This window comes from Carettochelys insculpta, chromosome 28 (genome assembly GCF_033958435.1).
Source record: "Carettochelys insculpta isolate YL-2023 chromosome 28, ASM3395843v1, whole genome shotgun sequence".
NCBI classification, from domain to species: Eukaryota; Metazoa; Chordata; order Testudines; family Carettochelyidae; genus Carettochelys; species Carettochelys insculpta.
The window spans coordinates 4,070,835-4,141,841 of NC_134164.1; the positions used below are offsets into that span (position 1 = coordinate 4,070,835).

Consider the following 71,007-nt stretch of genomic DNA (forward strand, 5'->3'; position numbering starts at 1 on the left):
ATCCAAAATATTAATTGTTGAGGGACTTGAGCACCATAGAACACATACACTTCACACTGCCAGGAGCATCAGCACCTAAACCCTGTGATGGTGCAGCAGTTACAGTAGCAACTGCAATGTGTACCCTCACCTTCCTAGTATACACACCTATTCTCTGTGCATTCTCTGTCCAACTGCAGGGTCCCAGATCCTAAGTCCTGACAATAAGCTAGTCTGGAAAGGGTATCAAGGCGCCTTGTCATTGCATCCACATTTTTTTTAATGCTTTTCCCATCTTAGAGCTCAGATTGTCATCTTCCAAAGTACATTGGAGTGAAAATAATTCACACTAACTTAAGCTGGTTTAAGCTGTGCACCAATTACACTGATCCACTGGGCTCATTTCTGCTGGGTTGGGTGCCATGCTGGTTCTTTTCCTATGGCCACACTCAAATTTACATTGACTTCACCACCTCTTCCCTGCACACAGTGGCAGTCATGTACCTATGCTCAGCTAGTTTGCCATGTGACCTAATTTGCTGTGCATTTGTGCAGGATCATTCTGAACAAGATTTTGGGAAGCACTGCACCCTTATTTGGTAGCCCATGGGGTATTTGGTCCCTTTCCCCACCGTTACACACTGCACTAGAAGACAATCCTTGCAATTTACCACAGTAAAGTCATGTTGAAATAAGGGAACTTATTCCTGGTTACAGACATCTAGGGTATTTTATATCCAATTTCTAGATCTTTGTCCGATAGACCTACAGTAGTCAGGGATATGTTGTGTCATACATATTTAAGCAAAAATCCCCACACAAATCAATGTTGAGTCCGCTTAAACATGGATAGCAGTTATGAACACTAGAAAGGTGTTTCTTTTCCTAATGAGTACCCCAAAGAGATTCTTAGGCTATAACCAGTGAGTTTTGCTGTCAAAACTAGTGGAATGTCCACACACAAAATATCAGAGGGGTAGCTGTGTTAGTCTGGATCTGTTAACAGCAACAAAGGGTCCTGTGGCACCTTATAGACTAACAGAAAAGTTTTGAGCATGAGCTTTCATGAGCAAAGACTCACTTCATCAGATGTGCATCTGATGAAGTGAGTCTTTGCTCACGAAAGCTCATGCTCAAAACTTTTCTGTTAGTCTGTAAGGTGCCACAGGACCCTTCGTTGCTGTCACACACAAAATGTGTTTTGTCGACAGTATGGCAACAAAAGTTGGCACTTCTGCTGACAACCTTCTGTCTCTCCCGGATGAGGAAGAACACCTTTTCTCAATAGGTCCTGTCAACAAAAAACCAGGGTGAGCGCTCTGGGGGCCTTCTCTCAACAGATTGAGCATCCAGGACAATGGGCAGCCATTTCTGCTGTGCTTCCAGGTACCTGTTTTGTCAAAAGAGTGGTCGGACAATCCAGCTGCTCTGCCAAGAGCAAAGCACTCTCCTGATTGGCTTTAGTGTATGGCCACACGCTGTCAACAGCAGTTTTATTGGGAAATCTCTTCTGACAGTGACTTCTGTCAACAGGTCGCTGTAGTGTAACCATAGCTTTAGACTTGAGCCATTCCTGGGCACATATTTCAAGTGACTGTAATGAACATCATGCTTTTTTAGGGTGATGGTTGTTGGTAGCTGTTTGTTGATCCATGTTTTTAATTTTTATATCCTCCCATTTAAAGTGGTATCACTAACTTAACATCCAGAAAGCATATAAGGCTGCATACAGTGCAGTCAGGTGTGATTGGGCTGCCTTATTCCACAGGCAGGCCAGAGAGGGTCTGTCTGACTGCAGAGTCAGTCCACAGCTACACAACATTTCTGCAGTTAAATTCATTTCTTCTGTCAGAGAACTGGGCAGGATGAAGACACTTTCTTTGTCACTGGAAAGAATCCACTCCAAGATGCCATCCATCTGCAAAAATAAAAAAAAAAAAGTGAGAGGTGGGGGTAAGGAAAAACAGTAAAAATTACTAGAAAAAGCAAATGAAACGTTTGTGCATAAATTGGTACATCAGCTTACTGGCCTAATGCTTCCTTTCTGCAGAAGCAGTTATAGTGACCTTGACAAAGCAGTGGACCACAGTTTTCAAAACTAATTTGTGATTCAGTGCCCAGTTTTAAATCTCTTAAAGGACTTGATTTTCTGAGGGACCATTTAAGATGTTTCAGGCTAAACAACTAAAATCGTTAGTTGCTTCTGAAAATCTATCATATTTGTCTGGCACTTGCATATAGCTTTTCATGAAAAGTATGTGAGAATTCCTTTATTTAAAGGCATGTGATGACAGGTGTTATTTCATGCATAACCTGATATAAATTTTTCCTAGTGAGTCCAATCTTTTTCTCTTCCTCGGACATGAGGAAATACTGCACACCCTACATTCATTTCAGTAGGAGGGTTAGCTGAGCGAGGACTGTAGGATTTATCTCATTTATGAATATTAGGACAATACAAAACTCTGTGACTTCAGTGGTGCGCCACGAGGTGTAAGTCAGGTCAGAATAGACTTTAATATTAACTCACATTCCCCTGGTCCTTTGTATCAGCTGCCTCTCATTTAGCCTCTGAAGTTCTTATGCAGACCATTTTACTATGATTCCCCATACAATGTACAATATTACTTCTCAGCACCATTTCTTGCAACACTTGATGGATCAGACAAAGTTGCTACAGAATGAAAAACTGCAATTTTAGGGAGCACCAGAGAATATTCTAGCTTGTTTAATACCAGTCTAGCACTGGGATACGGTAGCCAATTTAAAAGTTATTGTAGGTCTTTATTAGGTTTCTAAGATAGCTCTATCCCTCTGTAATACCATCTTAGCCAGTTACTACTATATCAATTTATTATATTGGAGGGCTTACTCTCTTCAATCATTATTATGGGTGTCGGTGGAGTTCAGTGGTCAAGTTTAAAATATTTTGGAGGCCTTCTACAGCCAATTAACTTCACCCCTTCAAAATTAGAAAGTTTCAAGGATACTAGTTCTCAACCTTTCCCATACAGCAACCTCATGTTTCGTGAGAGAAGTTTTAGGATTCCCAACTAGACATAAAGAACAGGAAGGTGGTTGCAACACTGGAACCTGCTAATGACCTCCCTGAGGGTTGTGATGGTTCAGGCATTGTCTTGTAGACTACACAGGCCTTTGGTTCAAATCCAGCTCAGCCTGACAATGACCAAAAGTCAGTATAATCCGATCTAATTACTGTTTGGGCATCTAGGAAGATGATTTCAAAGGAGTCTGAGGAAGCAAGGTGCCCAAATCCCATATATTTCCAACGTGTTTAGGCAACTTCAAAAATCCCACCCCTGTACAGTACTGACCCATTGAAATAGTCCAGTTCACACCACAAATAACACCATCACATGGCACCAACCGGTCCCCTTGCGGCCAATGTCAGCAGAAAAGCCAAAGATAGGATGGGCTAGTTTTCCAAAGGTGGTACTTCCAAGTCAGGTTTAAAGCACAGTTCATAGATTCATTGGTTGCAAGACCAGAAGGGACAACTGCAATCATCTAGTTTGGCTTCCTGTGTAACACAGAGAACTTCCCCCAAAATAATTCCCAGAGCGAAACTTTTAGACAGACACCCAATCTTGATTTTAAAATGGTGAGTGAGAAAGAATCTACCATGAACCTTTGTAAGTTGATCTAATGGTAACTATTCACACTATTAAAAATTTACACCTTGTTTCCAGTCTGAATTAGGGCTAGCTTCAACTTTCAGCCACTGACTCATGATATATCTTTCTCTGTTAGATCAAACAAACACTATTAAATATTTGTTCCCCATGTAGCTACTTATAGATTAGAAACAAGTCACCCTTTAACCTTCTCTGTATTAAGTTATAGTAATTGAGCTCCATGAGTCTGTCATTATAAGGCATGTTTTCTAATCCTTTAATCATTCAAATGGCTTTTCTCTGAACCTGCTCCAATTTATCAACCTTCTTGAACTGTGAATGTCAGAACTGGACACAGTATTCCAGGAGCTCACACCAGTCCCAAATACAGAGATAAAATAACCACTACTCCTGCTCAAGATTGCACTGTCCATGCATCCCAGGATTGCTTTAACCCTTTTGGCCACAGGAGCTCATGTGCAACTGATTACTCATCACGATCCCCAAACCGTTTCAACCTCGCTGCTTTCCGGGCTAGAGTCCCCTATCCAGTAAGTTTGACCTCCATTCTTGGTTCCTAGATGCATACAGTTATATTTAGCCGTAAATGCACATGATTTGTTCAAGCTCAGCTTACCAAACTCTGTATCAATGACGAGAATAATGTCGAGACCGAAGTCTGTGGAAGTCCACTATCTACCTGTCATTCTACCTACCTCAGGGGTGACTAAACATCTTATATTGGGCCCCACTTTTCGTCCCTGAAATTAGCAGGGCCCCCTGCAACCCAGTAATTCAAACTGATGGAAATTTTGTTTATGGCGATATAAAAAAAAAAACTTCTGACGTGTATAAGAAAATTTGTATGTAGAATGTAAAACTTGATGAATTGGTATATAAATGCGAATACACATACACAAAATACAGTCACATTTCAACATTTTTAATAAGGTGGATGAGTCTGAGACCCAGCAGCTGATCATGCTGTGCCCCCTTTATGAAATTTCATGCCCTCTTGAGGGGGCCTGCCCCATACTTTGCTCGCCCCGATCTGCCTGAATGTTTGATATTTCTAAGGTGTTAGCTGTTCTACAAATGAATTAAAACTTTCCGCCTCCAGGGCTGTTTATCAGATGCCTTTTTGCAGCACTAAATTAGACAGAAAGAACAATAAATATACACCAGCTAGCAGACCTACTGTGAAAGATGTTATGACAGACAGCATTGATAAACATTTTCTAACCAAGCAAGGGACAGCCAACACTTTTATACTCTGCTATGTGCTTTGCTTCAGCAGACTAGGTATTTGCTCTTGTTCTGTTAAATAATAAGCTCACTACTGATGTTGAGAAGCACAAATCCAGAATGCTCTCAGTCCATCACTTTGTACTGCAGATATGTCTGCAACAGAGTAGTGATGTATATAATAAACCTAGCGGAACATACATGGAGACAGATTCCAAAGTGGGTATAGATTAAGTCTTCCTTATGCCTGAAATACTGTGATAGAGGCTACAACTAGCAACAGTCTGTAACCTGTACTGGAAATGCTGAGGGTGGAGATATTTGAGATTGAGTCACTGTTATTGGAGACTTAATACAGCCCTGAATTAGTCAGATGGATACATAGCTGAGGACTACCTTCTGGCCACCATATACTGTTAAAAGATCTCAGGAACAGGAAATGGCTGAATTCATAGTGATTCCCTAACCATTTTGAGTCATGTTTTGATATAAACCTAGTGAGAGAGAGAGAGTGTTTGCAGAGGAAAAAGTTGAAGTAACTGGGTGTCAGATTGGCTAACACGCATGGTGAAGACTGCTGGATCTCATTGAGGATAAGGGTCGAAAGGAAATCAGCTGAAGTATTTTAGTGGGGGCAGAGGCAACGGCTTGGTGAATTCTGACCCATCACAGTCTCAGTCCACATTTTAGTCTATCTCATCCTGCCAGGGTAAACTGAAGATGAAGGGCCCAACTTTCAAGGGTTCAGTTTTCATCTTCAGAGGAGGCTGAGTTCATGGGAAGTCAGTGTCACAACTGAATCTGCAGGGTTCCCATGTCTTTCAAAAATCTGGCTGCACAAAATGAACAATGGGACCTTTGTCTCACTAAAATTCTCACATTGTATAGGTGTTTGACGGGCAACTGAAAAATAAACCTACTCCTAGATATTGTTCCACACACAGTGTAATGGTGAGGATGTGGGAAGAGTGGTATAAATGGTTTGGCATAGTTGCTCTGCAGTTGATATTGACAATACAGATGCAACTTGAGCTCATGTAGCACCTTGATGAATATCACCTGTACCATGCCTGCCAAATGTCCTGAGCTGTATTAATCAGCATTACCGCAGTGTTAACTAGTAAATCTTCAAATATATGAGTGTGGGCGGGTCTTACCAGTTCCAGCTGCTTGGCCACCATATTCTCCTCTAGGCAGGTCTTAAGCAGGGGCAGTGTTTCATAGTCCAGATCTGTGAAAATGAAATCAGAACCCAAGGGAGAGTCAGGAAAAGAAAAAATGCTTTGTGGGGGCAAGCTTTAGAGTGGAACTGGAATCCCTGCTGTACATTCTGGGTGCACTGCAATAATTCATTAATGTTATTTACACTTTTAAGAATGCAAAGTATCCTCTGAGTAGTTCTATGCAAGCAAAGAATGCCAAAGCCATGGAGACTGAGAGTCCTGTGTTGCTAGGAAAGGTCAAAGGCAAATAGCAGCAGTGTAGAAGCTTTTGTGCACATCTCTCCACTGATGTGCCTCAGTCCTGATCTGAAGTGCGAGAGAAAAATGGTGGGAGGAGAATACACTACGTTCAAGGTGCAGGAAGCCACTCTGAAGATGCAAAAGGGACTTGCTAAGGTGCACTCCACCCCTTAGAGTCTCCACAATTGTCATCTTCAGATTTGCTGTCCCCCTTAATCAAAATAAAAAGTTCTCACATCCCCTGTGCATTTATTACCCTCATCCCAGGCTGGATTTGCTCAGGGTCTCAGTAGAAAAGACAATCTTGATTTGCAGAGAATAGAAGGTCAAAAGAAATACTACATCCCGGTGGGAAAAAATCAGCCCAGGGAGCTCAGATGAGCAGATAGGTAATATGTTTATTTAGCTCCAACACCTAAAACTACAGACCTCTATGTGGAAAGCCTAGTTCTTCATGGGTAAGCACAATCATTTCTGCTTTCCCCAAGCTGTAAGCTTTTCAAGCAACTTCAGGGACGTCTCTGTGTTGCTGGAAGTCTCCTTACCTTCTAAAGAAGAACACAGGAAGTGCACCAGTCGCCATAGTGCACGGGCTTCCTCTTTCTCACCGGCATAAACTCCTAAATCATTAAGCAAATTTTCCACCTGAGGCCGGAGAATTTCATCCAACAAGTCCATCATTGAGGGCTTTGGCAGCCCCCCTGCCAAAAAAAGCTCCAGCTGGTGATGAAATGAATAAAAGAGGAGGAGAAAAAAAAGGGAAAGTTCGTCAAAGGTTTTTCAGGCGTAAGGGGGTGGTGATGGGGGGAATAAGCTGGCAGAGGCACATCTACATGGCTTGTTTACTGAGGGCAGCACCCTCTGCTGGCAGTGAGATCTGGTGTGGCTATGCTAATTAGCCCTGTGATTATGCTAATGAGCAGCTATTTGCAATTGGAAGACTGCTCGTCAGCATGAAGCAACTAGCAGTACAGCTCCATTTAGACATGCCCAAAATGTGTTTTGCCAACAGTTTGTCAACAAAACTCAGCACTTCCAGCAGCACCCTCAGCCATGAGGCATAACGCTGCTGTCGACAGATTCTGTCCACAAAGAAGCTGTGTGGACGCTCTGAGGGCCTTCTCTGGACAAACAGAGCATCCAGAACAATGGGAAGCCCTGTCTGCTGTGCTTCTGGGTGCCTGTTTTGCCAAAAGAGCAGCTGGGCCATGTGGCTGCTCTGTCAACAGAGCCAAGCACTCTTCCCATTGGCTTTTTTTGGGTGCCACACTCTGTCAAGAGAAGTTTTGTCAGGAAATCTCTTCCGACAGTGACTTCTGTCAATGGAGCACTGTAGAGTAATCATAGCCATACTGTATTTGCTGCATTTATTTGTACTTACTTTTGCTCTACTGTACTTATGGAGAACATAACTCAAATTTACTTATGCTTAAAATGGCAGTTATTTGAGAGTTCTGGATAATAGAATGCCAGCTATGAAAGATTTTACTGTAAAATTAAATGTAAAGAGCACAGACCACCGTCTTAACAGTTGATATAACATCACCATCCTGCAGAAAGCTCTTAAAGGTTCCCAGCAGTTTGATCTTGAAATCTTGACTCAGGTACATCAGCTGCTTGCATTCTTTTTCGATAGCACCCTTCACATTCTGAAATCCTGCTGATGGTAAAAAGGAACATGTATCACCACTCAGCCAACCTACTCACCTAAGGAGTCAATATTCTACTCCTCCAAGCCTGACTCTGGTGTGATGCACACATGCAAACATCAAAGTGGTCTAATGCTAAAGCAAGAGAGAGGAGTAAAGTGATGGCATTTTCATTGTGATGATACTGAGTTATTTGGAAACAAACTAAAATCAAAATGGTAAAATAAAAATAATGGCACTGATACTAAATAGTCAAATGCTGAGCTGGGCTGAGCTCTTCTGATTCTGGAGACAGGGCTTCTGCATTCCATTCCCATCTCTGTTACAGATTCATTTTGTGAACTTGGGCTAGTCACATCAGTTCCTCCATCTGCAAAATGGGGTTGCTAATATCCTTCTCGTAAGAGCATTGTGTTGACTAACTGGAGTATGTTAACCACTTTGTGAGGTGCTAGATACATGAGAAGTATTACTGTTACTTCTGAAGGACAGCTTTTCCAGCCCTCGGAGATTAGAAAAACAGAAGCAAAGTATGGAGAAAGGAACGAAGAATACGCTGCTTGCCTGTTAGTGAAGATGCTGGCTCACTCTGAAAGCCTGAAATGAGAAAAACACCAGTATTATCAGTGTACTAAAATTCAGCTGAAATGGGCTTAACAATAGTATGTCTTCTGGGGTCCTTGCTCAAGATTATCAGAGAACTTCATAAGCAACCATTAACTGAGCTTCACAGCCCCATAAGAGCTAGAAAGAGTCACGTGGGAGTGTGGTTATGCCTGAGTTTGCTATAAGCAGAGCAACCAACCAACTCAATGGCAGAAGTAGGGACAGAGCCCTGGAGTTCCTAATTCCCCTTCCTTTTCACTATCCACTAGACCTGCCTGCTAATAATCATCCAGATACGTCCCAGGTAGCTTCATCCTTCCTCTGTATCTTATGGGGTCTTCACTTAGAGCACATCTACTAACTGATTATTATCTCCAGCCATCGGTGCTGTCTTACAAGAGCTCAGCTGTCACTCTTTTAACCACAGTGACTGATTCGAGAATAAGACCCACACGGGGTCAGTCCAAAGGTCCATCTAGCTCAGGATCCTGTCTTCCAAGAGTGACCAATGCCAGATACCCCAGAGGGAGTGAATAGAACAGGGAATCATCAAATGATCTCTCCCCTGTTGCCCATTTCCAGCCTCTGGTGAACCGGGGCTAGAGACACCAGTCCTACCTATCCTGGCTAGTAAGTGGTGATGGACCTTTCTTCCATGAGTGTATCTAGTTCTTTTTTGAACCCTGTCAAAAGTCTTGGCTTCACAACATCCTCTGGCAAGGAGTTCCACAGGTTGACCGTGTGCTGCCTGAAGAAATACTTCCGTTTTTTTTTTTAGTTTTAAACCTACTCCCTATTAAATGCTTTTCTATAACCCTTTATGACTCCATTCCAAATACTTCCGCTTTCTTCCTATCCCAGGGGATTTGATGGAGTGCGGGAGTGGGTGTCTGAGAGTCAGGCTGGCTGTGTCTATGACAGGCAGAGCAGCTCCCAGCTGCTAAGGATGGCCCCCTGCAGCTGTAACCTAAGCTGGCAGGTAACACCTCTGTCCTGAACAATAAGCTGGGAGGAGTTGAGCTGGGTTATGAATCAGAGGTGGCAGTTGGAGGCTGGGGAGAGAGTGGGAAAGCTGCTAACCTGTGCTGAGGGGAAGCTAGACCCCAGATGGGGCACCCCTCACGCTCCTCTCCCCAAGATGACTTGGAATGACTGTCTCTGCCTGCCATGCTGACACCTCTGTACTCTGTACACAGCACTTTAATGGAGTGGGCCACTCTGTTAATGACCTGAAAGTCTGCATTTTACTGAAGAGGAATTTTCACAACAGCTTGGAAAGAGAGGCTGCTGAACTCTGTTTTATATTCAAATTCAACACACTAATACATGGTTTGAACTGGGATGGGAATTTTCTAGCTCATTATAGGGACTCTTTTGCATACTTGGCTTTATTCAATTCTTGACTCCCCACTGACCCTCTGCTCTCTGACTTGCTCACCTTGATAATATTTTTCTGATTTGTCAACCTTGATTACTATTTTTGGTTCTCTGTGCCTTAAATATTGAGTCTGTTCTGGTATGGCTATGGTCTGAAGAAGTGGGTCTGCCCCACGAAAGCTCATCACCTAATAAATTATTTTGTTAGTCTTTAAAGTGCTACTGGACTGCTTTTTGTTTTGATAGTATATAGACTAGCACAGCTTTCTCTCTGTTACTCTGTACTGAGCTGGGCCTCTGTCGAGTATTAAACTTCCTGTTCTACCTGCTGAGTGAGCGTCACTCCTGACTGGAAGGGGGTGCAATGCCTGGGGATCCCTGAACCCCATCACAGGGACATTTTTAGGAGTGAGTCATAGCTGATAAAGCCTCCTAAATTAATTTCTGACTCAGCAAAATGCCTATCCTTACTCATATGGACTTCAGTTATTATGAGGCATGCCTGAGATGTGCTGTGGAGAATCACCTAGTTGAGAGATGCTGAGAAGGAGAGGAGTGAAATATGAATGATATAAGGTAAAAGAGCTCAGAAAGATAGAAGTTAGATGTAGCTAGAGTAGGACAATAAAATAAATTGCTTACCATCATAAACAAATGAAGATTTCATGTTTCTTGAACAATTACAGACACCTGGAGAAGGAAATAGAAATAATTATTAATGCTATCTCGACCTTCTCATGTTAGGATCTCAAAGTTCTTTCCAGAACAACATGATGTCCTGTGCCACCTTATAGACTAAAAGACATTTTGGAGCATAAGCTTTTGTGGACCTTTGCACATCTGATGAAGCAGGTCTTTGCCCACAAAAGCTTATGCTCCAAAATATCTGTTGGTCTATAAAGTGCCACAGGAGTTCTTCTTGTTCTCAAAGATACAGACTAACACGGCTACCTCTCTGAAAGTTCTTTCCAGTTACTCACTAATTAGACCCTTAACATATGTGTAAACCTTGTAAATTTTATAGTCCTCATGTCAACAGATCAGGAAACTGAAGAATAGTGACTTGCACAAGCCCACAGCAAATCAGTGGCATACAAGCCAGGAGTCCTGATCATGATAGCATCTAATGTCAGCAGACATTTGACCCCTACCAGTGTTCCCTCTGAGCTGTGCATTTCTGCAGACACTCAGCAGAGATTCAAATGCCACCCAGCTGATTAGCAGAGCATCCACAGCTATGTTTTTTGGTTTCTACTGGTGGTGCACATTTGCAAATGCTTCAGTGCACATAAAAATTTCTTCCACATGTGGATGGAAAAAAAAATCTGCACGTGGATGGAAAAGATTAGATGAAACATTTCTACCAAATGAAAGTGATATAAACTTGTGTAATCCCAACCCATGTTATGTAATTGGAGCTAGGAAACAGAGACCAATCCCTTTCCTGAACTTCTGAGAATCATACTTTTAGTACAGGTGAGACATTCAGCCCTCAGCTCTAACTGGAAGGTTAACCAATGTTCCCTGTAAGCTATGTGCTCAAAGGAGATTGAAATGTCACCCAGCTGATTAGCAGAGCACCCACAAGTAGGTTTTATGTTTCTATGGGTTGAATCTTTCTAATTCCTGCACTCTCTGATCTGGCAACATCCATGGCCTGGCATTAAGTTACTTAGTCGGATATCCATTTATCATGAGTGTGGCCAAGTTTTCTGTGGTCCCATAAAGTTTCTTTACAGCCACCAGTCTTGCCTGTCATTGTAATTTGCCCCAGACTGTCTTCTACAGGCCCGGTAAGTAGCGGCAATGTTGGTAATGCTGCTAGACAATATTGACCTCCCATGGTCTGGCAAATTCTTTGGTTCAGCACCAGTCAGGTCCTGAGGATGCCACACAAGAGAAGTTCAACCTATATTGGCAGAGCACTTTTGCACATGCTGCTGTGCACATAAAAAAATTATACTGCACATGGGCGAAAAGGATTAGAGAGAGCAATGGATACAACTGCCATGTTTCATCTAATATTGTGAGGAGAGAGAAAATGCATTCTTCTTGGTTGACAGAAAGCAAGAGGAATATGACTGCATTAATAGAGGACCCATTACCTCACACCACATGGGACTTAATGGTTTCAATACTCAGCTTAGATTACTCACACAAAATTTTCTCTTTCTGGATATTCAGGGGCTGTACTACATATGCCAGCACTGTGCCCTGGGGAATCAGCATTGTCTTCTTTTTAACGCTCTTGCCCCGACCCTGTGGAGTCAAACATAGACACGCATCTCTGGTAAAATTCCTAAAGAAGGTCAATAAATTCTCAAGTGCGTACTTGACAAGCATTGATTCTTGGCAGACTCTATGAGGGGAAGAGGGGCAGTTCTCCAGCTCTTTCATCAGAAGCATTGTTAGAGGCTGGGGACTGACTGGCTAAGCAACAGCACACCGGAAAGGGATGTAGGGGTTAGCTCTAAAGAGTATGGGGATAGGTTGTTCTCAGTGGTGTCAGATAGGAGAACAAGGAGCAATGGTCTGAAGTTACAGAAGGAGAGGAGTAGGTTGGATATTAGGAAAAACTACTTCCCCAGGAGGGTGGTAAAGCACTGGAATGCGTTGCCTAAAGCGGTGGTGGATTCTCCTTCCCCAGAAGTTTTTAAGTCTCAGCTTGACAAGGTCCTGGCTAGGATGACTTATTTGATTGATCCAGGGATTGATCCTGCTTGAAGCAGGGGGCTGGACTCGATGACCTCCTGAGGTCCCTTCCAGCCCTAGGAGTCTATGGTTCTATGAAATAGGCTATTGCTTATCTATGGATTTTTATCGATCTTCATCACTTAGTTCTCTGAACTTCCACAGAAATCCAACATCGACATATAAAACCAGATGTGAGGGAATCAATAAAAACAATAAATAAATAAATAGCATTGGCTCAATAGTGTCTTTCTGCATCAGACTGAGATATTAGGCTGTGATTATCCATACCCCGGGCTACTAATTTGGATTCAGAAAGGATTGTGTTCCATTTGTGAGGCAGTGGCATTAAAATGTCATTTGCGGGTACAGTTTTCAGCATCAGGACTGGAAGTGTCACTGTCAGACTGGTCACCGTCTAGTGGATGAGGCCTCTTTTCTATGAGCAATGATATTTTTATTGACTTTAAACTCTTATGGTGCGTCTACACTAGCCGGCTACTTCGAAGTAGCCGGCACAACGTCAAAATAGCACGTGTCACGCCTACACGCACTGTGTGCTATTTCGACGTTGAAATCGACGTTAGGTGGCTAGACATCGAAATCGCTATTCCCATCCCAAGATGGGAATAGTGCCCTACTTCGACGTTCAATGTCGAAGTAAGGCGTGTGTAGATGATCCGCATCCCGCTACTTCGAAATAGCGGGGTCCTCCATGGCCATCAGCTGAGGAGTTAAGAGACGCTCTGTCCAGCCCCTTTGGGGCTCTATGGTCACCGCGCGCAGCAGCCCTTATCCCAGGGCTTCTGGCTGCTGCTGCAGCTGGGGTACCATGCTGCATTCACAGGGTCTGCAACTGGTTGTCAGCTCTGTGGATCTCATGCTGTGCAGGCCGAGTGTGTCTGGGAGGGGCCCTTTAAAGGAGTGGCTTGGGGCTTTGCCGGCCCCTTATCTCGACGGGGAGCACTTGTGTGTGTGGACTCTCTGCATTTCCTTCTGGGGCGGCTCCTTTCGACGTTCTCCATCGCTACTTCGACGTTGAACGTCGATGGCACCAGCCCTGGAGGACGTGTAGACGATACGCATCGAAGTAGCCTATTTTGATGTTCTTATGTCAAAACAGGCTACTTCGACGTAGTGTGCTAGTGTAGCCTTAAGTGCTGCTTCACTCTGTTGCTTTCTTACATGTACCACTTTCAACTATTTGCTTCATTTTTATAAAGGGGCTCTTTTGAAAAACACTTGCACTCTCTAAATTAACTTGCTAAAGGCTATTGTCTATACAAAATTTTAATTGTATATACTTCACAATGAATATTATATCATAACAGATTGGGGGTGTTATTTACTACAGCCCTTTTAGCCTTATTTCAAGGTCTTGAAATTTCATCTGCTAACATGTTCCAGGTATTAAATTCCTCTGCTAACTGGTGCGTTATTATGAGTATGAACACTGGGCAACTACCAGATTAGATATAACGTTTATTAAACAACTAGAATTAAAAGTTTATTATCACCAAAAAAAGCTTTCAAAGGTGAATCTAAGACTAGACAAAGAGGTAGCTTAGAGCTGAGCCTGATGTGGTTATGTATAGGAAGACATATGAGAAAACAAATACAAATACAAAAATCTCCTATTCAGAGATAAACATCCCATTGAAAAGTTAAACTCACCCTCAGACCGAGCAAAATCACTTTACAGTAACTGAATCAATTACGACTTTCAAAACTTCTAAACGATGCAAAGGCTGCAAACAGCATTTCATAACATACAATTGCTAAACACAGAAGCTATATCAGTCTCCAGTCACACAGATGAAAAATGGGCAAAGGCTGGAGGTTGCCCACAATGATTTAAATCAACTTTTTGGAGGTGTCTATAGCTTCTTTCTTGTCTCTGTTATAATCACAAGGTATATAATAAATGGAAATTACATGGTTAAAAAATGTCAAAATTTGTGGCCCCTTTGTCTCCTGAGGCCTGGGCCAAATGGTCTTCCTGGTCCCCACTCTCACAGGGCCTCCTGCAGAGCTCTGGATCTGTGACCTTCAGAGACCTTCTGTGCCACTTTTAAGTGGCCAGAGGAGACAGGAGGGGCTTCTCCCCAAAGGGAGCTGGGCAGCAAGATACCAGGATGGGAAATTAAACCAGAATCTCATACATGATGGCCATACAGAGCACTGCCACCAACGTTGATGAGCTCATTGTGATGCTGACACTCCCTTGTGAAGTTTTGCTATTGTCATGTTGCTTCTGTGCAATACACGCTAGAGTGTTCAGGGTGTGGGTAAGACTGATCACTTCCTCCACGCAGCTATTGCATGACTAATGGAAGAGGCTTTTTCTGGAAATGAACAGCTCTGGTGGGCATATAGAATTAGAAGGAAAACAGATACATTTATTTCTATGTTGATTTCATTGGTTTATTTTGCTCATTCAGCACTCCAAGGCTGTGTCTACACTATCCCCAAACTTCGAAATGGCCACGCAAATTGCCATTTCGAAGTTTACTAATGAAGCGCTGAAATGCATATTCAGCACTTCATTAGCATGCAGGCGGCTGCGGCACTTATTCCCATCAGCTCATGGGAATAAGGGGACTTCGAAGTAGGCGGGGTCCTTTCGAAAAGGAGCCCTCTCGGGACGAGCTGCGCGGCGGCGAGGCACATCAATTTTGAAGTGCTGCGGCCGCCCGCATGTTAATGAAGCGCTGAATATGCATTTCAGCGATTCATTAGTAAACGTCGAAATGGCCATTTGCATGGCCATTTCGAAGTTTGGGGCACGTGTAGACGTAGCCCTAGTGTCTTACTAGGTGATCCCTGTACCACGCTTTTTGCAAGCTGGTAGGAACACCAGTGTCAATACAGTGGCTCCAACCACCACCAAATCGGATATTTGTAGTCTGATTTAAATGACACTGTACAAATCCACAAACCTTTATTCCACCTATTTCCCATGCTCTGATCACAGCTTTGCCTCCTGCCTGGGTCATCTTCTCAACAAGCAATGGTTCCTTTAAATCAAAGGCCTCGGTCACAACATACAGCTTCCTAGGGGAGTCTGAGAACTCCTTTATGAACTTGTGCGATATGTCGATTTTCCTGCAGAGGATACAGAGAATATCGAGAACAACAAGAAGTCTTGTGGCACCTTATAGACTAACAGATGTTTTGGAGCATAAGCTTTCGTGGGCAAAGACCCGCTTCATCAGATGCATGAGTCAGGGGGTGGTTTCAGAGGGGTATTTAAAGAGTGGGGTCCCAGTAAAAGGGAGGGTCAGAGCTGACAAGGTCTATTCAGCAAGGTGGAAATGGCCCAGTATCAACAGCACTTATCAAAGGAGGACAAAACAAGTCAGATCAGATAGGGGGATGTGAGCCTTTGTCAGCATCTAATGGGGAGATATTAACACCCAGAGCAGAGAAACTGTCTTTGTAAACTGTGAGCCACTCCCAGTCTCTGTTTAATCCATGGTTAATGGGGTCAAATTTGCAAATAAATTGTAGCTCAGAGATTTCTCTCTCCATTTGATTTTTGAAATTTTTTTGTTTCAGGACTGCCCCCCTTAAATCTGCCACTGAGTGTCCAGGGAGATTGAAATGTTCTCCCACAGGCTTCTGTACATTACTGTTCCTGATGTCTGATTTATGTCCATTTATTCTTTCACAGAGAGACTGTCCAGTTTGGCCAATGTAAATTGCAGTGGGGCATTGCTGGCACATGATGGCGTATATTATATTAGTAGATGTGCAGGTAAAAGAGCCCCTGATGGTATAGTTGATGTCAGGTCCTGTGATGATGTCACTGGTGTAGATATGTGAGCAGAGTTGGCAGCGAGGGCTGTTGCAGGGGCTGGTTCCAGGCCTACAATCACTGGTTTGTGATTTGTAGTGGCTGGTGAGGATTTGTTTAAGGTTGGCAGGCTAGCTGCAGGAAAGGACCGGCCTGCCTCCCAAGGTCTGTGAGAGTGAAAGATCATTGTTCAGGATGTGTTGGAGACCACTGATGATGCACTAGAGAGGCCTTAGGTGGGGGCTGTATGTGATAGTCAGTGGTGTTCTCTCATTTTCCTTGCAAGGCCTGTCTTGTAGCTGGTGGCTTCTGGGTACCCGTCTGGCTCTATCAATCTGTTTCCTCACTTCCTTAGGTTGGTATTGTAGTTTGAGGAAAGCCTGGTAAAGGTCTTGTAGATGTTTGTTTCTGTCTGATGGATCAGAGCAAATACAGTTGTACCTTAGTGCCTGGCTGTAAACAATAGATCTTGTAGCATGCCCTGGATGGAAATTGGAGGTGTGTAGATAAGCATAGCGGTCTGCAGGTTTTCGGTATAGGGTGGTATTTATGTGACCTTCGCTTATCTGCACAGTAGTGTCCAGAAAGTGAATTTCTTGTGTGGACAGGTCCAGGCTAAGGTTGATGGTGGGGTGGAAACTGTTGAAATCACAGTGGAACTCTTCAAGAGCCTCTTTCCCAGGGGTCCAGATGATGAAGATGTCATCAATGTAGTGGAGATAGAGGAGGGGTGTTAGAGGACGAGAACTGAGAAAGCGTTGTTCCAGGTCAGCCATAAAAATGCTGGCATACTGTGGGGCCATGCGGGTGCCCGTAGCAGTGCCACCGATTTGAAGGTATAATTTGTCCCCAAATCTGAAATATTTGTGGGTGAGGACAAAGTCACAAAGCTCCGCCACCATTTGTACCTCAGTCTCATAAGGGATAATGTTCCTGACAGCTTGGAGGCCATCTTCATGTGGGAGATTGGTGTAAAGGGCCTCTACATCCATGGTGGACAGGACGGTGTTTTCAGGAAGGTCACCAATGAATTGTAGTTTCCTGAGGAAGTCGGTGGTATCTCAAAGAAAGCTGGGGGTGCTGGTAGCATAGAGTCTAAGTAGAGAGTCCACATATCCAGACAATCCTGTGGTGAGAATATCATCTCTTACTACAAGGGGCCTCCCCCATTCTTTTTCTCCAGGGCACCTGCAAGATATTAACTGCATTTGGTTGTGGGGTGGAGGAGCAAGTTTCCTAGTTTACCAGGTTTAACATTTGCATACTCGTTAAGTTATTTGAATAGGCCATTTTGTTTGTCATAATCCAGTCTCTCTGTCTCTCTTTTGCACCTGTTCCCAGAAACATCTGTGGCCACAGGTGATTGATTGCAGGCTTTTATAAATTTTCACTCACTTTTTACTGTTGAGCTCAGAATTAGAGTCAGTTGGCAAGCCCAGTGACTGAAACAGTGCACGGTTGTGGGAAACAGGTCTCCAGACTGCAAAGACAAGCCACTCCCAGAAGAGGTAAAAGTAAAAATCTTTACTCACCACTCTTCTTTTTTAACTATGCAGGTTTTTCTCACTGATGTCAAAGAGATTGAAAACGAACTTTTCCCTGAGCCACCAAAATCGACCTCAGTAGGCTGTAAATTAAGGCCAAGTTTTCCTCCTGCTTCATGCTCCACAATCTTGGAATACAGAAGCAGATCCTCATATTTCACCTCTTGGGAAACAAACTTAATCAGGTTTCATTTATTGTGGAACCTCTTACAGGTACTTGTTCATTTAAGGTTTATCTCATACCCTCACCCCTGATTTCCCACAAAGCTTCAACACCCAGCAAAAACTCTGCTGCCTTAGGCGGCTGGGAATTAGTATCCACAAAGAAGTTGGAGTCTACCCCAAGAACACTGGTAATGAGCACCTGTGATGGGGCTCGGGGACCCCCAAGCTCTGCACCCCGTCTGCAGGCAGGAGTGACTCTCACTCAGCAGGAGAGCAGTGGGTTTATTAGCCAACAGGGCACAGCATCGTACAGAGGAGTCAGTGCAGCTGGCAGAGACAGCCAGTCCAATCCATGCTGGGGAGAGGAGGCCCCGAGGGGCCCTCAGAGCCAGGGCCTTGCCCCCTCCTTGGTCTCGCTCTCTCTCAGCCCAGACTCACTGCTTGCCAACTCCTAGTTCCAATTCAAACCCCTCAGGCTCCACCTCCTCCTTTGTCTCCAGTACAAAGGTGTTACCTGGTCGTCTGGGTTACCCTCAGCCAGGAGACCCACACCTTCTCTGAACCACTCACACACACATGTATCCCCCACTCCATCACAGCACCAACATCCAGGAAGGGATTTATGAGTGATCTGTGAGGTCTAGTGATCAGTCATTATAAATGGAAAAGTAGGACCTACTGAGTTCTATAATCCAGACTCTGCTGTGAGTCTGAATTCAAGTCATACCTGCATCCAAAGTTGTTCCCTCTTTGAGTACATCTGAAAGAGTGTAGGGGGTGGCAAGATATTTTCTGGGTTTCAAAGGCAGTCTGGACTGCTCCTTCATCACCAAACAGAAGAGTCTGTAACTATCAACACTAGCCAAGCTGGATACAGGAATGAGCCTCCCATCAGAGTCCAGCTCTTGTGTGAGATTCTTGGTCAATCTAGCAAACATTTCCAGCCACTTGTAGCCAAATCTGGTTAAAGGTGAGACAGAAGGATGTTACTGATGGGTTAACAATGGACCATCTGTTGAAGGCTAATGATTAGAAAACAAGAAAGTTAACATAATTATCCTGCACATCTCTCGTCATCGGTAGATTGTAAAGCACTTTACAAAGGAGGCTATGATTAGTTATTGTTTGTATTATGCCAGAACCCTAAAAGCATCAGCTGTGATCAAGACTCCATCAAGCTAGGCCCTGTACGTACATTCTGCAATGCTGTGTTGACACCACAAAGTTTTGGCAACAAAAGGAAAGTCGACGTGCAGAAGTCACCAAAAAGAAAGTCACCAAATCGTGTTTGCACTGCCAGCACTTGTTGACATACCATGGTCCCATTTGTAGCTCTCCCGTAGACAGAAAGAGCAAAGCAATGTGGGTAGGCATCCCACAGTGCCTGGCATCATCTTCAGTTACCGGGCACTGTGGGGGACACGGAAAGGAGCACAAGGTGTCTTGGATAGTGACAGAGAGATCGCCGTGTTAGTCTGTGTTCTATCAAAACAGAAAAGCAGTCATGTAGCATCATCTTTCTCTCTAAATGCAATAAAATGGACATTGTACCTAAGCGACTGACAGTGAAACACCCATTTCAATTAATGTCCTACACTGACTACAGCGAGCATCTATGCCACACACTCGCCAATCACCTAATAAATTGTTTTGTTAGTCTGTAAAGTGCTACATGACTGCTTTTTTGTTTTGACATGGTACCTTGGGAATGTGGAAAAAGTCCCATCAGCCACATTTTTGCTTCACAGCCCTCCACGGGCCTCTGGCTTACTTTTGTGTGAAAGTGCCAAGACTTGCTGTGCCCTCCAGCATCTGCGGTGAGAAATCATGGGTGCCAGACTTCCCTCCTCTGTTGCGCTCAGTGTGCTGAGGACATCACGCCTTGCAGCAGAGCTACTGTTGAACTTACTGTCAGAGGACGAAAGCTCAGAGGCAGCCAACGTGGTGAGTGACATGGACAGCAGCAACTTGGCATTGAATTTGGCAGTCGCGGAACAGCTGAGCAATGCAGACCATGGCTTTTGGGCTAGGGAAACCAGCGCTGAGTGATGAGGGCACACTGTCATAGAATCACAGAACAATAGAGCTGGAAGAGACCTACACAAGCCATCGAGTCCAGCCCCCTGCCCTAGGCAGGACCAAACCCACCAGATCAGCCCCAACAGGACTCTGTCGAGGCCAGACTTAGACACCTCCAGGGATGGACTCCACCACTGCCCGCGGTAGACCATTCCAATGCTTCCCCACCCTCCTCCTGAAAAAGTTTTTCCTAATGTTCAACCTGGACCTTCCCAACCGCAACTTGAGAGCATTGTTCCGTGTTCTGCCATCCATGACCACTGTGAACAGCCTCTCTCCAGCCTCTTGGCAGCCTCCCTTCAGTAAGTTGAAGGCTGTTATCAAGTACCCCCTCAGTCTTCTCTTCTGCAGACTAAACAGTCCCAATTCCCTCAACCTTTCTTCATAGGTCATATGCTCCAGCCCCCTAATTATTTTGGTCGTCCTCTGCTGGACCCTTTCCATCGTGTCCACATCGTTCCTATAATTGGGGGCCCAGAACTGGACACAGTACTCCAGATGCAGCCTCGCCAAAGCCAAATAAAGAGGAACCATCAATTCTCCGGATAAACTGGCTACGCTCCTCTTGATGCAACCTGATATGCCATTAGGCTTCTTGGCTACAACGGCACACTGTTGACTCATGTCCAGCTTCTCATCCACTACAACCCCCAGGTCCTTTTCTGCAAAACTACTACCGAGCCAGTCGGACCCCAGCTTGTAACAATGCAGATGTGGGATGAAGAACAGCAGCTACAGAACTTTATGATGTGAAAAGCAATGTTCCTGGAGCTGTGTGCTGAACTGTCCTATGAATGGACACCAGAATGACTGCTGCTCTCTCGGTAGAGAAGCATGTAGCGATTTCTTTGTGGAAGGTGGTGACCCCCCCGTTGGTGCCATTCAGTTGCAAGTCAGTTTGAGGGAGGGGAGGGAAGGGGCACGTTTCTGTTTACCTGGCTGCAGAGCAGTGGAGTTCAAAGCACTGGTCAGAGTGGCTAATCAGGTGTTGTGGGAAACATCCTGGAGTTCAATAAACGAAATAAAAATCTCCTTTGTTGCACACATCATAACTGTCAACAGTAAAGGGGAAAGACAAAAGTCCCTTCTGCAGATGGAAGTTTTTTGTCACCAAAACGGGGTGTTTTTTGTGACTTCTGTCCCGTTGCAATGTGAACGCTCTTGGGGTTTTGTTGCCAAAAAGGGGCTTAGGGTGACAAAAACTTGCCAATGTAGACATGCCCTAAGAAACTGTCCCTGTCCAAGGAGCTTACATTCCAAATAGATGATATAAAGAAGAGGCTCAATATTTAAGGCACAGAGAACCAAAAATCGTAAGCAAGGTTGACAAATCAGAAAAAATTATTTTCAAGGTGAGCAAATCAGACAGCAGAGATAGATTTCCTCACCTTGATAATATTTTTTTCTGATTTGTCCACCTTGATTACGATTTTTGGTTCTCTGTGCCTTAAATATTGAGTCTGTTCTGGTATGGCTGTGGTCTGAAGAAGTGGGTCTGTCCCACGAAAGCTCATCACCTAATAAATTATTTTGTTAGTCTTTAAAGTGCTACTGGACTGCTTTTTTGTTTTGATAGTATATAGACAAGCACAGCTTTCTCTCCGTTACTGGAGGTTTCTGTATTTTCTTGGGTATAGTGGTAGTCTCACAGCCTCCGATTTTTGTTGCAACTCGCTTGAAATCCACCTGGATCTCAGCTATTCTTGTCCAAACTCAGATTTAGTCAACTTTGTCAGTATCGTCTGACCTAATCATTTAGGCATCACCAGCGGGGCCAACGGCCGCCGCAGGCCCCAGAGCAAGGGGTGTGTGTGTGTGTGTGTGTGTGTGTGTGTGTGAAGGACCCACTCTGCGCCCTCAAAAAGGGCGGGGCCCACTCATTGCACCTCCCCCAGCCAGCCCTCCCATGCACAAGGAGCGGTGCTCCAGCACTCTGGCAGCAGTTCAAAGGGGCCCAGAGTGCCAGCCAGTTCTGCTATGGCTGTAGTGGCAGCAGCAGCCAGCAGCTCCAGGCTCCTTTGAATTGCTGGGCCCCGGTGCATTCGCCTCCCTTTACTTCCTCCATCAGCAGGCCTGGGAATCATAAATCAGGGCCCCAAAATGACGAGATTGTCTTTAAAACGTTGATACTTCAAATTATAATGAATTTTGGGTTCTCTTTCTCTGTTTTTTAGACTCTACGGCGCCCTTGGGTTATGTCTTCACACTTAAATGAGGAACTCAAGAAACGTATCTTGGTTTTAAATGCAAATACTGAGAATTTCATTTAGTTACTTAACTCCAGAAACTGCAGCCTTTTAAAGAAACGCCAGATAGAATGAGAGTTATTAACACCACTGTCTGAAGAGTACACACATCATTATTCTTTGCCTGTAGAAATTTCGATTCAGGCTTGATTTGCTAAGTCAAGTTATGTTGTAGTTTTGGCTGAGTCCATAGCTGATTTTCACTGTGTCCACCTCCTGCAAATTCTGGGGTGTCTGGCAGCGCCTGCTCAGGAGATGCCCAGGACTGGAATAGGTAGGAATAAGCAGGTAATGCACACTGCTAACGGAACAGGGCCCAGAGCTGGAAAAGCAAGCGACTATAGCTCAGTCTTGAGGTGCATTGGTGGAGCGACTGTAGGAGGTCCAGGATAGGAGGAAGAAGGCAGAGGCGGGTCAGGAATGAGGAGCGCCAGCGCAGATCTATGGAGAGAGCCCAGAATTGGAACAGCAGAGTGGAGGGTGAGAGAGAATCAAGCCTGAGATGCAGAGAAGAATAAGAGTCCCAGGACGGAAAGAACAGAGGTTGAAAGTGGGAATGAAAAGGAGATTTCTGTCAACAATTTTTTTAAACAAACAGACTTACCAGGACTCTTGCACGTCACTTATCCTCTGTTTGGAGAAAGTTCCCAGTCCTTTTAATGGTGAGGAAAGGAGATGTATGATGGCACCAGACTGTAAAATACATTCCCACTAGCAAACTTCTGTCACTGAATTCTGACTTCCCTGAATTTCTCTGCTGTACCTACCCACAAGAGGAAGTGAGTTTGCTGACACTGGATTGCTTCACTTGCTTTTTTAAGCCATTATTGTAGCCTTTTACTTTATGGAAAGTATCGGAGGGGTAGCCGTGTTAGTCTGGATCTGTAACAGCAACGAAGGGTCCTGTGGCACCTTATAGACTAACAGAAAAGTTTTGAGCATGAGCTTTCGTGAGCAAAGACTCTGAAGTAGTGAGTCTGTGCTCACGAAAGCTCATGCTCAAAACTTTTCTGTTAGTCTATAAGGTGCCACAGGACCCTTCGTTGCTGTTACAGATCCAGATTAACGCGGCTACCCCTCCGATACTTAAGAACACATAGGCTCTGTCTGCCTGGCAGAGGTATTGCGGGATACCTCAGTATCCTAAAATAGCTACTCCCTGTCTTTGGCCTGTGCCTGTTATTTTGAAATATTTTTCTGAAATAACAGGTGCACTATTTCAACAGCCCTGTAGTTCTCATTGCAGGAGCAGTAAGGGATGTTTTGAAATAGCACTTTATTTTGATATTTGATGGTGTTTAGACAGCACCAAATGCCAAAATAACCTATTTCAAAATACACGGGAAAGAAGCTTATTTTGAGTTTAGGTTGTCATGTAGACATAGCCATAAAAACCAGCAATCTGAACATTCAAAGTAAAAGGTATATCTGTTTTACGAGTTTCATTAAAGTTATGATTGACTAAGGGTATCGAAATTCTGTACAAACATATGCACAAATTACAAGTACAGTATAGTTATAGTCATAGGCATAGTGTCATTTACGAACTTGTTAGGGTCTGATGGAAATTTCATGGATTCATCACCAGTAGAGGGATGGTTACTGTTGGAGTTTCCCATTAGGGAGCTCAATTTTCCCACTCTGGGCACCAGCTTTTATAATGTGATTGGTATTATGTCTCACTAGCATTTACGCACATTGTGCACCTGCCTGGGCATGTCTTAGAAAGATTGCTCAAAGCAAAAGTTATTCTTGCTGTTATTTATTTAGCAATACCACACATTGGTACATCTTTTCCTGTCATCTTAAGACACTGAGTTCTTCTTTTGGTCACTTACTTATGTCAGCCTTTCTTAGCTCTGAGGTATAAAATAGCTAAGCTGAAATCTGGAAGGCCTCTGTCTACAGACCCTGCATTTCAACCTTACAGACTTAGGCTAAGTCTACACTGTGCCCCTAACTCGAAATAAGATACACAATTCACACTACGCAAATTGCATATCTTATTTTAATTTCAAAATAGGGTATTTTGGGATTTGGCTCTGTCTGTACACCTGTTTCAGGGCATCACTTACTCCTCCTGCAACAAAAATACTGGGTGCATTTCCTAGACATGGAGTTACTATTTTGGGATACCTCTGCATCCTGAAATAGCTCTGAAGTATAAACATAGCCTTAGAGATTGAATACAGGATTCTCCCTTCTAACTACTGATCAGCTGCATACTTCTACAATTTAACGCTCTTTACCATGCAATGATTATATATAACATAATATTTTAAATATCATATTACACAATAAATGAGTAAACTAAAATTATTGGCTATGTGACTCAGAAACTTAGCTATTTCCATTGGAGCAACACAGTTGGGTTAAGATTTTTTTTCCTTTGTGGGGGTAGTTTGGGTGGGAGTCTCCAAAGAAGAGGAGAGGGCAGAGTACTTAAATAGACCTGGGGAATAACAAACAGGAGACTGGAAAGGAGACGTGAATGGGACTGCTCTTAAGTCAGTATCTTTCTATTAACACCATTAAACTAGGGCAGTAAATCCCATTGAGGGGACTGGATTCTTTTAGTTGGAAGAGATGAGTTAGTACAGTTAGTACACGAATGAGTTAGTACACTTCTTTTCCATAGACAAGCAATGGCGCTGTGAATAAAACAGAGTCCCTTTTATTGTGGACAGACAGTTGTGACAGACCACAGGCAGTGCCCTACAAGAGCGGGGTCCTTACGGGGAACTGAGAAGTGAACAGGTGCAATACATGAGCTTGGTGGATGGCAAATATAAAGGGAACAGGGTCAATGTCTTTTTCCTCCCCATCTAGACTCACAGAGTCTGGCCTAGCAGCCAGCTGGGGCTCATTAAGAATCAGCCTGCAGCTAAAAAGCTAGTCATACACCTGCTGCCAGATGGGGCCTTCCAGCTCACTTTCCCCCAGGCAGTGGGCAGGGGAAGGAGAAGAGGAGTGGACCAGGATATGACACTGGAGACCTGAGGTCTGGAACTAAAAGGAGGCTCAGCCAGGTAAAAGAGGGAAGGTGCTGAAGGGAAGCAGTGGGAGAAGAGGCCAAGAGAAAGGCTGCTGTGTTTGGGGCAGAGAAGAAGCCCCATCAGCTGCCACCAATCTAGGTTCCCTGGGCTGGAGCCCAGAGTATTGGGTGAGCTCCCCCCACCCTTGCCCTGGAGAGCTGCCCCAGAAGAAGGATGGGGCAGCAGGACAATTTGAAGGGGGGGCTTGCCCCTCTCGTAACTTGCCTATGATGACTGTGTCTTGGTAAGTGGGGACCCTCGCCTCTGGAAAGACCCCAGGCAGTGGAAAGGCCACTGAGTCGCTGGAGCATAACAAAATCCACCAAAAAGGGCAGAACCCCGAGGGGTCTGACAAGGGACTTTTCACACAGTGTAAAAATCAAACAAGTCTACTAGCTTTCTAACAGGTAACAATGAGCTAGCATTCTAAGTATTGGAAAAATGGATTGGGTGCAGCTCACGGGATTCCCTACTAGTTGACAGTGTTACCATCAGTAGGGAAAAGTTTTAGCACACCTTGCTGTAAATGAGAGAGACCAGGGTATTTCCTAAAGGCTCCATTCCCTCTCCTCCCCTCCCCTCCCACTTGGCTGAGGCTTAAACCGGTTGTTTGCTGGCAAACTCCAACAAGGTATTCACCTGCACAGCGTCTGCAGTGTCCAATCACAAGCCTGTTATTCCAAGGGTAATTCCCCAGCAAACAGGTTGTTGATCCAAGATTCTGTGCCAGCCATTCCTAAGAGCACCAGAAGAAAAAGAGAGGGAGAAGGGGACTCGTAGGCCTTTCCAATTTCAGACCCCCACCTCTATAAGAACACAAAGTGGGGGAGGCCAGTGATGGCAGATGGGTGCCTTCTGTGGAAAACATCTTGTATAAAAAGCCATTTCACATCCCTTACTTCTGCACGCACACAAGAGCCTGTCCTTTACTTGACCTATTTGGGAATGGCAGGGAGGATGAGCTCTATGGAATGGGTTAATGAACTGTTCGGAGTCAAGGCTCCAGCTCCCTAGTACCTGTTTCTCTTTGCTGATCACGGTTTCTCTTTGAGAAGTGATTAAAATTGCCTCTGACACTGGGCTTTGTTTGTGGAAGGGTATAAAATACTAGCGTTAGCTGCATCAAGCAGCCTTGGTGGACTTGGTTTTACTAGTGTCCAGTTTGGCTTATCTGTTGCCTTATTGAATTCAATAAAGCTGAATGTTAGCCGCCTAAACACAGAGAAGTCTTGTGCTTTAGCACTTCCAACAAACATCCCTCCTTCCACAGCTGATCTCTAAAATGCCAGAGGAGAGCGCCCGAGAGGCTAACTTGTGTGGACAACCATCTATCTGGGAGCATACACGCCGCAGGAGTGCAACCGTCAAAACAAGTCATGTCATGATTGTGTCTGGAGCAAGCCATGTGATAAGTGAAGCTAGTTTCCTGTGAGTGGAGCAACGGTTCCACGTCATGTCATGAGTTTTACCCTTTGTGGGACCCGGAAAGGTCACCTACCAACTTCAGCAGAGTTGCCCGTGGATCAGCCATGAGCAACAATACTTTCTTCTTGATTTAATCCTTGTACTCCTGGTGGAGCATAGGTCATGTTCCTTTCTACTGTTTTGGGACAAAACTTCCAGCTAACCCCAGGAATACCCCAGTTGTTGTCCTTCAGGCTCAGTAGATCTTCTCCACATCGTCCGAGGTCTTCCTCTTTTGCATTTCCCTTGCGGGTTCCATTGGAGAGCTTGATGGACTATGTTGGTTGATGGTTTTCTGAAAGTGTGGCCTTGCCATCCCCACTTTCTTCTCTTGATTGGAAAAGCTAAAATGCTCACCCATTGCTGGCTCTCAGAGCTCTTTCCAGCCCTGCACTGGATGCATCTAATCACTGCAGGGGGCCGGAGGAGGAAATTTTCCGCCCATGAACAGACACTTCAAAACTATGAAATCCCAGGGAGGGAGGGAGCACAGCCATACAATGTGTATTCTTTAGCCTGGCTGCCGGCCTCAGGCATCCTGCAGTACCAAATCTGAGAAACCGCTTATAATTTGGTGCACAGATCAATATGATTTAGTGGGGAAAGCTGGAAACTGTGCACCAGAACCCCTGAGTTTTTACTCGCTGCACAATTGGTCAGATTCTTGGACAAGACTCCGCTTTAGTTTATGAATGCTGTAAAGCATGCGTCATGAGAATTAATGTTTGCAAAAAGACCTTGAGGACTTCAGATGAGAGTTCCCCAGAGACTCAGTGGCCCTTCCACTGCCTGGGGTCTTTCCAGAGGCCAGGGTCCCCACTTACCAAGCCACATTCGTCATAGGCAAGTTGAAAGGGGGGCAAGACCCCCTTCAAATGGTCCTGGTGCCCCATCCTTCTGCTGGGGCAGCTTTCCAGGGCAAGGGTTTATTAGCTACTTATCTGTTCTTCTAAGGGGCCTGAACTATGCCCCTGCTTTGTTTTACTGCTGCTCTGTTGCAAAAATTAAACAACAAAAAATCAGTCAAGTAGCACTTTAAAGACTAGCAAAATAGTTTATTAGGTGAAAGGTCACCTAATAAACTATTTTGCTAGTCTTTAAAGTGCTACTTGACTGCTTTTTGTTTTAACAAAAAATCAATGCTTGTCAAACAGCAGCAAGATAAAATATGCATTGCTCAGCCAAAAAGCTACCAATGGGGTATGTTGTAACTATGGGAGGATACATGAAAGATGAAGGCAATGAGGAAATAGAGGAATTGTTCAGAGTGGCTTGGTGGTGCGATGTCACAACCAAGAACTAGGACAAAAGATAAGCAGAGACTGTTGCTTCTGGAAAGTCCCCAGACTTTTAGGCTCTCAGGAAGAGACGTCTTCCAGGTTGTGGGCTGCATTCCTGTGGGAACGGTTGGAGGGAATGATCATAATACGAGCATAGACAGGTAGGCAGAGACATAATCAGTTCTGCCATCTGCCCAGCACAGAGACAGCGTCCCAACCTCACTGGGTCCCATGCCAGCAAGCAGGGACGAGCGAGGAAGGACACGGGGGTCAGAGAGTCCCCAGTTATGTGACTGCCTCCTCATGTGAGTCCTCCCCATACTACCCCTAGCCCAGGGGAGGGCCAGGCCAAACCTCCTTCTGCCCCGACCCTGCTTCCTCCTGCCACAGCTCTGCCCTCGCACCTCCCACACCTCTCTGCTTTCCCCCCAGTAATGCAGCCTGGGGCTAGCAGGGGTCAGGCCCCCTCACGCTCACCAGCAGTGGTGGGGGCCAGGTAAGCGGAGTGACATTTCCAGAGCCCACTCCGCTGCCCCCGCTGCCAACTGCATCGCTCCTATGCCCGCTGGTGATGGGGGCAGGGGCAGTCCCATGCGTTAGCCGATGGCCGGGTAATGAGTAGTCTGTGAGCCTTATTACATCGGAGTCTTTAACTGCTAGGACCGGCAGTCCCTTCACAGCAGGCAGCCAGGGTGGCTGACGGATGCCCCAAAGGTTGGTGCAGAGACCTTATTCCACCCGAGTCTTTAACCACTGGGACAAACTGTCCCTTCTCAGCGGGCAGCCAGGGAGGCTGACGGGTGCCCCAGGAGTCTGTCCCATGGAGGCGACACGACTCAGCTCTCAGCTTTTACTGCACCTTACCACTGACCAGGCTGATATAGCCAAACGGCTGAGGTTCTTTGTTTTGTGTTCGGCCGAGTTACAGTAACTGGAAGGAGTCAGGCTGAAAGCTTAAATGGTTACTATTTATTAAAAGACAGAAATCAAATCTTAATGGTTACAAGGTTATTGCTCTATCTTCTTAACCACTAGTAGGATGATACATATGACATGTCAATTAGATTACAAGTGAAAAGTTACCCATTTGAGGACCAGACGCCTCAGCCTAAAGAGCTCTTACTATTAAATGTGCACAAAAGTACATTGCAGGTATAATTCTCACCCCTGCGTCCTTCGACTCCGGCATAGCCAGCATCTTTCACTCAATCCCTCAGGAAGAAGAGCATGAGGAGGGCGTCCCCTGGGTCCTCGGGAGGCAATGACCTTACCCAACTGGCAGATACAGGAAATTGGAGCTCAGTTAGAGTGGTCTGCCGGACGCTTCTTTATACCCCTTGGGTCACGTATGCTTTTCCTTATCTAAAGGTACCAATTGTACTGGTTCATCTTTGTGACGCCAGTTCTTACCAGGGAGTTGCAACTTAATTTATACTTGTAAGATAGAGATAACTAAATCTTTTTGTATGGGCAGCAGATTCCTCTTCTGGGCTGATGTGTAGGCATATCAATTATCAATACCAGCCAAGGGCAGTTTAACGCCCTGTGGTCATCAGCTGGCCTGTTAGCCTTCTTATCTGTGTTGTTCTGTTCAGGGTCGTGATGAGAGGGCACATCTGGGCTCTGAAGCATCAAAAGACTGGTTGAGATAAGTGCATCTGTGCTCCCAGGCCTCTAGGACCGCGCTGCTTCTTTGTTCTTTGTGCTCTGAGGTACCTAAGAGGGGCAAAAATGGAGTAGAGCCGGGGCAGTCTGTCCAGCTACGCCATGCCTCTCGCGAGGGGCAGAACTGTGAGCCAGGGAAAGAGCTGCATTCCTCCACTTCCCTGCCACTGCTGCTGGTGAGTGTGGGGAGCCCCCAAGCCCCCATTGTGGGCACCAGGCCCCCACCACTAACCTCCAGGATCTCCCAGAAGCTGTGGCCCCAACGGTTGCTGTCCCCTTTCTCCTCCTGCCCATGGTGTTTGGGGGGGGGGGTCACATGCCCCCTTAGACCCCTGTCGGACCACAGGGAACTTGGTCACACCCATGATAAGGGGTCATCTGGTTAACTGAAACCATGCCGAATTATGGAGGTTGCCGGACGAGAGAGTTCTGAACTAGAGGTTCCACCTGTACCGCCATCCTGCTGTTCACGCACATCACTTACCCGGGTGTCATTGTCCACTCAGACTTTTCTCTAGGTCCTCCCATCCAGCTGAGTGTAAATACTGCTGAGTCTCTAAGCTATGGCCTTTCCTGTCCAGCCAGGCATCTATGGGTCTCGGCTAGGCTCTCGTGTCTCGATTTACTGCAACATCCGTCCTGCTGGCCTTGGCAAATGTCATCTTGCCTCACCTGTCTCCATTCAGATTGCTGCTGTGAAGATCTTTCTCCTGTACTCTGAGCACATTTCTGTTCTCTTTGCATTCCTCCCTTGGCTCCCCGCTTGTCTAGAGTGTCAGCTGCAAGCTACAGGTTGAAATCTCTCATCCAGCACTCTCTAGCCTAGTGGAGTTATCAAAAGCATGTCAGTGCCGAACTCCTATTGATGAAAATGTAAACTGAGGCACCCATGAGGCACCTACATACCTTTAAAAATGTGGCCCCTGCAAGCTGAGCACTTGGGCAGCTGACCAGGAGAGATTTAAGTGCCACTCAGGTGATTAGCAGAGCGCCCTCAGCCGGAGGCGTGTGTATCTCTTGATGGTGCACATCTCTACATGCCTTGGTGCACCCAACAAAATTTATTCCACCCCGATGGAAAACAATTAGCGGGATCCCTGCCATCAGCCTCTCTGCCACTCATATGCAGCCACTCATGCCATGCACTGCGTTGCGCACATAAGTCTGAAACTAAAATGAATCCTCTGTGTACGCAAGTTGCAAAGGGGGGAACAAATGTCATCTTGGCCCCATGTTATGAACAGGCGCCCCTGCTAGAACTTTGCACGGTGCACAGGTGTCGGTGGTGATAGCTGGCACACACTCTTTCTGAGAGGAGAGCACAGATGACTGTAACCTTAAAAATGAGGCTCCCGGTTTCCCACTCCTGTAGTAGTTTTGCTGGGATCAACACCCCTGTGGTGGTAGTTGCTAGGGCTCTAGTGAAAATGAAGAAATAAATAAGCATCCCACTTTGTGATGCAAACACACAGGAGATTCCCCCAAGCTATGGCCTCTGCTCCCCTCCAGGATATAGAATTCATAACTCCTGTTAACTACAGTTAGAACACAAATGACAAGCAGTTATCCTTTGGCACCTTAGAGACTAACAAATGCATTAGGTCATGAGCTTTTGTGGGTAAAACCCACTTTGCTGTGGATCTGGCTAGCTCACTGCTGAATTACAGCAACGGCTGCTCCCTTGCCCTGTGTTTCTGCAAGCCCTGCCTATCTAATTTCAAACCTTTTAAGTGACCTGGATTATACTGATCCTGCACATGGTTTTCTGTCTGCAGAAACCTGACCGCTGTGTCTTCATTAATTCAAAACTACATTAGGGTTATCCTAACCCCAGTAAGTTGCCTTGTGGTGTCTCATTTCTAAAAGCTCCATCTCGTAACAGAAAGTAAAATGCCAGCAATGATTCAGAAGAGCAGGTTAGGTAGGGTCCTCTGGCCAGAGAACCAGGTTCGACCAGCAGGAAGGATTAAAGTATTTGCATGCCATGAGGACCCAGTGTTCTTTGCAAGCTGAGCCCTTGGGCGGCCACCCAGGAGAGATACAAGCGCTGCCCAGCTGATTAGCAAAGCGCCAACAGCCACCCACTGTGTTTTTATTGGTGGTGCACACCCACACAGGCATTGGTGTGCACAAAACTTAATCCACCCATAGATGGAAAAAGTTAGAAGACTGGTGCCAATGGAGAACCAATGTGCATATTTCATGCAGACACATCCAGAAAGCCATCAGACATGCTTCTACATGGACACGCACAGTGACCCCTCTAATTTTTTCCTCCCGTGGGCAGAATAAATTTTGTTAGGTGCATCAACATATGTGTGGCTGTGCACCACCAACAGAAACGCAGGCTGCCAGCTGTGGGCACCCCGCTAATCAGCTGGGCAGCACCTGAATCTCTCCTGGGCGGCTGCCCAAGCTCTTATCTTACAGGGAACATGGGACACAAATGTGAAGGCAATACCAACATACACATGCAAGAAACCAATCCGGATACTGTACACTTATTTCTGGAGAGAGACAGGCACCCCCCGCCCAAATACATGCACACACGCTCAGAGACTCGCTGGCAGAACATGACTACCGCAGCAGTCAGTCTCTCACCTGGGCCCCAGACCCTTGCTCTGCTCACAGTCCCGCAGGTAATCTGGTTACGACAGTCTGGACACACATGCCCTAGCTGCAGTTTGAACCTCTGTCCCTTGGCTGGAGTGGGGACGGGGGTAGGGGCCCCCGGTCTGCCTGGGTTGGGTAAGCCACCCTTCCCAGCCTTGGGCTGACCCCAGTGGTCACCTGGAGGGGAGGGAAGGGAGCCCAGACGCTCCCTGTGGGAACCCTTCACCTCCCCTGCACTCACTAGCAGTGCTGGCGTTCTTCTCAGCTTCCTAACTTGGAGGTGCACAAAGTGGGGGCAGGCCCCCCCTTCAGGGGACATGACATTTCAGAAGGGGGTCTCAGCACAATTAGCTGCTGGGTTTCAGGCTCATCCCTCTCATTAAAAACATACTTGTACATGTGCCTAAAGGCACTTTTTTTTTTCTTTTTAATGTGAACATAACCAAAATTTCCATCCGTTTGGCTGCCAGTGGACAGGCTGGGGTGGGGGCTGCTAATTGTAGGGCCAAAAAAGGGGGCCCAATGTAAAAAGCTTGCTCATCCCTGTTCTAATTCACTCTCACCTTATCTCTCATCCTCCCCTCCCCACGCTCCAACTTCCTCCATCCCTCTCCTCCACCTCCCCCTGCAGGGAAGACTTTTAAACTGCCCATGGCAGGCTCCAGCAAGCTGAGCCCCTTCTGGGCTACTCCCACAGGTCACCTGCTCCTCACTGCCCTGAAGTAGCCCTCTGCTAACTAGCCAGGCTGTCTCTGCTTATTTAGTGTTACCTGTCTCAGAATCACAGAATCCTAGGGCTGGAAGGGACCTCAGGAGGTCATCTAGTCCAGCCCCCTGCTTCAAGCGGGATCAACCCCCACTAAGCCATCCCAGCCAGGACCTTGTCAAGCCAGGACTTAAAAACCTCGAGGGATGGAGAATCCACCACCTCTCTAGACAACGCATTCCAAGGCATTTCTCTCCCCTTCTAAGCCAGCCCTCTGGCCTGACCCCGTCATGCTGCACACTCCTCTTTGGACACATGAACTTGCTTCATTCTGCTTTCTTAGGCTCACTTCCTCTTTTATTTCCTTCCTCCTGCCCTTGCGTAGCTGATCGACGCTTTTAAAATACCTATCTATCTACTGTCATTAAACACCACTACTGTTGCCCTGGCTCTTAAGGATGAGTAGCAAAATGTCACTTGGCAGCTAATCAAAAGAATATTGACTAGAATGTGGGGTTGCCCTAAGTGTACCACTTTAGCACTTCCTTAGATGCTTTCAGGGATGGTTTGTGGATGCTGGTTTTAAACAAACAAATGGAAGGCGGGTTTGTGAAACAGGGATGGTCGGAATTTGGTCCTGAGAATGCTGTTTTCTGTAGTAAATCTCCACTGCAACATACGAACGAACAAACCACAGCGGCGAGTTGCCACACCTGGGACAACCCATTCAGGTTTGCTCTATGAAGCTGAAAATAGCAGCGCAGACAATGCCACGCTCAGACTGGAGCCAGGCTTGGAGACCCAGCCCACTCAGCAGATTTCAGAGCCTGGACTCCAGCCCCATGCGTGTCTATGCTGCTAAATTTAGCCTTGTAGCATGCGCCGTGGGAACCCCAGTCAGTTAACCTGTTGTGACAGAGTGCTGAGCCTCTCAGTGAAGGCTGATTGAACAATTAGGTAATCAGAAGGAGAGCATGGGGAGGTAAGGAAGGAATTAGCCTGCAGATGGCTAACCTGATAAAAGCAGGGAGGAAGGGGAGGGGAAGGCAAGGCTGGGTTGGAATAAAAAGAAATTGGAGATTTTGTTTTCTCCAGGCCCTTAGTAAAGAGTGGGCGAAAGATGTATGAGTTTAAAACTGTGTTGCAGTGTAGTGATGATAGTGACTGAGTTTAGAAAGAAACAGAGGAAGGATTTGAGCAGAGAATGAGGACAGAGCAGTGCCTTGTCAAACCCATTGTTGTGTATTTATACCCATAGTCCAGTATTCTGCATTATACAGTTCTTCAGGCCCCAAATACCCCACAATACAGCAGATCCAGGGAAGTCCTTAGGATTTATGGTTCTCAATGCAATTCTGTTAAACTGGTGCCCTTGTGGATAATGGAAGCTCAGGGTGTTGCAATTTTTTAGAGCTGTGATTTTATAATCTTCAGCAACACATTAATGAAAGATTTTAAATTAAGGCCCTGTAAACTAGTAACTTCAGAAAGAGACAGTGTAGACCTGGGTTGGGCAGATGCCTGTTAAATAACTGCATTAGCTCTTGAAATGTTTTCTCACAAGTTCAATATTCTGCTTCTAGGTCTGGCAGGCTTTTTTGCTTTTAAGTTAACTATCTCCTGTCTGGGGCAACAAAACAGAGCTAGGAAGAGGCAGGTGGGTGGACATGAAGATGCATTATCAGAGAGGGAGCTGTGTTAGTCTGTATCTTGGAGAACAAGAAGTAGTCCTGGGCACCTTAGACACAGTGGTGCGCCAAATTTTGGGGTGCCTGACGCAACTTCATATTCTGTGTATGAGTAAGGACAGCCCTGACCATATCAATTGTGCATGCAGGGTTGGATGCAAATTTCACTGAAGCAAATAAAGGGGCCTTAACAAGTGGAGGGAAGCTCCTTCCTCAAATCCCACAGCGGGGGGTCTTACACCTGGTAGCAGACCCAGTGGAGTGATCTCAGGCCATGTGTAAATACTACTAAACTGCTGAAAGGTTCTTCCCAACCTTTTCAATATCCTTTGAGGATAGATTTTAAGTTGGAAGGTCTGGCTTGTCTAAGCAACAACTCAATGGTAGGAAGCATGTAAAATGTCTACAGCTACAGGAAGATGTAAACACTACAGAGGGAGGGATACTCTTTACAATGATCCACCTGGGTCTTTGTCAGCCCTCCCAAGGAAGGCAAGTGCAAGGAAACATAATTTCAAGTGAGGCTAAAGTTGTGCTGCCCTTGACTTTGTGGCAATTTGCCCATGTGTCCAGATGGTGTCACAAATTTTGGGTGCCCCTAATTACCATAGCACTGTAGAGAAGCTAGGATACTGCAGCAGGGCAGTGGTTTCCAGCCTGGGGGCCACGGTCTGTGAGGTCTTGCAGGGGGTCCAGTGAAAAAAATAAAAGATAAATAAAAATGTCCATAGAAAATAAGCCGTGAATACATTGCAAAGTTGCAATCAATTATTATTTTAAAATTAAATATCGCCCAATAATTTTATTAATTGCTGACCAAAAGTCTATGTTGTGGCATCTTTGTGGGACAAGAACTGGCTTTGATGGGGGTCGATAAATAGTTTGGGGGAGTGACTGGGGGTCCACACCAGTGAAAAGATTGGGAACCACTGCAGCTTATAAAAACACATGGCAATAGCAATGTTTGTCATTCAGCTTCCCGGAAATCTTGCGGGTGTGTTCATTGCTGTGGTCTCTAGGTAGCCTTTTAGGAGACCCCTCCTTCTGTCAACACTGCCCAGGAAGCAGCAGGTGTAGCACTGCAAAAAAGAAGCTAATTAGCTGTGAACTGCAAGGTCACAAAGCCAGGGGCTAGTACACACCTCTGGGTAGCTGAAGTGGTTTCCACTTATTTCAATCACCAGGTCATGGAGAAATTAGTGACTCTTTTATTAGGGCCAACATAGACAGTAAATGACTCCAACAGATGCTTAGCTCTTCAAGGGGGGCAAAGAAATCCAGATTTTGTCTTCCCAGGTGTTCTAAGCAGACGTGATTCCGTAAGGACATAAAAAATGCAGCCCAGCTTCCTCTCCTGTTTACGTCAAATGGACGAACTGGCTGAGAAAATTCAGCTTCGGAGTCTGACACAAGCGCACAGCCTGCTGACTGGGACTATTCACCAGCCACATGCAAATCCTGCCCTGGATTTTAGTGCCTCTGAGGAAGTGGATGGAGTTAGATTCTGGCCAAACAGATAGTGGACCTAGCAAGAGATGTCCCAAGGAATGTAGGAGTTGCCATTCCTCATACTTCCCATCTCCTTCCACCCCAAAGCTGAATTTCACCCAGTTATACTGTATACATTTTTTCTTTTAAAACAGAAATAGCAACAAAAGCAAATTTAATAAAACTCGCCACGTCTTTCCTGGAAGTCACAGCTGTACGTGGCACCATCACTGGGTCTTACGCCCAAGGCTGGGAGAGGAATGACCACCTCTCTCCAAAGTTGTGACACTAATGCTAAAACAAAAGGCCCTCTTACCTTTTGCTTTTGTCTTGAGAGGGCTGAAGTGCTGATGTCTAGCCCAGATGTCAAGGAGTCATAGAGTTGAAGGCCAGACAGTGCCAATAGATCACCTGTAGTCTGATAAATAGTGTAACACGGGCTACAGAATTTCATACAGTTATACTGTATTGAGCCCCTTAACTTATGCTTGGCTAAAACCTTTCTCAGAAAGCTATCTGGTCTTAATCTGAAGACTTCATGAGATGAAAATCCATCACTTCCCTTGAGAGTTTTTTCCAACGATTTGTCTTCACTGCTAAAAATTTCTATCTTATTTCTAATTTTAGTGTGTTAGACTTAAGCTTCCAGCCAGTGTTCCCTCTAGTATTTTTCCATCCATGGGTGGAATAAATTTTATTCTGTGCAATGAGGCATGTGCGAATGTGCACCACCAAGAGAAACACACATTGCCAGCTGCGGGCAGCTATAGGCGCTCTGCCAATCAGCTGGGCTGCACCTGAATCTTGTCTGGGGGAGCCGCCCAAGTGCTGCTTCCAGCCATAGGTTTTCGTTATTTCTTTCTTTGGTTAATGAGAGGCGTAGTAAGGGTCAAGTGGCTTAGGCGCCTACTGAGAGTTCTGACTTTTTAGGGCTATCTCCAGCTCGCGACTTTTCTCCCCATCAAGGACAGCATCCGGGGGTGGGAAAGTCTTCTCCTTTAGGGATGATCCCAGTGCTATGTTTACACTGCACCGGAGACAGCAAAATGTCTTGCACTAATGAGAGTTCCCTGGAAGCCGGGTGGCTGCATGGTCTCTCTGGAGGGAATCAAATGCTGCCCAGCTGATTGGCAGAACACCCACAGCTAAGCCTTCTGTTTCTGCAGGTGGTGCGCATTTGCACATGCCTGGGTGCACACAAAATTTATTCTGCACATGGCTGGAAAAGATTAGAGGGAACATGGTCTCTGACTCTGGCCCAGACTTGCAGGTGGACTGATTGCCATGAGTCCCATTTTTCATACTGTTCAAAAGAAGGACGCAAACTCCAAAGTAAAAGTCAAGTTTATTCTCATAGAAAGTCAGAACATGAACAGTCTATTGAAACAACAACATGTCATTTGGTCAGTTGTTATCAGGACATCACCCCACACAGTGAGTATGCCCTGATCACCATGTTTTAAACCCGGCAGCCCAGAATTCTACTGGGCTTTCATTATAGAGTATAAGTTGTCGGGGTACATGGTGTTGGTGGTAGGGCGGGAAATAACGCAGTTCATTAATTCACAGTTGGTTTTTAATGTGGACATCAACCCAGGTCATTGAATTTGCTGCTTTCAGCCTTCCGTTTTCCAGCAATTTGTTAAGGAGAAACTTGTTACAGGCTCTTGTCGGTGCACGAAAGTGGCATCCGACAGAGTCACAGGGCGTTTGTGCGTGAGGCAGGAACCGTGCAGGCATTTGGAAAGTAGGCACTTCTGAAGATATCTGAGCAGCTTTCAGGGCATTTGTGTGCAGGACATCAGATTTTTCTTGTGAGCACCAAGTGAACTTCTGCTGCTTCCCACCTCTCCATCTCTTTTGGGTCATTTGGAGATTTCACCAACTTCCCCTCCCCCAATACTCTACCGTTAGTTTTGATTATTCTGGATAATTGGGTCTCATGCTTGTCACCAGTGGGTGAGTCACAAAAATAATTCGGCAGAGGCCTGAACCTAGACTCCCACCTCTAAACAGGCCCCACCTCTCATGAGGGTTGACTTCACCCTCAGGATCGGAAGCCAGGTTTTTATAATAGGATGTCTGGCTGCTGTCAGAACTCTGCAAGCAAGGAGGGGGACTCGGCGCCTCGTTGAAAATCCCCTCAAATCAAAGCAAAGACGGAGTTCGAAGAGCTTTATTTCGGGACCTTGAGAGATTAAGGCAATTTACCTTTAGACCGTTTAGGCTGGACGCAAGAAAGCGAAACTTTTCCTCACGGGACAGAGGTAGTTCTTTAACATCCTAGTCCTGGCCAGCTTTTCTTTCTTTAAACAGCAGCTGAGTCTTGGCTCATACGTGGCAGCTGACCCCCATCAAAGGCCAGACCTAAACCTCTGATCCAATTACACCCACCCAGACCTCAGAAATATCGAGTCAAGTTCCAAAACTTCATGGTTCAGGCCCCTCTCTAATTATTAGATATTCGAATATTATTCCTGAACCTGGGGCTGGGGGCAATATATGCCCTCATACCTGGAACCTATAAAAGAGATGGGTTGGTATTTTTTGGGTTTTTTTTAATCTTGAATGTGAGAAATGAGGCCATTTGCCAACAGAGGAGAGAGAGACGAGAAAAAAATAAATGTCGTTACTGCTTCGCTCTAACCTAGCACACCCTTTTTTTTTCTCTCAACCTGTCACAGTGATAGGTCGACAAACTTGTGAGTCCTAAAGTAAACATGGGATAACCAAAGTCCTTTCTTCTGGAGGCAATTAGATCCAAGATGGCAAGGAATATCCTCTTTTCAAGGCAGTGCCTTGTGTGGCCATGACCGGTACCCACCGAGGAAGGAGGAGACCTAATGCATTCTGTATATGGAGCCCGCTGAATGCGTTGGCCTGAAGCAGGCTGACTTGTAAATGTTTATGCTGCAGAAAGCCCTACCCCCAAAATACATTATAAATCAATGCCCATGGCTGGGGCAGGGGAGTAAGACTTCTTGTTCAGCTCTTGAATGGTATTCACGTCTTGGGTTTGGAATCTTTACTCCAGCCGGGAAGATTCTCTCATCCCGGGAGGTGTGTCCCTTCCAATGCACGATGACATGGTTTTACCAGTCCACCGAGTTCTCCACCCCAGTGGGCTGTACCTGCCCTGTGCATATCCTATATCGTACCTAGGACTGGGGGACCCTCTAGGTCTGTGGATAACCTCATGGGGACAGGCACTCTTCGCAGATCCCCAGCTCTTTCTGGGGTGGCTGGAAAAGCTTTGAAGTGGACTCACCTGTTGGCATGTTGACGTTGCTAATCTTGGCGAGCAGAAGCAAAGTCAACATTTCAGAACCTCAAAAAGCTCCTTGCAGAGTTGTTTCTAAAAGCAGGGGAGATTTTAGGGACAGGGAGATGGATTTTATTTTATCCTAACAGACTCCCCCACCTCTAATGAAGTCTCCTTCTGCCTCATTCGCTCGTAGGGCCCAATTTTATGAAGTGCAGAGTGCCTTCTGCTCCCACGGACCTTACTGGCCCTTAGGAGGAAGAAGGAGCAGGTATTCTGTGTACCAGTTTAACTCCGGATCCTATGGGGCTTAGCTCATATAAGCCTCCAGCAGCTCGGATTTGCTTTGATCTCTTTAATTTGACATGAGACCCAGGATTCCAAATATTCCTCAAAAGCCAGGAGGATTTAGAGTACCACATTGTTCCCTCTGCAATGTTTTAGGGAATCCCCAAGTTGCTGGAAGCATCCTTTCCTGAGAGAGAAGGAAGTGGACAGCGAGCATCTGAAGCATTTTTAACACCTTAATGGAGTCCTGTAAAATAAAGAAAAATCTTCCTAAATTAAGTTTAACATCTGAAAGAGACTCGTCTGAGTCGTTACAGTGTGCTGGAGGAGAACACACTGGGTTTCTTTTCATTGTCCTCTGTTATTCAATGCAGTAAACAGATGCCCAAATCCCTTGTGGCTCTGCTGAGCCCTCGCTAATGGCTTTAGATCCCAGCCCCGTTGGTGCTTGTTCTACAGACTCATGGATCGTGGAATCCAAGCTTCTCTTGCTCCTAAGTTGCTCTGAACATGCTGGGCTGTGGCTCCTGAAACCATCTGCTTAGATTCCAAAGAACCAATCTACGTGTTGTTGGTATTGTTAAGTAACAGCCTCTTCAGCCAACGACGTCTATGGAGCGGATTGAATACCCATGAAACACAGCAAAGATCTTTCTATGAACTCCCCAGGGACCGATGAGCCCTGGGGTCGGGGTGGGAGGGAGAGATTTTTCGGTCACACCACGGTGCTGATGGTGGAGGACTCCTCTGACTTCCTCTGCTTGCTGGGCAAGGACTTCAGATACTCCAGGTGACGCCGGGCGTCCTCTTGGTTCTGCCGGACATAATAGACCAAGTAGGAGATCACCATGGCGAACCAGCCGAACATAGTGACCAGCATGGCTACGTCCGTGGTCTTTTTATAGATGCTGCAGAAGTCTGTGTCTGTGACCACTTGCAGGAAGGGTTTGCCAACGTGCTCCTCCTTAGCAGAAGACTCACAGAGGATGGTCCCAGAGGACCCAGCAACCAGATCCACCGTCCTGATCAACTCCTGGAGTTTGCAGTCACACAGCCAAGGGTTGCTGGAGAGATTGACCTTGGCCTTCAGACTGCTAAAGACATCCTTGTTGACTGACACCAGCTTGTTTGAGGACAAATCCAGGGAATGCAAGTGCTCTGCCAAGCCCCGGAAAGCCCCGCTCTCTATCCTGCCGATGGTGTTGTGAGACAGATCTAGCTCCAGCAGGACCGGCAAGTTCCGAAAGGCGTCCAGGGGGAGGAAGGCAATGCGGTTGAAATCCAGGTAGAGCTTGTTAGTGTCGTTGGGTATGTCTTTCGGGACCTCCGTGAGCTGCGCGTTGCTGCACCGGAAGGTTTTGTAACCGTCCTCTTCTGCGTGGTAGCAGCCCCTGGGAAAGGTAGTGGCCGAATGGAAGCAAAAGGTGATCAGGACGAAACTCTGGAGGAGCAGCCACATGGTAATCGAGTAGCGGAGGAACCAGTCTATTAGGGGCATGGTGGGGTGTCGGCATAATCCCGGGGCCACTTGCTTATCAGCTGTCTCTCTCTCTCAAGCGCGCTGCTGCATTCATCGTGTCTGGGTAAGAGAGAGCAAAGGGGAAAATATAAAAAATGCTAGACAGGGAGAACAGTGGGGCTTTGTGCACGGAGGGGCTGCACTGACATCAGGAGGCCTGGGGTCTGGGTCAGTGTCCCCTGTAAGCTGAGCACTTGGGTGGCCACCCAGGGGAGAGTCAGGGGCCACCCAGCTGATCTGCAGAGCGCCACCAGCCGGCAGCGTGTGTCTGTAGTGGTGGTACACCTCTGTACATGCCTTGGAGCACAGAACAAAATTTATTCTGCAAAAAATAGAGGGAATTGGTTTGGTCCCACATTTAGGGGCAGACCAGAAACTCCTGTTGGGAGAACCAGCACTGGTCAGGAAGACACAGCTAAGACCACAAAGGGCCCAGTTCGTATCCTTGTTTGGGATCCAAGTCCTTTATTCTCTCGGGTGTCCAGCAGGGCACCAGGAAAATGGGAGGGAACCCAGCCCCAACCCCCTGGAAGGGGCAGAGCCAAAGGCAGTCAGCCCTGAGCACTGCCGGGACCATGGCGCTGGGCCTCCCCCAGGCACAGAGCAGCAGCATCACAGCACTTCAAAGGGCCTGGTGCGTCAGCCACGGCACCAGGGGCAGCTGCTGGAGCTCCAGATCCCTGTGCAAATGTCCCCTTTCCTCCGTCACTCCCCACCGGCAGGCCCGCTGGTGTCTCAGAACAGCACTCACAACTGGAGTGCCCTACACATCCCTTCCGGTTACAAACCCGATGGATAAAGGATTCCAACATGCGCATCTGTCCTTGACACATACAAAGTGTCCAGGCCCAGACCTCCAGCCACTGAAAAAGTACCGTGGGCCTGTGCTGTGGGAAGACGGCATGCAAGCCTCGATCTGCGCTCAGCACTTCCAAAGCACTTTGTCTGAGTACCAGCCCTGCCCGACCTGCCCCCGGCCCCACATCTTCTGTCAGGAGATCTCAGAGTGCATCACAAAAGGCAGCCAGGTATCACCAGCACTCTCTCTCCAAAGCACAGAGAAGGGAAGTGGCTTGCCCAAGATCATATTTATTAGGCATTACCATGGTGTTGAGCAGCAGGGTACCCTGTAAGCCGAACGCTGGGGCCACCACCCGTCAGAGATTCAGTTGCCGCCCAGCTTATCAGCAGAGCGCGTACAGCTAGTGGCATATGTTTCTATGGTGGTGCACATGCCCATCTATCTCGGTGCACATAACAAAATTTATTTCACCCATGGATGGAAAAAATTAGAAGGAACCCTGCTGAGCAGCCTCAGTCATGGGCTGAGGACCCATTGTCCGAGGATTGAAGCAGCCCTTCAAAAAGATAGCCCTTGTCCCCCAAAGGCAGTTTAGTGGCAAAGCTGACTGTAGAAGCCAAGGCCTTCTTGCGCTCCTAGTCTTATGAATCGTTCCTGGGAGCAGAGACTGGCAGGTTCGGAGGGTGAGGTTTTAAAGGCCAGTGCAGCTGAACTGGGCTCTTTCCAAGCCGTACGAAGAGCACCAGCTTTGCCCAAAGAAAAAGGCTATTGCATTTCTCATTTCCACAATACTGATACCGGCTCAACTCCGTTGCCCAAAACGTGCCCCAAAGGTGCTCCCTCAATAGACCCCTGAACGAGAGAATTTGCTGGACTACAGGAGGACAACATTTTCTAGCACATCACCAACTCTTCCATGGCTCCCTGGGCTCTTAGAAGACATTTAGGGGTAAATTACAGCTAAATAACAGCACAGAACACTGAGAGACAGGACTGGTGACAATAAACAAAACAAACTTTATGGGACCACAGAAAATTTGGCCCCACCCAGGATCACTGATTGTCCAGCAAACTAAAATACAGATGTTGCTGGGTGAGCAATTTCTGGGTTAGAGAGGTTTAACCTGTACCAGGAACACTGACTGTTCTGAGGATGGGTTTGCAAACTCTCCAGACAGAAACTGAGATGGGGACCCCAAATGGAACAATTCACCAAAGATTGTGGTGGATTTTCCCTGACTGGCAACTTTTAAATCAAGGCTGGAAGTGTTGCTGAAAGAGTTGCTCTCATTCAAACAGGAATTATTTGGGGGGTCGTTTTCCAAGCTGTGTTATAATACTGACAGGCAGGCCAGAGGTGCCCAGTGGTTCAGTCTAGCCTTGGAAGCTCAGAATCCCTGCAGCAAAGGGAGTTTACCCCGCCCATTCCTTCCTTGCCTTCCCTCCTGAGGCTGCCAGTCGGGGTCACTTGCAGCGGTGGATTTTGTAACAGGGACCCTCTGCCCAATGGGAACTGACTGCTGAACATCAAATTTCTTTTGCACAACTCACTGAGCAGGCATCAGGGGTCTACATCAACCACAGCCAAGCTGGGCTGAATTTGAACCAGTGAAATTTTCTATGGCTCAGTGCCAGTTTATGGAGCCAGCCAGTGGCCTCTGCAAAGATGTGGCAACAGTGAATACTTGGGTAGAGTTTGTATCTCTTGGGGGAACAATAATGCAATTAACCCTCTGTGGCGGGGCAGGCGCAGAGCTTGCCGCTTCATGTGACTTCAGAGAGATTCTGGTCAGTGTTCCCGGTAAACTGAGTATTTGGACAGTCACCCAGGAGAGATTCAAATGCCACTCAGCTGCTTTTCACAATGCCCATGGCCACCAGCATGTGTTTCTACTAGTGATACACATCTGCACATGCCCTGGTGCATGTAACAAAATTTATTCCACACATAGATGGGGGGGAAAAATTAGAGAGAACCTTGATCCTGGTTAATTGGCCAGAATGCTTCCAAGAGTTCTTTTTGTAACATGGCTTTTCCTCAGCTGCTCCCCAGTACAGCCCGTGGCTTAGAAATGCACAGTGGTTCCTCAGCACACTGGGTAATTTCTCAGCCTTAACACTGCCCCTATCTGCACAAACTCCTTGTCGAATGCATCTCTGTCTGTAGCATTTTGTTCTAGCTTGGAAGCCTAGTCTGCATTTGACTACAGTTCTTGCAAACAGGGTTTCCTCTTTTCATGGTACTACTGTAGTTTTAAACCTCTGTGAAAGGCAACTAGCTATGGGAGCAGGGCACAGATCTGCAGGGTTTGCATCTGGAAGCTGGCAGCCCATATCAGCTATTCAGAGCATGCCTGAATTCCTGTCCCATTTGAACCAATGCTTTGGGGTGCCACCCATTGTTTAAATTCAGTGACTATAGAGACACCCTTCCCTGTGTGTACTGTCAGTCATGGAATGAATCAGACAAGAGTTTCTGTGTCTTCTTTGGATTCTTATGATGCTGGGGTTGCTGTCAGGCTCCAAAATACAAGGGCTTTTTCTGTGCAGTGTGGAGGCTGGGCCTGACAGTCCGATCACAAACTCGTCGATTTCGCAGCATGACTCTTATCTGCTGCATCCACCCTGGGAACAGGTTGCAAGCACGGCTCAAGCAAGTTTCCTTCTTCTGTTTTGGTTTCTCCCTTGCTGACGTTCTTCCCTCCTGGAAGAAAGAGCTGGATGGAGAATGTGATTACGGCCCTTCATGGGGGCCACCCAAACTTGGTGACACAGCAGGATGCATTGGCAAAAAGCCAGCCTTCCCAGTGTGTGAACCGACAGGGCTGTAGCCAATGGCAACTGGGTAGCCAACTTTTGCTGGGACTAGGACCCAAAGCAAATGGACCCCCCTGAAATATTTGCTGACACTTGGAGCGTCTTGGAGTGATGAGTGGCAGTTGCTGATCTGAACTGTTGGCATTTAAAACCTCAGTGAGGTCAGTGGCAAATTCCCACGGCCGGTTGAAACAACCCTGGAGATGAGTCTTTGTACCCTCAGGCCAATCTGGAAGAGATCATTAAATAGAAACAGACAAGTCCTGGAGTCTCGAGTATTTCTGTCCTCTGCTCCCCTAGTCTTTATTAGGAGGATGTTTGCTCCGTACAGGTTGAACTTCTCTTGTCTGGCAATCTCAGGTCCAGCAATATCCATTGTCTGGCATGATTGTAGTTAGCCAGCCAGTTCCTCCTGATTGCAGAGATGGAGACTAATAGTCAACTGGCAATGTTTAGTTATCTTCCGTCCACGCCCCATTCAAGTTCTGAGCTTCCATCTCTAAATGGGAGTACGCCCAGCCCTCAATTTACGAGCTTTCAATTTACAAATTTTTGCTACAACGAAGCCTGTAAAGTTAGACCTACTTTTCAATTTACAAACACTATTTTTGCCACAACAAAGGACTAAACTTTGTCCAAGCATCCATGATGCCGCCAGTGTTCAGCCGGCAGCTCCACTTTCAATTTACGAATTTTCGCCTTATGAACAGTTTTCATCGAATGAATTATGTTGGTAAATCGAGGGATGGGTGTAAAATGGCAGCTCCCTTGGAGAAAGACACCAGTGCCGTTTGCAGTAATGGAGGCCACAAGGCGGAGGCGGGGCTTTTAAATAACAGTGTTGAAAACTCAACTCTTGGCACGTACTAGTTTCTTGCTTAGCCAATGTGCTATTTAATTATCTCTGATGAGATAACTGCAGCTCCCCGTTGGCTGGGGCTGGCCAAACAGCCTTGCAAGCACATCTGAGAGCCTTCTTTTTGCCCTCATTTCTATGGTCTCTCAGCACTGCGCATGTATATAGTCTCATCACATCCCTGTGAGAGAGAATGGAGGCCGGGAGAAGGTAAGTGACATGCCCAATGTCACACAGAAAGTCAGTGGCAGAGCAAGGACTTTCATGCATGTTTTTGGCACTCATTCCTAGGTTTGCATGGAACAGGAGCACTCAGCATCTTTTGAGTGGTTAGAGTGGCAGGCTCAGAAGGGGACATATCCAGCCTCCTCTGTTAGATAGTGGGATAGTTTAGCTGAGGCATGTGAAGTGAATGTGGAAAACAGAGGAGAACTGGTAACCTCAGGCTCTGCCCTTCTTAGGCTGGTGATGAACCCTCATACCTGGAGCCAGTGAGAGCAAAGAAACTAAACAAACAAACAAAAATCTTTCAGGAGGTTGCAAAGCGCATTCCTGGGCACCCAGGAGGAAGCCCTGCAGCAGCGAGGTGCACCTACGGATTATTCCTGAAATCCCCAACCTGTCCAGTGTATTCAAAAGGAACCCAAGCCCCACCCGTCCCTCCCCGCCACCAGCCCCTGTGTGAGCAGTGAAAACAGGCAGAATGGGGTGGTGTGGAACTCCTGCTCCGTACCTGTTGCATTAACCCTTCTCTGAGACAGAAATTATTTATAACTGCAATACCTGCTGCCTTTGTATTGCACTCCTGGAAGAAAATCGTCTTTCTACAGCCACCAGGTGATATTCAGTGGAAATCACCTTGCCGCTCAGCACATCTTCCGCAGGACAGTGGAATACTGCACCCGTATGCCTTTTATCAGCCAGTTTGCTCTTGAATTCCCCTCCCTCTTTGTGCAAACAGATCTTTGCCAAAAGACAATCCTGCTAACAGAGACAAGCTGTTCCACTACTACCCTCTGATCAGCAGCATTTAGATGGGCATGGAACAGAAAGTCTGGGCTCCACCAGGGACCTACCATGGGAAGGACCGAAAACACAATGGCAGAGTATGGAGCATGGCTGGGGGAGGTGGACTCTGCAGCTGATGGGGGCTAGCGCCCTGACAGGGCACAGTTTACTCTGGAGACAAAAAGGCTGCAAGGTGTCTTGGACAGGGATTGGGTTTCTGCATTGACCGTGTCTGACGTAAGTCTGGGGGTTGGAATAAATAACAACAGCTCTTTCATCAGGGGATTTTCAGCCTTTACGCTAAATTTCTAGGAGGAAATTTCCTGGCTCTGCCCCTGCCTCTTAAACCCTCTGGTACCTCGGGAAAGAATATCGTTTGTTCCATAACCAGAAGAGGGCATCAGAGCTGCTCCAACTCTACTCCAACAAGAGCCTTGGGGGTGGCGGGAGCTCTGACAATGTACTGGCGGCATCCCCCACCCCTCAAGGAAAGTTAGGGCAGAAAAGGAAGCAGCCTCCCTCCTGGCAGTGTGGAAAAGGGCAATCCGCCCGTGGGGTCACCCAGGAGGTGTTTCAGATTGTGCTGAACAAGGCTGAACTCTCCTGGCTTGGGCAGGCTGAACAGATTCCATCTGATTCCAAAACACTGCAATTTGAGTTGGGAGGGCAGCTTCTCTGAACTTACCCTGCCCTGCAGCCCTTGCCAGCTGTCCGCATCAGGCAGCAACCCTGTGGGCTTTGATTTTTACCTTTGGCTTCTTGATCTTAAACATCCCCCTTTCTCATTTGCAAACCCTGCTCTGGGAAGGTCAAACCAGCCCAGCAGGTCTCCCCCGAAATCTTTCACATTTACACCTGAAATCAAAGGGCTGGGTCCTGCCATTCCTGATCCTGGAGCCGGATTCTGAACAGTGTAAATGGGACATGAGCAAAGTCACTCCAGATTCGCACTTGTGCAGCTCAGAGCAGAATCCAGCCAACACGCTATGCCTGAGCTGATGAAGCAGGTCTTTGCCCATGAACGCTCATGCTCCAATAAATCCGTTAGGCTATTAGGTGCCACAGGACTTCTCGTTGTTTTTTGCAGATATAGACTAACACAGCTGCCCCTCTGAGACAAGCTAATGTTGGCTCTTGCTTGCTTGCTTGGTTTGAACGTGGCTGAGACAACCCCCACCCTTCCCACCCTCCCTGTACCTTAGCGAATGAACCAGGGAAAGTGAAATCAGACTCACCCTTAGTCAGTGGCATCTTTCTGCCGTGGTTGTAGCTGCTCCAAGCCCTGGAACCTGGCAAGGCAAAAAAGACAGAAAAAAGAGACAAAAAATGACCAGGGGTTTTTCAAAAGCTGGCATCGCAGTGGCTGCCGGTTTTACCGTACTTGGTTTAGGTGTCTCTGAAGTGGGAGCTGGCTGGAGGCTTTGAGGAGGGCTGCAAGGTGCTGCTACATGTGCAAAGAAAAAGGAGCAATAAAAATATCACCCTTCCGGCTCAGCCCTGCTGTAGTAAAAAGAATTGCAGGCAAAAAAAAAAAAAAAAAAAAACTACAGGGAAGGAAGCAGGTGCCTGGCAGCTGGGAGCGTGCGTGGCTCTGTGTGTGCGAGAGAGAGAAAGAGCGATGGATTTTTCCTCGCCCGAGAAGGATCTCCGTCCTTAGGGGGTTGAAAACTCCGCCTGGAGAGAGGCAGAGAGAGACCAAGTCCCCTGCAACCAGGGGGGAAAGCCTCAGTTTGAAGAGAAGCAAAGAACTCAGACAGCAGCTGCAGGATCTGTTCTGGCAGAATCAAGTCTCCCAGGAGACCTTGCCCCTGTACCCTGGCAAAGATGGATTCGATGGAGATTTTAGCTGGACCCTTTCCTGGAAGAAGGACTTGTGGAGGATGGGAAAGAGGGTGGGAGGCAGAGGTAGCAGTGGGATGGAGGGTGAAACATTGCTTCTCTTTTTAAAAAAACCACCACCACCCAAGCCTGTAACAAGAGCAATCCAGAGTAACCCTGAGGGTCAGAGGAGGAGTGGGAAGGGGCAGAGAACAGGTGTCCTCTGTTTCCTTATTCCCCTGGAGATCTGCTTTCACATGGGGAAGTCAGAAAAGACCCAGAACACAGCTGGATTTCATGGGCTTCCTAGCAGGGCTGAGATAACTGCTCTGAGAACTGAAAAAAAAATAGTAACAGAGAGAGAAAAGTTCCCCAACAAATGAAGTACGTTTAGGGACACGTACCAGGTCGTGGTGTGGCTGCTCTGAGAGGTGAAGCTTATTCCAGCGGTGTTCAATAGGAATTCAAAGATCGCCGCGTTGGGGGTGCCCTCTTTCCACATTCAGCACGTTATGTTATACAAAACTGCATCAAGCCGTGTAGGCGCAGCGGTAGGTGTTTCACGCTAGGTCACGCAACCAGCAAAATTTCAAATGAGCCGTGTATTAGTATTATTAGAAATTAGCGGGACACTTTGCCACCTTGATCTTTTACTAATTATCATTTCTCATGTCACCCAGGGCCCAGCTCTTCCTTCCTCCACTGTAAGTAAATGCCCTCGCCCTCCTCCAGAGCCAGGCTCCCCTCAGAGCCAGGCTCCCCCGTTCTAATTCAATGCCGGCAACAGGCCAGGGCTGATGCAGCTGCTACCACATGCTTCTCCCGCCAAGCGGTGGGGCACGTGCGTGGAGCGGGTGGACGACGCTCCCCGCATGCAGCTCTCTGGAGTTTAAACGCTTCCCACGTTTAAAGGGTCCAAGAGCCTCCCGCTGGCCACCCCCGTATTCGCCACAACTCAGCGTCCTGTCCGCCACATAAGGGCAGCGGCAAATGTATTGGGCACGGAGGGTTTACTCCGTCACCCAAGCTACCATGGTCAAAGCACCACATCTACATCTGGAGCACACACGGGGGTGCGGGCGTCACACCTCGGCTGCCGCAGGTGACAGAAAGCTGTAGAGTAGTACAGGCATTGCTTTAGACCTGCCCCATCTTCCTCGTCGGGAGCAGGGGGCTGTCTTTTTGGTCAGTGTGTGCCCAGCACCCCAGCACAAGGGGCTTCAGTGGCCGCTCTGGAGAGATTCAGGTGCTGCCCGTCTCATTAGCAGAGCGCCCGCAGCTGGCAGCCTGGGTGTCTAGTGCTGGTGCACCTCTGCACATGCCTCGGTGCACGTAATAAAATTTATTCCAAATAGAGGGAGCCCTGCTGGGCTTCTGGGCACTCCCACAGTGCAAATAATACAGGTATTCTATTTCCTCAAGGCCAGGTAGCCAGAACTTTAATTGCAGGGAATTCCATTTAATATTCCTTCCTTGTGTTAGGGGCCCTATGAGAACTCACCCTGTCCTGTCTTATGAAACTTTTCTCTCCCTGTGTACCCTCATCTCATCATGATTAATTATTGATTGGTTGGGTTATGGCTGCACATAGAGGACCCTTAAGGACAGTGGGGTGAGCTGTTGCTCGCTGGATGCTGCAGAGACACGGTGAGAGACAGTCCCTGCCCTAAATAATACTGATCATGTCTTGCTCTTATGCAACAAATAGATCTCCAAGCGCTTTGCAAAGGAGGTCAGTATCATGCTCCCCCTTTTAGAGATGGGGAAAGTGAGGGCATGGGGCCAGGAATTGATTTGTTCAGGGTCACCCTGCAGGTCAGTGGGCATCTCCAGAGTCCCAGGTAACCTGAGTGAGTCCCAGCCTAGTGCCTGGTCCACAGAAGTCTGACAAAAGGTGGGAAAAAAGAAATGTTCTCGTCATTCTACAGACTGAAGCTCAGAGTGAGGGGCCTCATTCTCAAGGGGCAGAGTACTTGCTTCTCTCAGAGACTTCAAGGGCATTGGTGAAGGCTGAGAACATCTGAAAATCTGCCCATAATTGTCTTGGTCAATGTCCCACAAGAAACCTAGGACAGAGTCCAGAAATGAAGGCAGGTTTCATGAGTGCCCACGCTGGGCTTTAACCACAAGACTGTTCTTCCTCTGCCAAGCGTTGCCGTCAGTGTGTTGCTGGAAGGTGCTAATAGCTGCCATCAGCAGAGTCCTGGATCCAAAAATAATCAGAGCGCTTATTTCTGGATCAAAAGAAGGAGCAATCAAGCCCCTTCATGCAGCAAAGAGAGCTGCAGATGGTAGAGATGACTGCCCAAGGACTAGGCCACATGAAGTCTGAGCTAAACCATGTGAACTACAGGGTTTCCAAAGTTGCAAAGGCAGCTGCTAGCATCTTGGATGCAGTTGGCGCATGCAGGAGGCAGAAAGTCAAGGCCAGGGAGTTCTGAGCAGGCCTTTGAGCAGAAACAGAAAGACAGACCTTCTTGGGCGCAGTTGGTTGCTGGAGGGGCAGACCTGGGGATTTCTGAGCTGGGAAGGGACCTGCTGTTGTTTGTTTGGATTGTGTTCAGGTAAACAGGACTCTGTGTACATCTTGTATAAGTAAATTACACCATGAATAGACTCAACTCACACTACCGATTTCTCATCCTAATGGAAACAACCCTGGAAATCCTCATTCAGCTCAGAGGGACAACATTACCAATGTGTGTTGAATAGTAACAGAGAGAAAGCCGGGCTAGTCTATATACTATCAAAACAAAAAAGCAGTCCAGTAGCACTTGAAAGACTAACAAGATAATTTATTAGGTGATGAGCTTTCGTGGGACAGACCCACTTCTTCAGACCACAGCCAGACCAGAACAGAGTCAATATTTAAGGCACAGAGAACCAAAAACAGTGAGCAAGGAGGACAAATCAGAAAAAGATAATCAAGGTGAGCAAATCAGAGAGCAGAGGGGCAGGGGGTAGGGGGGAGTCAAGAATTAGATTAAGCCAAGTATGCAAACGAGCCCCTATAGTGTATATATATATAGAGAGAGAGAGAGGCTGCTGAACTCTCTTTTATATTCAAATTCAACACATTAACACGTGGTTTGAACCGGGATGGGAATTTTCTGGGTCGCTATAGGGGCTCGTTTGCATAGTTGGCTTAATCTAATTCTTGACTTTCCCCCCCACCCCTCTACTCTCTGATTTGTCCACCTTGATTACAATTTTTCGTTCTCTGTGCCTTAAATATCGACTCTGTTCTGGTCTGGCTCTGGTCTGAAGAGGTGGGTCTGTCCCACGAAAGCTCATCACCTAATAAATTATTTTATTAGTCTTTAAAGTGCTACTTGACTGCTTTTTTGTTTTGATTACCAGTGCAGTATGTTTAAAATTGTAAGCTCTTACTTTACCTTTCAGGATTTTTTTCTCGGGCTTGCTTGCAGGTTAGGGAGGCTATGTTGGGAAGTATGTCGAAGCCACAGAAATGTGGTTTTTAAGAAGGATGTTGTGCATTCCATGGACAACCAAAAGGACAAATGAGGCTGTCTTAAATGAAGCCAACAGCAAAAGAACACTGTTAAATAGGATAAGAACAAGGCAGGCAAAATGTATAGGCCATATAATTAGAAAGTCTGCACTTGAAAATTTAGTGACAACAGGACAGTATAATGGAAAGCGAGGACAAGGTAGACAACGTGAGAAAATATTGGATAGTGTCACTTCATGGTTGCATTGCCACAGTACTGTGGAGATGCTCCAGAGTACTCGTAATAGACGGGGTGGAGGGCCATGATCACCTACGCTAATCAGCATGGCACGAATGAATGAATGAATGACTGTAGAGACTAGGACTGGTCAGTCATTGGATAGCCAGTTTACAGAACAGTGGGGTGAGCTGTTGCTCGCTGCTTTCATGAGCAGCCTGCTTTGTCTCTTTCTGTTTGGGGTTCCTTTGTGTTATTCTGAATTTTAAACAATGAAGTGGTGTTGCATTGCATGCTTTCAGTGAGAGTATGGTATGTTTCTATCTAACTTCTGTCTGGGTGCAAGCTATGAATATAACTATAATCTTCACAAATTCTGCAAGGACTTACCTGGCAATAGACCCCATGACGTCTACTGCTAAATGAATACTACACGTTCAGCTAGCATACACTATCCCTTCTTTCAGCCTGGTCCCTGGTTGGTGCATCATCTTCTCCATTCTTGGCTTCATGGACTCACCATCCCTTTTTGAGTCTTATCAGTTGAGCAGGATGCTCTGGGAGTAGGATTGCACTGCAAGAGGCCATCTCACCGTGGAAATCCATTCCACCAGCAGCCAGAACATTGTCCTGCCTTCAGAGAGAAAGGCAGGACGTGTCCTTCTCTTCCAAAAACTTCTGGCAATAGCCATGTGGGGAGAAAATGTCCCATGTCTAATCCCCTGGAGCTGAGCCATAAAAACACAGGATAACAATAAGAACCACAAATTCCATGCCGATCCACAGGCTCAGGTAATGTCGTAAGCACTGTTCCCTCTATTTCTTTCCCTTCACAGGTGGAATAATTTTTTCTCTGTGCACCGAGGCATGTGCAGATGTGCACCGCCGGTAGAAACTCACACCGCCAGCTGTGGCGGCTCTACTATTCGGCTGGGCAGCACCTGAATCTCTCCTGAGCAGCCACCCAACCAGTGAGCTTACAGGGAATGCCGGTCACAAGGGACAATGGAAAAGGCAGTCATTTAGACTGAATTTTGCTTCAAATATTTGTGTAAGTCCCCCGAGATGCCAGTGAGGAGTGTCTGTTGGATAGAGAGGCGCATGGGAGTGAGGGAAGGCAGGTCAATGGACAGCTCTATGCAGAAGAAATCGTTCCACCTGGGGAGGGGACCCAGCGCCTTTGTGATCTCATGGGCAGAGCTGCTCCACTGCCAGGTGAAGCAAAGCCCCATCGCTGCCGTAGATCCTTCACCTCTGCCCAAATAACAGCCCCATGATGGAGCCAGCTGCTGCTCCAGGCATGCCCAGCGTCTCCTTCGGACCATCCCGTGTCCGTGTGCATTTTGCTTGTAGCCCTTCTGGACAGCACGTCTCAGGCGTGCAAGGTCAGCCCTGGGGTAAGCTCTTGAACTGGCCAGGGCAGCTGCTGTGTCTGTGCGTTATCTGCCACGCAGAAGGTTCCTCATTTGTTTGGCTCTCAAGTCTCTGATGCGCTGACGGCCTCTGACACAAAACGCTGAGCTGGGTCTTGCTTGGCCACATGGCCCCGGTGTAAGAAGCCCTGGCAGTGGAGGGAGACCATTAGTCTCCGGTATGGATCTCTAGCACTGAACCTGCCCGAGAGGCCTGTGGGACTCACCCAAAAAACGTCTGCACATCTCAGAGTGGAAGCCTGTGGGAGAGGTTATATCCTGTTGCCACCCCACACAGGCCCAAGGTCACTGTTTATCTTAGAATCATGGAGTCCCAGGGCTGGAAGGGACCTCAGGAGGTCACCGGGTCCAGCCCCCTGCCCAAAGCAGGACCAACCCCAACTAAATCAGCCCAGCCAGGACTTTGTCAAGCTGGGACTTAAAAACCTCCAGGGATAGAGATTCCGCCACCTCTCTAGTGCATCCTTTCCCATTGCTGGGAGCAAGGGAAGGGCATTTGATGAGCGTGTGAGCTTGGCTTGCTTCGAGGATGACCTTAAATGATTGATTTGCTTTTCATTGCAAGTAGCAAACTATATTTTAAATATGCATTTCCAGTGTCCCCAACACACCTAATATAATTACTGCCGCCAGGAACATTCAGTGTTAGAGTCGTTGAATACCCGGAGCTCAAGAGAATGTTTATTTTAAACACACTCGTTCCTTACTGCAGTGCACTGAGCACCTCTGGACATTACAGCCCCAACTGCCTTCTACTGAACGGAATCAGAACCTCTCCCCTGTGTGTCACAGGCCCTGCAGGACTAGCAGAGATTTTCCTTTAGCTTTAGCAGCAAGAAGAGCAGAGTTCTAGCCTGGCTATGGCTGCAAAGCTCTGAGAAGTCACTGGAGGCGGCTCAGTTGGGAACCATGCAGTTGCTAGCAGGTGCTGACTTATATTGCTGGCTGCCCTGTTGGCCCTGAAAAAGGCTGTGGGCCCGCTGAATCCTAGGCCTGCAAGGGACCTCACGAGGTCATCTAGTCCAGCCTCCTTCTTCAAGTGGGATCAACCCCAGCTAAGTCATCCCAGCCAGGACCTCGTCAAGCCGGGACTTAAAAACCTCTAGGGACGGAGATTCCACCACTGCTGTAGGCAACGCATTCCAGTGCTTCACCACCCTCCTGGGGAAGTAGTTTTTCCTGATATCCAACCCACACCTCTCCCTCTTCAGCTTCAGACCATTGCTCCTTGTTCTGCCATCTGCCACCACTGAGAATAACTTCTCACCAGTGCTCCCCATTGCACAGAGGAGGAGGCAGACCCTGGGGTCCTGGGCACTGACAGGCACCAGGTGGACAGAGGGGAAGTCTCTGCCACTGCCACCCCACCCTGCCATGTGACTCCTGCCTGTGGTCCCTCTCTCTCCCCGGGGGGCGCTGCTCCTTAGCACAGACAGGACAAGGTGGGGTAAGAGTCCAGCGGCCTGCGAGTTCCCCTCCCCACCCCGCAAGCAGCCAAGGAAGTGCAGCCTGCTCAGTGAGGATGCTGACAGCCTCTTCCTGCCGGTTTTATTTAGCACCGGAAGCCAAATCTACTCTGCCTCATTAGCCTCCTGGCACCCGGTGGGAGGCCCCAGCCCCATTACGGGCACTGTGGCGACACCAGGTTCCTGTGGCTCTGGATGCTCCCCTACATAGCAACAGCCATCAGGTGGGCTCTGTTTATTCTCCTGCAGGCTCCTCGGAGGCGTCTCTGACTCAGACTCAGGTGGCACGTCACCTCCTGATGCAAACTGGCTCCCAGTCCACCCGGGCGCTTTTTCCTACATGCTCACCGGTGTCATCACCTGCTCCCCCAGGGCTGCTCTAGTTGTCATGCCGGCCCTGTCTGCATTCACCGCAGCAGGCAGGGCATTTTACCCTGTTGCTGGGCGGGCCTGGGGATCCTGGGTCAGGACTCCCGGGTTCTATGCCCGGCTCAGCCGGTGACTCGCACGGCTGCAGGGAAGTCGTTCTGTCTCTGTGTGCTTTGGCTTTCCCCTCTGTGAAAGGGGAAGGAGTGGGGAGACCCTACCCCCCTGGCAGAGGGGCTGCGGAAGTGAATGAATGGGAGTTGAATGCGTGGGTGCCCCTCACTGCAGCGAGGTAACGTCTGGGGGAGTGATACAGACACTGTGAAACTCCCCGGAGCGTATTACAAACTCTGCCACCTCCACCCTAGAAAAACCACAGATGAACGTGAGTTACCCCTTGTCTGTCCTGGGATTTTAGCACACACCTCCCCCACCTCCCGGGGCTGCTGATTTGCGCCCACTTGGGTAAGGTGCACCAGATTCAGTCGTGTCTAGACGGGGAGTCTCGCCCAGTGCAGGTTAAAACCCCAGTGCAGACAAAGGCTTAGCTAGGTTCAAACCCAGAGAGGACCCTGGAGGCTGCTTTGTACAGATGCTTTACTGCACGGACTTTGCAGGAACAACTTAGACTCCACGGCCTGGTCTTTGCAGAATAGGGTCAAAATTCAAAACGATCTGGACAAATTGGAGAAATGGTCTGAAGTAAACAGGATGAAATTTCATAAAGACAAGTGCAAAGTGCTCCACTTAGGAAGGAACAATCAGGTATATACGGAATGGGAAGTGACTGTCTAGGAAGGAGTATGGCAGAAAGGGATCTGGGGATTATAGTGGACCACAAGTTAAATGAGAGTCAACAGGGTGATGCTGTTGCAAAAAAAGCAACCATGATTCTGGGATGCATTAACAGGTATGTTGTGAACAAGACACGAGAAGTCATTCTTCTGCTCTGCTCTGCGCTGGTTAGGCCTCCGTTGGAGTACTGTGTCCAGTTCTGGGCGCCGCATATCAAGAAAGATGTGGAAAAACTGAAAAGGGTCTGGAAAAGAGCAACAAGAATGATCAAAGGTCTAGAGAACATGACCTATGAAAAAAGGCTGAAAGAATTGGGCTTGTTTAGTTTGGAAAAAGAAGATTAAGGGGGCACATGATAGTGGTTTTCAAGTATCTAAAAGGGTGTCATAAGGAGGAGGGAGAAAACTTCTTCTTGGCCTCTGAGGATAGAACAAGAAGCAACAGGCTTAAACTGCAGCAAGGGAGGTTTAGGTTGGACATTAGGAAAAAGTTCCTAACTGTCAGGGTGGTCAAACACTGAAATAAATTGCCAAGGGAGGTTGTGGCATCTCCATTTGTGGAGATATTTAAGAACAGGTCAGATAAATGTCTATCATGGATGGTCTAGACAGTCCTTGTTCCTGCCATGAGGGCCGGGGGCTGGACTCGATGGCCTCTCAAGGTCCCTTCCAGTCCTAGCATTCTATGATTCTATGATTCTGCCAAGCAGGGACTTCTCAGTGCTCCATGGGCACTCATCAGCACCTGCCTTCGGGCCTGAACGTCCTTGAACCGAGCTAGTACTTCTGGCTCACTGGGGATGGATTGTGACACCTGGCAGACCGCTTGGAGCTGTATGAGATGCACGATCCCCCCCCCCCACAAGCTGAGCTCTGCTTGCCTCTAAAATGGTGAGGGCCTCTGCTTTAAACTCTCCTGCCCTTCCCGCCCGCCTGCCTTTTGCCCCAGGCTGGGAAAGGAAGTTATTTAAGACCCAAAGAGAGAGCCCTAGAGAGGGAGACAGGAGCTCAGCAGCTCCTGGTATCAGCCAAAATCAGGGGTCTCTCTAGCCCTGGGAGTGCTGCGTCAAAATGCCTGCACCCTGCTTCCAGCCATGCACAGAGATAATCAGCTTCCATCCCAAGTTACCCACCTGCCTCCCTTGGGACCCAGTTCGCCATGGGTGTAATCCACGGGTGGCAATGCACTTGCCACCCACAAAGGTCTTTGCCTGGCTGCAGGCCAGACTGCTGGCTCCTGGTCGCACCGAAGTGAAGTGAAGCCAGTTCTGCTGGGGCCACTCCCTGCTAATCTCCTCTTGGCTGGGTTTTGAGCTGGCCTGGTGCACAGGGCAGTGAGGTCAGTTCCCACCAGCCCAGCTGGTGAGATACAAGCTCCTTATCTGGACCTGTTGGGTCCCGAGGGAACACAGGAGCACAAGGCTCCCAGTTGGGGCTGCTGAGGAGGGCTCCATTGGGCTCAGTTGCTGGCAGCACCTCTTGGCAGCGGGTGTGGAGGCGTGTCTGTGATGGAGGGAAGGGGATACAGCACCTTGCAGGGTCTTCTCTAATTTTTTCCATCTGTGAGCAGAATAAATTTTGTTCTGTGCACCGAGGCCTGTGGGGATGTGCACCACCCCTAGCAACACAGGCTGTCAGAGGTGGGCGCCCAGGCTCCAGCTTACAGGAAACACTGGCAGCCTGGCCTGAAAGCAGGACCCAGGATGCGTGGTACTCTGCTCAGCGGTGTCAGCAGGGTGCCATGGCCTCGGCAGCCTTGTACAAGTGAGGAAAGAGCTGGGATGGGAGGGTTTTCTCTGCACTCCAGCACGGGGACCTGCAGGGTTTCCACAACAAGGGGAGCAGGTTGCAAGGTCTGCCATGCCTGGGGAGATCTGCTGCCATGTAGCTTTGCCGAGTGCCTGAAGCTGACCTGTTACTCCCACCAATGCCTGGGGACCCCCTCTCAAGCCTCCTCCCCGCTGCAGGCTCCAGTCCTCAGAACGTGGGCTGGGGGCTTCGCAGGAGCCTCAGGGAGTGGGGTGCAAATCACTTACTTTAGCTGAAGAAGCCCCACCTCCATTCCCCTCCCAATTGCAAAGGACACCAGCAGGCGAGGGCAGCCAAGGACCAGCGTCAAAAGCCCCACGGGGTGCAGCCCATTCTACTGGGAACAGCCCGCCTGACGCAGAGCCTGTGCCTGGGGCTCCCTCTTTGAAAGCATGGGAATGCCTGGTGTGCGGCACAAAGTGTCCATCCTTAGGAGGCAGGCTGGCCCTCCCCAGACATACCCTTCCTGGAAAGAGGGAAGGTCCACTTCCCAGGTCGCAGCCCGTCCCCACGCACAACACCCTGGCAAGCTGCCATGAGAGAAAGAGGCCCCTTGGAAGATCTCACCCCCGGGGAGGGGCGTGCAGGTGGGCTGGGGAGTGATGAGGAAGACTCTGAGCCCCTCCTTTAGCCCCCCAGATTTCCACACACGCGTCAGATCTGTGCCTGAGAGCCCCAGAGAAACCTGACGTTCAAAACAAGCACCACTCTGTTCCTTTGTGCATGGAATCTTCCCAGGCAGCCTGGCCGTTCACGGCTCAGTAATTACTGCAGCATAACCAACTTTCATGTTATTGTGGCCTTAGTACATCAAAGGGGGAGGCCGTGGGTTTGGTTTATTTTTAGAGGTCTAGACAGACGGATGCCGCCGAAATGGTGACGTGGGGGACCTGCCAGGGCTGAGAGAGCAAGGGGGGGGACCCTGGTGGGAACAGGCTGGAACACCTCTCTGATAGGCAGAAGGTATTTCCTCTGTGGTACCCAATGCACTTGACTCTTTGCTCTGGGCCCCTTGCAGGCCCCATCCCTTTCTCTCAAACTGGTGGAGCTGATCAAGGTGACATCTGTGACCCTGCCATTTCCAGCAGCTGGGAGTACAAGTATCATTTACTTGCAGGAAACCCAAGCCCTGCCGGGCCACCTGAGCTGGGTTGCTACAGCGACGTGCAGGCAGAGTCTGTGGAGGGTCGGGTAGCTTTGGCTCCAAAGAGGAAAAGCGAACAGGGATGAACCTGGCTGCTTAATTACAGAGACGGGAAGGAGCCAGGCAGTGGAGAGAAACACGAGGTGTGGGGAGAAAGACAAACTCCACCCCAACACTAGCCTCCTCGGGCCGGATTTCTCATCCAAGTGGGGTTTCCAAGTTGCCCCCCTGCATCAAGGGGGACTGCCAGCTCCTTACGTGCCTGGTCCTAGGAAGCTTTCCCACAAACCTGGGCTTTGTCTCCAGCCAGACGCAGAGTGAGTCAGGGTTTGGAGGCTGGGAATAGGCAACAGGGACGGAACACTTGAAAATTCCCTAGTTCGGGGGCTAGCCACCAAAACAGCGAGAAGAGCCATTGTTTCGAATCTGGTAAAAAAACTTCACAATTCAAGAGTGGCCATGCGTGTGAACGTGAGACGGGCCTTAAGAAATAGCGCCAAACCAGATTTTTGTCACCCCTGTTCTCAGACCAGCGCCCCCCAGTGATTTGCAATGCGAGATGTGTTTCCTGCAGGGTGTTCACACACTTTATTTCCTCACACCTCCCGCGCGTGCATTCATACCGCTGTCTTCCTGACGTTCACGCCGGAACCCCCCCTTCATCATGCTGCTTTTACGTCACGTTTCATTTCCATGTTCAGTCTGATAATGCGTGTTGCCCTACACAGCAGCAATGCCTCGCGCTTCTTTTTCCTTTTCAGAATCAAGACTTTATTAGCCACAAGACCAAAGCAGAGTTACAGGATTATATCCCAGGATGCACGGCGCGTAGTGAAGGGGGAGTTACCCGATGTTTGGCGCGCAGGTCGTTTGCTGTTTCGATAGGCGTCGTTCAGTGTCGGGCTTTTAGATGTTCGCTGTTTATCGAAAATAAGCAGATTTCTTTTTCCTTTGTAACCACAGCGTCGGGAGCCACAGAAAAGTCCTCTAAGAGCTGCATGTGTCTCAGGAGCTGCAGGTTGCAGACCTCTGCTCTCGCCTGTTCGTTTCCTCTGGGGCACCTGGCACTGGCTGCTGTTAAGAGATAGGACACTGGGCTAGATGGACCTTTGGTCTGACCCCGTGTGGCTGTTCTTATGAGGACAATGAAGCAGGCCACCATTGAGCTCCTGGGGTTTAAAAGGTGTCCGGAGCGCTGGCTGCCACCACCGGTACTGGGGCGGTGCTGCTCCACAGGGTGCCGAGGGAGCGCCACAGCCCTGCAGCCTGATGGCGCTAAGGGCTGACTGCCTTAGGCCCCGCCCCCTTCTGTCCTTGGCAGCCCCGCCTGTTCCAGGGGCACAGCGCAGGGCTCTGCTTCCACCTTGCCCTGGGGCCCACAGGAGCTGTCGACCCCGCTGCAATGAAGAGAAATTACCAGCCCTACCTGGCTGAGGAGAAATCGCAGGATACTCCGTGACGTGAGAGTCGGCCCAAGGCTTTCGATGGGAATTATCGCAAGTGCTCGAGTGCATGGCTGAACCGGGACCTGAGTGGTTCTTTTCCAGCCTTGGCTCGGCGAGGCCCTGCAGCCAGCCTACAGGGAAGGGCTGGAGAAAGTTTCATATCTGTAGATGGAGAGAGAAGAGGACTGGGTCCCCAGCACCCAAAAGCAGCCCTGAAACAGTCCACAGCAGGGTTCCCTGGAAGCTGAGAACCTGGGCGGACACCCAGGAGAGATCTGGGTGCCGCCTAGCAGATTAGCCAAGCACCCACAAACTGGCAGCGTGTGTTTCTGCTGGTGGTGCACAGGCATTGGTGCAAGTAACAAAATTTATTCCAGCCATGGGTGGAAAAAATTATAGGGAACATCGGTCCACAGCCCAAATCACCTGGTGCCCAGTTGTACAGTGCCCTGCCCCTCGTCCCAAGTACATTAGAGCAAAGGGCAGCAAAAAAGGTTATAGCGTCTGCTTGCACCAACATAGATGAATTTGCAGAGTGGAGGGCGCTGACGAACTGGGCACCTCCAGCCAGATATTCTGAAGCGTTTAGCTTCTGGGCAGGTGTTCACGTCCCTCTCCAAATTGCTGAGCTTCTCGTAAGATCTGGCCACTTATTGTGGCATGTGAGTTTGTCTGGCGAGCCCAGTGTTGGGAGCCACCTGAAACACAGGCAAAATCTTTATCAGTGAAGAGATTTGTGCAAAACATTTCTGTCCCTTCTTTTCATTGTTTGGCATGGAAAAGTGAACTGCGTGATGGAAGTTTTCCAGCCAGCTCAGATGAAATGCCTCGGAGGGATTTGGGGTGCCAGGGTTGTCATTAACTGGGTGTCTCATCAGCTAAGGACCCAGCGCCTTCAGAAAAGGACACACGTGTCATCATAGCAATTTCAAATGGCCAGAGCTGTGGTTAAATCTCGTCTCCTGCGGCAAAGCCCCCTGAGCAGCGTTGCTCACTGGAGCAGGCCTGCTAATGGGGGGTGGGGGGCATGAAGGGGGCAATGGCCCTGGGGCCTGACATTTCACAGGGGCCTGGAGCTCTGGCGGCTGCTACAGAGTTCTGGGTGCCTCTGAAGCGCCACGACAGTGCTGCTCCACCATTCTGCGTGGCTCTGAGGGAGGGAATTGGCCCCAGCGGCGTGGTCCAGGTGGCGCTAAGGGCTGGCTACACTAGGCCCCGCCCCTTCTGGCCTTAGCCCCGCCCCTTCAAGGGATGCACAGCCAGGACCCCTTCCCACCTTGCCCCAGGGCCTCCCTCTGTTGGCCGAACCAGAGGGAGGACCACTCATTTCGTCTGCCACCAGCATCGCCTCCTCCTGCAGCTGGGTCTTCCTTAGCCCTCCCTCCCCCCATCTAAGCAGGTACCATCTCTGCTCAGCTCCCCAGGTGCCAAGAGGCAACTTGCCTGACCTCTGAGAAGCAGAGGGCAGGAAGTAAAGAAATGGCCAGGACAAAGGGGAGGAAGGCAGGGAGGGGGCTTTGAGAATAGGTAGATTTGCTCCCTCGCAGTGGCCAGAGGGACATCACCTGGCGGGAGAGCCCTTGGGCTTGCCACCTGCCCCGCAGCCATGGGTCTGAGACAGGATCAAGTGACAGCTGCAAACCACCTGCTCCTGCCCTCGGAAACCAGCACAAACCCGCTGCTCAGCTGGGACCGGGGAGTGAGCCGCGCAGGGAGCTGTGCGTTTCCGAGAGACAACCCCAGGGCGGGGAGGGGAGGGCCTGGGCTTTTGCTGAGCTGTTTTGTTCTGGAGGACGAAGGCTCATCCCAGAAGAAAAGAGGCCTCAGTTGTGCTGGTGCAGGACTGTTTGATGCATGGGCTCGCGAGCCGGCCCCTCCCGCTGACTGACAGAAAACCAGCCAGGAAATTGGCGCTGGGAACATAGACCAACTCCCACTCAAAGAGTCAACCACTTCCACAGCTGGGCATCCAAGCACTGCTTGTTGGAAGATGGGGAAAACCTCCACTCCTTCCTGCCCTACGGATTTACCAGGGTCTTCTCCACCCCTCCCTCTCTTCCTCCTCTTTCTCTATCACCCGCAGCAACGTCTCCTGAAATCAAAGCCTCTTCCCACAGTCGCCCAGCCCGGTGACAAACAGAGAGGAAGTAAAAATCAACACGCGCCCTCTTGGGTTTGTGGCATTTATCTTCGGTTTATCGCATTTCATTTGCCTGCTCCTGAACGCGCAAGGAACTCTGCCAGCGGAACCAAACACCAGAAAGCAGTAGCTCAGTGCTGGAGCCAAGGTGGTGTTCCGAGGCTGGGAGTGGGTCGTTGCTCATTCGCTAGTCATGTTTTCTGAGGAGTAATTGTCACAAGTCAGAGAATCATCGAGCACTAGAACTGGAAGGGGTCTCGAGAGGTCATTGAGGCCAGTCCCCTGCACTCATGGCAGCACTGAGCACCATCCAGACCATCCCTGATAGGTGTCTGTCCAACCTGCTCTTAAATATCTCCAGTGACGGAGCTTCCACAACCTCCCGAGGTAATTTAGTCCAGTGTTTAACCCCCCTGAAAGTGAGGACGTTTTTCCTAATGTCTAGCTTAAACCTCCCTGGCTGCAGTTTAAGCCCATTGCTCCTTGTCCTGTCTTCAGAAGGCAAGGAGAATCATTTTTCTCCCTCCTCCTTGTAACCGTCTTTTATTTGAAAACCGCCATAAGGTCCACTCTGTCTTCTCTTTCCTAAACTAAACAAGCCCCGTTCTTTCAGTCTTCCCTCAGAGCTCATGTTCTCCAGACCTTTCATCATTCTTGGTGCTCTTCTTCTGGACAAGTCATTCTCCTGCTCTACTCTGCACTGGTTAGGCCTCAGTTGGAGTGTTGTGTCCAGTTTTGGGCACCCCATTTCAAGAAAGATGTGGAGAAACTGGAGAAGGTCCAGAGTGAGGCGACTCCCCCGAGGGGCCCTATGGCAGAGACAGGCATGTTGGGGGCTCAGAGAGGTATGGCCCCAGGAGGCAGAAGGGCTACGTGGAGAGGGAGGGGGCTCCTCAAGAAGGTGCTGGCACACTGAAAGGGAGTGTCCTGGAGATTACGGGCCAAGGGTGGGCACAACCTGTGAGTCCATGACAAACTCCATTGAAACCCACTCCTGGGAGTGCAGTCCTGCAAAGGGAAGTAGCGGGGTGCACAGGGGCCATTTATTCACTCCAGGTCGTCTCCCAACATGTCCCATGATCCAGGTAGCACCAGGCCACTTGTGCAAGTGTGAGCAGAGAGAGCTGAACTCTTCTGAGACCATTAGTAGTCGGATCGGCACCAGATTGGCAATTTGCTTTCCAACTGGACCAAAAAATGCACAGCCATAAGGCCTAATATTTGGATCGTAAGCAGCCTGGAGCAGGGCCTGTCTTTGTGTTCTGTGTTTGTACAGCTCCGAGCACCAGGAGGTCTTACGTGGCATAGTAATACAAATAGTAAATGACTGGCAGTCAAGTGACTGTAGCATCATCAACGATCCCTTCCAGGAAGGCCCAGTCCAAGCCAGGCCGTAGGGATCCATTGTGTGCCGACACACATGGAACAGGAAGTGGTTTGGCCCAGGATATCCCTGGATATGGCGTGAGGGAGGGTGAATTCCACCAGATCACATGGCATCTCAAGTTGGGTTGGAACACCTTCTCAATAGGAAACTGTCACGGTGACACTTTTTCTTTCCCGCAGCCCCACATGGGGCCTGGGAGCACGTTGCACACACTGACTTAGTGACTGTTTTCTGAGACAGGGCGGCGTGGTTATACCTGTTTTACAAGTGGGGGAAACTGAGGCCCCAAGCAGGCATGTGACTTGCTCAAAGTCGCAAAGGGGACGACCATACTGCACTCCATGCCTGGATTCTGACCCAGGCTCAAGCCCCCTTCCATCCACACACGGATTAGTTGGACTTGGATCAGTGTAATAGGACAGGGTTTCTGGGCACAGCTAGAGAAATCAATCCAGGGTACCTTTACTTAAAGTCTGGGCCACTTACAGCTCCTGGCTGGGATTTCCTCCTTATTAAGGCAAATCCACCCAGCCACCACAGCCCCTCTGCCAGCCCCACTGCCCAGCCAGAAGCCACACGAGCAAACCCACAGACTTCTCAGCTGCTGCACCCGCCCAAACCAACAACCCCCAACTTAAGGTGAGAGGCTCTTAAGCCTGTTTCGCCCAACACCCCACAGATTCTTCTGGACCCCAGAGGGCCCAGCCCCAGCCCCCAGTCAATATATACTTGGATCTTACCCAAACAACCATGCAAGAGCCGGGTCCTTAGATTTAATATCTACGGGTTCATTAATAAAAAAGAAAGAACGGGGTTAGAGAGAAGAATTGTTGAAGCCACACTGGACACGCATCAGTCAGAACTACTGAAGCAGCCAGCGATGTCATTTGCTGATTCTCGAAAGTCACTAAAAGTTCATTTCAGGTCACATAGATTTAATGTTTGGAGCATTGTAGATCTGGCCCACTGGGACCCACGTGCTGGGACGTGGACCTTGGGAGACCACAAGACAAAAGAGCCAAGATGGAGCCTGCTAAATCCACATCATCGCTCTGAGGGATGGGCCCCCAGGCCAGACAGGCTTAACGCCTGAGAACTGAAGAACAAAGAAAATACCTGCCAGGGCCCCTCTTACAGCTTTTCATATGCGGAGGGAAAATTCCATTCTTCGCCACAGGTCTTGGCTTACCACCTGACCCAGTGGGTCTCTGTGCTGAGTTTCCATTTGTTGCAGTCCCAGTAGGAAAACCCACCGTCACAAAAGGGGTGTTCAACAAGAAGTCCTGGGGCATCTTATAGACTAACATATTTTGGAGCATGAGCTCTCGTGGGCAAAGAGTCGCTTCGGCAGATGCAATGGTGTCGGCCGTCTGGGGTTGTCACTCAGTCTATTGTCCTGGCTGGGGTGGAGCCCCACCTCCCTTCGTGAACCTCAGCACTGAAACATTTCTCATGCAGCTGCAGAGCGAAACATCTGTAACTTTACCTACATACACGATACAGGCACACAAGTAGTCTGCATAGATTCAGGGCATCATCAGCTTTCATTTGACACCTCACAGGGCCCCCCCAGCACAATATTCAGGACCAATAGCCACACTGGGTCTATAAAATAGTTTCCAGACCCAATATACAAGTCCAGCCACATGACAGTCAGCAAGAACTCAGAACCCATCCTGGAAGAAATATACCCCAGAAGGTGGGTCTGGATCAGTGTTCTCCATCAGCTAGTGCTTGGGCAGCCTAGCTGGAGAGATTTTGCTGCTGCCCAGCTGCAGGACACCCTGGCTAGGTTTTTTGTTTCTCCTGGTGGTGCACAGCATACATGTCTCAGTGCACATAAATTTTTTTCCACCCATGGCTGGAAAAAAGTTCTGCTGCCGGGGGAGAGACGAAAGGGGACATTAGCCTAGATTCCGCAGCCCAATGGAGCAGGCCAGAACAGGCCACTGCTCTAACAGGCTGGAATTCAGGGCCGCAGAGGAAAAAGGCTTTTGTGCTTCTGGTCCGGTGACTATGTGCCAAGACAGGAAGGAGTCTGGGGTCAGAAAATATCCAGCTCCTGGGAGTGGAGGAGGAAAGGGTCCCTGCTGTGGAGTTTCCGCTAGGGAGTAAAGTGCTTTGGGGAGGTACCTGGGATCAAGCAGTGAAGTACGTGTGTCTGCATGGGTGTACCTGGGTTACAGAGCTCTGATGCAGCCAGGTGGGCCTGCATGGACATACAGGACCCAGGGCAGTGATGCAGCCCCGTGTGTCTTCGTGGCTGTATCTAGGATCCAGAGCAGAGAGATCTGGGATGTAGCACACACAGGCTCCGTCTGGCAGTGCCCAGGGCCCAGGATCATACAAATCGACTCTCTTTGTTGAGATAGATGAAAAATGGTGAGATGAAGACCCAGGTGTTTCCTCGGCAGAATCTCATTAGGATTTCCTCCGTTCCTGCCTTCCCACTGAGAACCCTGCTATTGTTAACAGGCTTGGCTCCCTTCCAGGGAAGCGGGGAGTCGGGGGATGGATGGTTTTTGATCTCCCCAGGCTATTCCCTGGTCTCCAGGCAACAGCGAAAGTGTGTGGTTTGGAGATGCCTGGAGTTTCCCTGCTGAGAGCTCACCCTGGGCTGCTGCTGTGTGGAAAATGGGGAGCGTTTGCTGGCAGACTCAGGGGAGCTCTTGCATTTGAGAATCTCCCACTCCCGTCCCCAGCAAACCCTCTGGCCCGCAGCATTTATGGCAGCAGCTACCGACCCCGTCGAGAGGCTCACTACACAGCCGCACCATGAGACAGTCGCTGCCGCGAGGAGCTCGTGGGGCCCTGGTGTCCAGCACAGTAGCCACAAGCCACGTGTGGCTATTTGGCCAGTTGAGTGTGACCGGTTGGCTTGAACAATGAACGTATTTTCAGCGTCATTGTGGCTAGTTCACTATAGCTGGCTGGACCCCGCAGGAGAGACAGTGGGAGGAGAAACTGAGGCACGGAGCCCAGAAGGGACTCGCCCAAGGTCACCGAGCAGAATAAAGGCCAGGAGTCCTGACTTCCTACGCACGGCGCTGTCCTTCGCACCTGCAAGGGGCTTCTTTGCATCATCCTTCCGCCCGCCCGTGCCTCTGCCAGAGATGGGGGGGGTGGCAGGTCCTTTCCATGCAGCAGCCTCCACCCTGACCCGCTCTCCAGCCCCCTCTGCCCTTGACGGTGGAGCGAGGCAGCCATCCATCACCTCCCTGCTCTCCCTGGCTGGGTTTGCCTCATGCCGGAGTGATGTTTATTCCAAGCAGGTCTGTGCCCAGCTGGAAGCAGCTGTGTCGGAGGCGTAGCGTGTGCATGAGCCGCGTGAGCTGCTCTTGTGGGCAGCCGCTTGCCGCCTGTCCCTGGCTATTGTCACGGCTTAGCTCACAGAGTGATCCCCAGGCCGAGCTCACCCAAGGTTAGGCAGGGCCTGGATTTCCTGACTCGTCCTGGGATCAGCGCTCCCAGTTCCAAGCTGAGCACTGGGGCGGCCCAGGAGAGAGTCAAATGCTGCCCAGCTGATAAGCAGAGCGCCCCCCCACCAGCAGCCTGTGTTTCTATGGGTGGTGCACCTCCACACATGCCTCGGTGCACATAAAATTTATTCTGTGTACGGATGGAAAAAAAAATCAGAGGGAACCCTGCCTGGGATGCTCTGCCCCACCCAGATTCTGGCAAGAGGCGCTGGCCCCCAGTGAGACAGGACAGCTGCACCATTCCAGCCCTCGCGGTGCTTTTGCCCTTTGGAATAAGCCGCTGCCATGAAAGAACCAGAGGTCGTTTAAAAGCGCGGCACTGGCAGGACTGTTGAGGTCTCGCTCAGTCCCCACTCTGTACTGGTGCCCTTGCCTCAAGTCTGTGTCCTCAAGCCCCTCAGTCCCAACACAGGATCGCAGCTGTAGCCATCCTGGCCACCCGTGGGCGCGTTCGGTGCATGGCCTTTATTTGTCTTTCCTGTCTAAAGACACACAGGGAAAGTCATCCCCAGCAGCTGGGTAAGGCCAGTGGCAGAATGCTCCCCACGCTGTGTCCTCGCAGAGCCAGCCTGGGGAACCTTCGCAGGAGATGGGTGGTGGAATTAACCCCCATGATTGGCTTGTCCTTAGGGGGCTCCAAAAGGACCAGGTTTCTTTCCTTTAGCTCCACTACGGCAGTGAGCTGTTTACCCCGCAACTGGCCCAGCTCTTGGCGCAAGCGAGGACCAAAACTAACACGTGCAGCCACAAAACTTGTTGAGATTTCGTTTGTGGCCAGGTGTCCCAGGAGGGAAATCATCCCATCGCTAGAGCTCTGCAGAGCCACGGGTATCCCCTTCAGAGCCACGGGTATCCGTGGATAGTGGAACAGATACTTAAACTGGGCCAGGGGGTCACGAGGACAGGCCCCTGTGCTGCCAGCAGGGAAAGGATCCAAGAAGACATCCTAAATCTCCCTGCAGGAGGGGCCAAGTGCTGGCCCTGCCCGGCCTCTCTCCCCCTACCAGGTGAATACCGCCCTGCAGGCCCCAGCCCCAGCCCCTGCCCTCCCTTATCTCCCAGCCCTGCTGCCTGCCTCTTCCCTGCACGACCCTCCCTCTACCCCCATTTGTTGTGCGGATGCAACTAAAATCCAAATGTGGATTGTGGATCGGATGAAGCGTTGAGCACCCGCACGGGACTCTGTCCATCCCCCACACACCCACTGCAAAGTTTAATGCAGCTCCCTGTAGTGCTGGCGGTAGCCAGTCAGGGGCAGGACCGTACCCGACAAGCGCTTGGTTGATCTGGGCTGGCCACGTATCCATGAGAAGGAGCCATCAATCGCACCTTGTCCTGGAGGAAGAAAAACATCTGCCACGTGAGCAGCTTCAGGCTTGGGGTGGGCTGGATCAGTCACCGTCAGGGGCTTCGGCTTCTTTTCCCTCCTAGGCTGGGAAGTGCTAGCTAGATGCAGGGAAGATGCTTTAGAATGCCTTGGTTTCTGGACCTAGATCAGTGCAAAGGGAAGTAGGGGCCCCATTGGTGACCCATTGGTGCCATCGTGGTAAAGGGGCTCCCTCCAGCATCAAACCACAGTCGGACAAGAGGCTGCTCTTCCCTAGAACAGAGATTCTCTGTGCAGGTAATAGGCACAGCTCTGTATCCTCAGCCGTGGTTTACAGAAGGGGAAACTGAGGCCCAGAGACTCCCCCGAGGTCAGAGGCAGAGCTAGGCAGAGAACCCTGACTCCCTGCCCAGTGCCTTGTCCTGAGAATCACGCTGCTCCGTGAGTTGCCTCGCTCTTGCTGGGTCTGCCCAAGGGCGGGTCCAGAGGCACCCAGCACTCCTGGGAGACAGAGAAATGGTGCTCGATAACTTTGTTAGCTCCCTGGGCCCCGTATCCTCTGCTAAATACAAGGACCGAGGGGCTCATTCATTCTTGTTATTCCCCTGCAAGGTGAACAAGCCAAGACCTGGTGGCCAAAGGGCCTGGCTGTGGCGAGGCATCTGTCTGCACCCACATGCAGACTGGTTCAGTTGCCAGTGGTACGTGCATGCTACTGGCCTCCAACGCCGTTCCAGACGATCCGGGGAGGGGCTGGGCACGGCTCCCAGGAACAGCTCCGGTCCAGCTGACTAACAGGACTCACTCAGCTTGCAGCCCTGGGGGAAAGGACAGCGCCATATCTGATGGGCTCATAGGGTGTCAAAGAGAATTAGGACCCTCGCTAGATGCATTATAAACATGGTGGGTGCATTACACATGTGCTAGGTAGCTAAAGACAGAGCAGCACAGGGAGCGAGGGACAGAGACACAAGATGCCTAGGTACAGACAGATCAGGATACAGCTGGAATGCAGCCACTTCTGGGCCACATGACTGCTGTGTAGAACAGGAAGTGAAGAATTCCCATAGCCAACTGAAACCACTGGAGGAGGCGGGGAACATCAGTGTCCCAGCTGGAACCAGGGGATGCTGCCCAAGGCCAGGGCACATTGTCTGGACCATTATCTAAGACGACATTGACAAGCAGGGTCCCCTCTAATTTTCCTCCATCCATGGGCAGAATAAATTTTGTTCCGTCAACCAAGGTGTGTGTTTTTGTTCTGTGCACCACCCATGGACCCACATGCAGCCGGCTGGCGGTGCCCTGCTAATCAGCCAGGCAGCACCTGACTCCCTCCTGGGTGGCCGCCCACATGCTCAGCTTACAGGGAAGCCAGCTGGAGAAGCCCGACCTCCAGCAGCACAACCCCCCCGCTGGACTCTGGAAGAACGTCTAGAGCCGAATTCCTGCCGTGTCTTCCCGCAGACAGCTGGACTTCCTCCCAGGGCTCCCCTCCGGGTGCTGGCCAGGCCTGGCACGCGATGGCGGGTATGGCTGCCAGCCATGTGTTCCATAAGCTTCCCCTTTGTCCTCCTCGGCCCTACTGTGATGGATCAGGAAGTTAATCTCCAGCCTGCAAGGAGCGAGCTGCCTGGAGAACTGGCCCCTGGCCCTGCTCCCACCCGGCAGCAGGAGCCAAGATTAAAGCTGCTGAGAACAGCAGCTGCACCAGCATGTCCCAGGATGGGGTGGCCCGGCTCTG

At 48.7% G+C, this 71,007-nt stretch overlaps 2 protein-coding genes across 2 annotated transcripts; both read right to left on the reverse strand.

Moving 5' to 3' along the window:
* Positions 1-1,167: 1,167 nt before the first annotated feature.
* On the reverse strand, positions 1,168-19,939 carry LOC142002762 (gasdermin-A2-like). Its single transcript, XM_074979138.1, has 11 exons — positions 19,852-19,939; positions 18,878-19,110; positions 17,974-18,148; positions 15,585-15,750; positions 12,111-12,213; positions 10,597-10,644; positions 8,536-8,568; positions 7,840-7,979; positions 6,868-7,042; positions 6,017-6,090; positions 1,168-1,897 (listed from the first exon to the last, which is right to left on the reverse strand). Exons 2-11 carry the CDS (start codon positions 19,086-19,088, stop codon positions 1,673-1,675), a joined length of 1,350 nt encoding a protein of 449 aa, XP_074835239.1. The 5' UTR covers positions 19,089-19,110; positions 19,852-19,939; the 3' UTR covers positions 1,168-1,672.
* A 20,740-nt stretch (positions 19,940-40,679) lies between these two features.
* LRRC3C (leucine rich repeat containing 3C) lies at positions 40,680-41,462 on the reverse strand. Its single transcript, XM_074979300.1, has one exon. It carries the CDS (start codon positions 41,460-41,462, stop codon positions 40,680-40,682), a length of 783 nt encoding a protein of 260 aa, XP_074835401.1.
* Positions 41,463-71,007: the final 29,545 nt, after the last annotated feature.

Coding starts and splice junctions, on each gene's coding strand:
- LRRC3C (XM_074979300.1), bottom strand. CDS start 41,462: ATGCCCCTAATAGACTGGTTCCTCCGCTACTCGATTACCATGTGGCTG.
- LOC142002762 (XM_074979138.1), bottom strand. CDS start 19,088: ATGTTTGCTAGATTGACCAAGAATCTCACACAAGAGCTGGACTCTGAT. Junction 7,043..7,839: donor TATCAACTGTTAAGACGGTG/GTCTGTGCTCTT, acceptor TTTCATCACCAG/CTGGAGCTTTTTTTGGCAGG. Junction 1,898..6,016: donor TGGCCAAGCAGCTGGAACTG/GTAAGACCCGCC, acceptor TTATTTTTGCAG/ATGGATGGCATCTTGGAGTG.